The sequence below is a fragment of the Heptranchias perlo genome, chromosome 20 (assembly GCF_035084215.1).
Source record: "Heptranchias perlo isolate sHepPer1 chromosome 20, sHepPer1.hap1, whole genome shotgun sequence".
In the NCBI taxonomy this organism is placed as follows: Eukaryota; Metazoa; Chordata; class Chondrichthyes; order Hexanchiformes; family Hexanchidae; genus Heptranchias; species Heptranchias perlo.
In genome coordinates this window covers 24322105-24385250 of record NC_090344.1, presented here as the reverse complement: position 1 = coordinate 24385250, position 63146 = coordinate 24322105, and the positions used below count along the sequence as shown (strand labels likewise).

Genomic DNA, 63146 nt, shown 5'->3' with positions numbered 1-63146 from the left:
TATTCGGTCCATCGAGCCCGTGCCGGCTCATTGAAAGAGCAATCCAGTTAGTCACATTCCCCCGCTCCTTCCCGATAGCCCTGCATTTTTATCCCTTCAAGTACTTATCCATTTCCTTTTTGAAAGCCACGATTGAATCTGCTTCCACCATCCTTTCAGGCAGCGCATTCCAGATTGTAACCACTCGCTCGGTAATGAAGTGTTTCCTCATGTCGCCTTTGGTTCTTTTGCCAACCACCTTAAATCTGTGTCCTCTGGTTCTCGACCCTTCCGCCAATTGGAATAGTTTCTCTTTATTAACTTAATCTGAACCCTTCATGATTTTGAACACTTCTATCAAATCTCCTCTTAACGTTCTCTGCTCGAAGGTGAACAACCCTAGCACGGGGTAAATGCGGTCAATTAGGTTCAATTCATTTATTTGAGCATTAAACAGCGCTTCAAACATTATGTGACATTATGGTAGCTTGGCCTCGCGGTCGAATTTGTTCCATCAATTTTCTATGGAGGCGTGGGTTTGAATCCCACTGCTGTTAGAATTTCTGGCAATGTTTATTTTGACCTGTTCACAGAAAACCCGATTGTCGTGCGATGGAGCGGAGGATGTGAAAGAAGCTGACAGTGAAAGTGCAGATATTATTTTCATCACGGGGACAAGACACGTTTCCACAGGTAAGGACATCTCACCTTAATATTCTATCCAGCAGCTTGGGGCAGGTGATCAGAGTGGCCGGGCTCTCGCGGCGCAATCAGTCAGTGCGCGGTCCTAATATGACGGTCCAGGATCGGGAAATGCCGAGGTTGTTATTCGAGTCTCACCTGGATCAACCAATCCTTTTGCTTGTGAACATTTCGACCGGAGTTGAACGTCCAATTGGTGTGTTCCAAAATGCATCGACTTATTTGTATTGCCATGTGGTTTCTCCGGCCTACGCTGTTGCAATAGCAGATGAGATGTTTAGTGTTATTCGTTTACAGGAGGGAGACTGCGGAATTGGAGCCACAAACTATGATTTCGGTCCATTCACAAATTATGGGATTTAGCTTGAGCTTTAAACCAGCGTGTTTGACCGCTGCCGCGATACTTTCCATCTTGCGATCTTCAGGAGCTACTTTTACGGCAATAGAATTAATGCAAACAAGAATTCTACCCCTCAAGCACCAATGCTCGCACGGCAGCAGGATGCATGTGTCCAGTTAGAAATCTGTCTGAAGGAACATGCAGTCTGACAGAACCGAAGTTCAGCAGATTGACTTTTGCAGTGAACAGATGATGAGCCTCCTTCTTGAGAGTGTTTCGCCAATCCAGCTCAGAGTGGATTAAGCATTATACTTCCGGTGGGACTGGAGCCACTTGTGTAAGAGGAAGTGGAGGGGGTTATTTCCCTTCCTTGACGAACATTAATGGTGATGTTGCGGTTTTGCTGCAAAGTTTTACTTTTCAGCACCGAAATCGCTAGTTTTAACAGCAGGTCAACATCGTAAGCCTTTGGGAAAATGAGGGCTCGTCCGGGATCTCTCGCATATTTCAATCAACAAACCCGAATCGAGAAAAAAACCCCTAGACCATCGAGCCTGCTGAAAAAAATAGCACCAAGTAGCGATACGTGAGGGTGAGTTTCTGAGTATCAGCCCCCACTTTCCCCAAATCTCCTTTAAAGTACAGGAAATAAAAATGTGTCCGTACATGAGTGAAAAGTTATGAAGTTAATTTCTTCTTTGTTGGGTTTTGTTTCGCGTTTCCGAAGCTGTTATAGGTGATTGGGGACGGTTAATGAGTTAACAGGTGTTAGGGTGCAGATACTCCGGTGTAAAGGTGCAGATACTCCGGTGTATGGGTGCAAATACTCGGATTTAAGGGTGCAGATACTCGGATGTAAGGATTTGTTGCCGCGACTGAAATGCGGCTTCGAACTGTTGTTATTGTCCGATGATGTGCAGATGCCGGTGATGGACTGGGGTGGACAAATGTAAGGAATATTACAACACCAGGTTATAGTCCAACAAATTTATTTTAAAATCACAAGCTTTCGGAGATTATCCCCTTCGTCAGGTGAATGAGTGAAAAGGTTCTCAAAACGCGTATCTTATACTAGGCTGGGACAGCATCACACCAATCAAAAGGTGTCGTTGTTATTCAAACAGGCCAGTCACGGAGAACAGCACGTCCCAGTACACTGGATATACATTGTGTCAATTACACAGACAGACGAAAAGAAACCCAAATGGCAGAGAGAGAGAGAGAGAGGAAATATTAAAAACGTAATTTTTTTCCCCTTTTTGCTGGTGGGGTTACGTGTAGCGTGACATGAACCCAAGATCCCGGTTGAGGCCGTCCTCATGGGTGCGGAACTTGGCTATCAACTTCTGCTCGACGATTTTGCGTTGTCGTGTGTCTCGAAGGCCGCCTTGGAGAACGCTAACCCGAAGATCAGTGGCTGAATGTCCTTGACTGCTAAAGTGTTCCCCGACTGGGAGGGAACCCTCCTGTCTGGCGATTGTTGCGCGGTGTCCGTTCATCCATTGTCGCAGTGTCTGCATGGTCTCGCCAATGTACCATGCTCCGGGCCATCCTTTCCTGCAACGTATGAGGTAGACAACGTTGGCCGAGTCACAGGAGTATGAACCATGCACCTGGTGGGTGGTGTCCTCTCGTGTGATGGTGGTATCTGTGTCGATGATCTGGCATCTCTTGCAGAGGTTACCGTGGCAGGGTTGTGTGGTGTCGTGGACGCTGTTCTCCTGAAAACTGGGTAACTTGCTGCGAACGATGGTCTGTTTGAGGTTGGGTGGCTGTTTAAAGGCGAGTAGTGGAGGTGTGGGGATGGCCATAGCGAGGTGTTCGTCATCATTGATGACATGTTGAAGGCTGAGGAGAACATGGCGTAGTTTCTCCGGTTCGGGGAAGTACTGGACGACGAAGGGTACTCTGTTGGTTGCGTCCCGTGTTTGTCTTCTGAGGAGGTCTATGCCATTCTTCGTTGTGGCCCGTCGGAACTGTCGATCGATGAGTCGAGCGTCATATCCCGTTCTTACGAGGGCGTCTTTCAGCGTCTGTCGGTGTCCATCGCGTTCCTCCTCGTCTGAGCAGATCCTGTGTATTCGTAGGGCCTGTCCAAACGTTTTGAAAGGGATGCTAATAACGGCTGGTTAGCTTGCTTCTTTCAAATATGCTATAATGTCGTGATCGCGGGTTTGATTCCCGTATGGGCTGATAAGGAGCTTTGTTTTGGGTTTTAGTAACTTTTAAAATCCAAGCTTCACGAACAGGCCAACAGAAAAATTCACGGGGACAGTTATTTGAATAACATCCATTGTAACTTTAACCCTGGGCCGGAGAAACATGTCTTTCTTTTTATTCTTTTTATATAAGCATCACACTCATATATACGCACCCACAGTTCATATATAAACATCGGACCCACATATACACTCCCACAGTTTATGAAACAGCAGCACACTAAAACTTAGACACTGAGTTTATAGGAGGGAGATCGGTTCCCACCGCCGCTCGAGCTCCCGGAGTGGCAGAGGCGGAAGCAGCGGGAGCGGAACAACCTCTGGATCTCATCGTTAACACAGGCAGGTAGATCGCCCAGTGAAATTGCATCGCACTTGGGTATGAGGAAGGGTAATCGTTTCTGAGAAGGAATCAGGGAGTCTAATATCTTCTTAGCTGGCGATCCGAAGGGGCAAGGGGATCTCAGAGAGGGGAAGGGATTGTCAGAGAGTATCAGAGTGTAAGGGGATCTCAGATCGGGGAAGGGATTGTCAGAGAGTATCAGAGTGTAAGGGGATCTCATAGTGGGCAAGGGAGTGTCAGAGGGTACCAGAGAGTGTAAGATGGCTCAGGGCGTATGATAATGGATTGTCTGAGGATATCGGAGAAGATGAGGAGCTCAGGGAGAATCGAAGAGGGCAAGGCGGGGGGCGGGATATCAGAGAGGCGAATTGATCCAGAATTGTCATCTTCTAAATATTACATTTTCTAAACATTAACACATCTAATAACAGCAAAAAATGAAGCCGATTGAACCGATGATCTGCCGTGTCCCATGTGGAGAGATTGAGAAGGTAGAATCGGGAGGGAGTGGATATTTGGCAACGCTCACGGTTTCTTTTCACACAGCTCAGTGTTGTGTGTTATATAACTGGAGATAACTGAGTGTGATAATAATTGTGTGTTTATATAACTGAACCAGAGATAAGAGGTTGCACTTTGAACCTTTTATCAGCCAGTTTGAGAAATAAAACACAAAACGCCCAAAAGTTTCATCCGCAGTTCAAGATCAAAAGTCGAGGGCAGAATGAGGCGCCTTCCTGAAATTTGAGAACTCGGGAAGCAGACTTTACAGCAAGGTTCTGTTTATTGTGAAAAAGCAAATCAAACATTCATTCCGGAACGAGCCAGAATCCGAACAGCTGAAAAAGCAACGGTTACCCGTGATTTGAACACGCAGCCTTCTGGTGACGCAATAAGTAATGTAGATAGAAGCAGGAAGTCGATATGTGGGCAAAACTGCGGCAAATAGAGTTCAATGTGTGGGAGAGCGAGGTCATCCACTTTAAATCTAAGAAAGATCAATCAGAGTATTTTCTAAATGGTGAAAAACTGGGAACTGTGGAGGAACAGAGAGATTTAGAGGTCGGTGTACAGAAACCGCTGCCAGCCAGCGTACAGGTACAAAAATTAATTAACAGCCGAATGTGCCGTTAGTACGGCCGGTTAGCTCACTTGCATTGAGTATAACGTAATGTCATGATCACGGATTTGATTCTTGTAATTTACTTTAATTATTTCGGGTTTTTGTAACTTTTAAAATCGAAGCTTTACCAAAAAAACCACAGACAGATTCGCGGGGACAGTTTTTTGAATAACATCCATTGTAACTTTGCCCCTGGGCAGGATAAACACGTCTTTCTTTTTATTTGTCTTTCTCCGATTTGCAGATAAACGTTTAACTCGCGATCTGTTCCCATTAATGATCATCAGCAGCAACAGACAGACAGAGCGGGTCTAGGCATCAATTTCGAACAAATGAAACAAATCAAATAGTCCCCCGGCACCGAGAGAGACAAAACCAAGAGAAAAAGGCAGAAGATATTCGAGAAATAAAAGCCAAATACAGACGATATAAATATTTCCCATCCTTGATGTCTCTCTATTCCATCCCTAATCCTTCATTGGCCGGTATGAAATTTCACTGCAAATAAATGCGACAATCGAAGCAAGGAAGAAGAAACTAAACAACCAAAAATTGTCGAAACTCGGGATTTAACCAAGAACCTTAACGCTCTCCCAACTGGGCTATTTCGGCTCCACAGCTACACTTTACTTTATGACATTGTCTTGAAAGAAGATATAACCCCAGAAGGAATTGCCTTTCCTGTTCATTCTGCAATTCATAATAAAAACACCGCACTCATATATACACACCCACAGTTCATATATAAACATCGCACTCATATATACTCACCCACAGTTCATATAGAAACACCGCACTCATATATACATACCCACAGTTCATATATAAACCTTGCATTAATATATGCACACCCACAGTTCATATACCACATCTCACTCATATATACACACCCACAGTTCATATATAAATATCACACTCATATATACACTCACACAGTTTATAAAACAACAACGCACTCATACATCCACACCCAGTTTATAGGAGGGACATCGGTACCGACTGCCAATAGAGCTCTCGGAGTGGGAGAGACGGAAGCAACAGCGACCGAACAAATTCTGGATCTGAATCTTAAGTCAGGCCGGCAGATCCACCTGTGAAGTTGCACCGCATTTTGATAGCAGGGACGGTAATTGGTTCTGAGAAGGCATCAGGGCGTCTAATGGCTTCTTCGTGGCGGTCCACTGGGGCAAGGGACAGTCAGAGGGCATCAGAGAGCGTAACGGGGCTCAGAGTGGGAAAGGGGCAGTCAGAGGTTATCAGAGAGTATGTTGAGATCTCACAGAGGGGAAGGACTGCCAGAGGGTATCAGAGAGTGTCAGGACGCTCAGGGCGTATCAGTGGGTGAGGGGCACTCAGCGGGTATCAGAGAGTGTAAATGGCGCTGACAAGGTTCAAAGAGGATAATGGACTCTCTGAGGGTATCAGAGAAGATAAGGAGATCAGGGAGAATCAAAGAGGGTAAGGTGGGCTCAGGAGGTATCAGAGAGGCGAATGGATCCAGAGTTCGCATCTTCTAAATATTACACTTTCAAACTATCAACATTTTTAATAACAGCAAAAATGAAGCCGATTGAAACGGTATCTGCCGTGTCCCATGTGGAGGGAATGAGAAGGTCGAATCGGGAGGGACTGGATATTTGGCAACGCTCACGGTTTCCTTTCACACAGCTCAGTGTTGCGTCTGTTTTTTAATTGGATTTCATCAACTGGAGATCAGAATCTTTCATCACCCACTGTGAAAAATAGAACACAAAGCATCCAATGCGTGGCTTGAACTCACGACCACTGAGCTAAACGAGTTATCGTGCTTTACCGACTGAGCGAGCCATACTCGTAACAGTGTTTTTTCCCAACCTATTATTGCAGAGAGGCAGGTGGTGACGTTGCTGCAGGGGTTCAGTTTGTCCGACAATCTCAGGGTGGCTGCCTCTGAACGCCCGCTTTTCATTCTGGAGTCAGTCTGATGTCATATAACAGTCATTCAGCCCCGCGCTGAGCAGTATAGGAACATCGGGACAAGAGAAGACCATTCAGCCCCTCGAACCTGCTGCCCCATTCAATTAGATCATGAGATGATCTGCAACTCAACTCTGTTTCCCCGCCTTCGACTCATACCCCTTGGTAACCGAACCGAAGAAAGATCGATCAATATCAGACTTGAAAATTTGAATTGAGCCACAATCCACATCGTTTGGGATGAGAGAGTTCCAGCTTTCGGCCGTATTTTGTTTCCTAAAATGATTCCTGATTTCTTGCCTGATTAGTCCAGCTCCAATTTCATTTTGGATTCGGCCAACAGAGAGAGAGAGAGAGAAAAAGGCCGCCTTAACCGGAGATTGATCCTTTAACGATCTCTCACAAATCAACTGAAATCTGTCGGAATGTGAATACCTTTTTATATTTCCAAAATAAAGGGAATGTCATTGTGGAAACGTTCTGGTGTGGCTCACTGCAGAAATATCCAAGTCAGGATAAACAAGCTCGCCTGCAACCTTCGGAACTTGTCTGTCAAGAAGTATTCCGATTTCCTTCAAGCCAATCTCGGTTGTTTTAGATATTTTTCAGATGCCTGTTATCTGACCGCAGATTAAATGGTGGAAAATCAGACGCACACAGCTGGAAATGTTTATGGTATAGTAGACTCGAACATTTTCCCTACTGCTGATGTTTGGCCAGCCTGTCTGTAGTTCCCCGTTTTCTCTCTCCCTCCTTTTTTAAATAGTGGGATTACATTTGCCACCCTCCGATCTGCAGGAACTATTCCATAATCTATAGAATTTTGGAAGACAACAACTAATGCATCCACTGTTTCCATGGCTACCTGATTTACTGCTCTGGGATGCAGATTATCGGGCCCTGGTGATTTATCGGCTTTCAGTAATTTATTGGCGGGGGAAAAGGACTAGCTGGATTGCTCTTGCGTAGAGCAGGTGCGGACTTGATGGGCCGAATGGCCTCCTTCCATGCTGTAACTGTTCTATATTTCTATGATTCCATGTGCTTTTAGTCTGAGTGACTCATTTTCTGCCAGCCTCCTTCTGTGCCTTAAATTTTCGATGATTCCGTTTCTACTCTTTGTTTTCTGTCCGTTAACCAATCCTCTATCCATGCTAATGTATTACCCCCAATCCTATGAGCCCTAATCTTGAGCAACAACCTCTTACATGGCACCTTATCGAATGCCTTTTGAAAATCCAAATATACTACATTCACTCGTTCCCACTGATCAACCCTGCTAGTTGCACCCTCAATAAACTCTAATGGATAGCATACACGATTTCACCCGGATAAAGCCGTGTTAATTCTGCCGAATCATATTGTGATTTCCTATCTGCCCTGTTGCTGCACCTTTAAAAATAGATTCCAGCATTTTCTCTGCTACTGATGTCAGGGTAACTGGCCCATAGTTCCCTGTTTTACCTCTGGATAGGAGATGCCTGGACCTGTGTAGGAGCCGTTTGTGTCTGTGTAGGAACAGTCTGGTCCGTTTAGGACCTGTCTGGGTCTGTGTCGGATCTCTAAAGGTCTGTGTTGGAGATGTCTATGTCAGTATATGTGCTCTCTTGGTCTCTGTAGGAGCCGTCTGGGTCTTTGTGGGAGCTCTCTGTGTCTGTGTAAGAGCTGTCTGGGGCTGTGTTGGAGCCGTCTGTGTCTGTGTAAGAGCTATCCGGGTCCGTGTAGGAGCCGACTGTGCCTGAGTGAGAGACGCCTGTGTCTGTGTAGAATCTCCATAGTTCTGTGTTGAAGCTGTATAATTCTACATGTCTGCTACCTGGGTGTGTGGGGGAGTTGCCTGGGGCTGTGTGTCGTTTGTCTGGGTCTGTGTAGGAGGTATGAGGGCATGTCTAGGAGTTTCATCGGTCTGCTTGGGAGCTCCATAGGCCTGAGTAGGAGCTGTCTGGGTCTGCGTAAGTGTTGTCTGGGTCTGGGTGTCAGCTGTCTGTGCCTGAGTGCCTGTTGGATAGGTTTGTGTAGGAGCTCTCTGCGATTGGGTATGAATTGTTTGGGGCTGGGTAGGTGCTGTTTCCGACTGTGTAGGAGCTCACTGGGTCTGTGTCATATTTGTCTGGGTCTGTGTTGGAGTGCCAGGGAATGAGTAGGATTACATAGAATGTACAGCACAGCACAGACTCCGGCCATTTGGCCCAACAAGTCCATGCCAGATCTGTCTGGGTCTGTGGAGGAGCCATGTGGGTATGTTTCGGAGCAGTCTGGATCTGCGTAGGAGCTCGGTGCGTCTGTGTACTAGTGCCTGTATCTGTCAAACGAGCTGAATGGGCCCTTTAAAGCAACTGAATGGGTTTGTGCAGGAGGTGTCAGGTTCTGGTCAGAACTGTCTGCGACCGGCTAGGAGCTTTCAGAGACTGGCTAGGATTTGTCTGGGCCTGGGTAGGAGCTATCTGCGTCTGCTTGGGAGTTGTTTGTGTCTAGGTAGGTGCTATCTAGGTCTTCATAAGAGCTGTCTGGGTCTGGATGAGACCTGTCTGCGCCTGGGTAGGAGATACCTGCGTCTGTGGAGGAGTTGTCTGTGTTTTGGTAGGAAATGTCTCGGTAGGAGATGTCTGCGTTAGGTGCTATCTAGGTCTTCATAATAGCTGTCTGGGTCTGGATGAGACCTGTCTGCGCCTGGGTAGGAGATACCTGCGTCTGTGGAGGAGTTGTCTGCGTTTTGGTAGGAGATGTCTCGGTAGGAGACGTCTGCGTTTGGTTGGAACAGACTGTGTCTGAGTAGGAGGTGTCTGCGTCTTGATAGGACATGTCTACATCTCAGTAAGATGTGACTGCCTCTCGGTAGGACATATCAGTGTTTGTGGTGGAGATGTCTGGGTATCCTTAGGAGGTATCTGGTTCTGTGTAAGATCTCCATACATCTGTGTCGGATCTCCATATGTCTTTAAATGAGCTGTGGGGTCTGGGTGGCAGTTGTCTGGGTCTGTGTCGCAGTTGTCTAGGTCTAGGTGACAGTTGCCTGGGCTTGGGCCAGAGCTGTCTGGCTCTGTGTAGGATCTCCATAGGTCATTGTAAGATCTCCATAATTCTGTGTAGGACCAGTCTGGATCTGTGTAGGAACTGAATGGGTCTGTCTCGACCAGTCTGCAGCCTTTGATACGGTTGACCACACCATCCTCCTCAAACGTCTCTCCGATGTCGTCCAGCTGGGTGGGACTGTGTAGGAGTCATCTGGGTAAGCTTAGGAGCAGTTTGGATCTGTGTAGGATCTCGCAGCGTCTGTGTAGGAGTGCTCGTGTCTGTTTATGAGGTAAATGGGTCTGTCTCGACCAGTCTGCAGCCTATGACACGGCGAACCACACCATCTTCCTCCAACGCCTCTCCTCCATCGTCCAGCTGGGTGGGACTGCGCTCGCCTGGTTCCATTCTTATCTATTCAGTCGTAGCCATAGAATCACCAGCAATGATTTCTCTTCCAGCTCTGGCACCATTACTTCTGGAGTCCCACCAGGATCTATCCTTGGCCCCCGTCTATTTCTCCCTCACATGCTGCCCCTCAGCGACATCATCCGTAAACACATCAGATTCCACATGTACGCTGATGAAACCCAGCTCGACTTCACCACCACCTCTCTCGACCCCTTCACTGTCTTTGATTTGTCACAATGCTTGTCCGACCTCCAGTACTGGATGAGCAAAAATTTCCTCCAACTCAATATTGGTAATACTGAAGCCATTGGCTTTGGTCCCTGCCACAAACTCCGTTCCCTGGAAACCGGCACTATCCTTCTCCTTGTCCACTCTCTGAGGCTGAGCCACACTGTTCGCAACCTTGGCGTCCTATATGACGCTGAAATGAGCTTCCGACCACATATTTACTCCAGCACCAAGGCCACCAACTTCCACCTCAGTAACATCGTCCGTTTCCACCCCTGCGTCAGTTGATCTGCTGCTGAAACCTCATCCATGCCTTTACAGGGTGGATAAAGGGGAACCAGTGGACGTAGTGTATTTGGACATCCAGAAGGCATTCGACAAGGTGCCACATAAAAGATTATTGCTCAAGATAAAGAATCATTGGATTGGGGGTAATATTCTGGCATGGGTGGAGGATTGGTTATCTAACAGGAAGCAGAGAGTTGGGATAAATGGTACATTCTCGGACTGGCAACCTGTAGCCAGTGGTGTTCCGCAGTGGTCGGTGCTGGGTCCTCAACTCTTTACAATCTATATTAACGATTTGGAGGAGGGGAACGAGTGTAACATATCAAAGTTTGCAGATGATACAAAGATGGGAGGGAAAATAGAGAGTGAGGAGGACATAAAAAACCTACAAGGTGATATAGACAGGCTGGGTGAATGGGCGGAGATTTGGCAGATGCAATACAATATTGGAAAATGTGAGGTTATGCACTTTGGCAGGAGAAATCGGAGAGCGAGTTATTATCTTAATGGTGAGCAACTGGAAAGTACTGCAGTACAAAGGGATCTGGGGGTCCCAGTGCAAGAAAATCAAAAATTTAGTTTGCAGGTGCAGCAGGTGATCAAGAAGGCCAACGGAATGTTGGCTTTTATTGCTAGGGGGATAGAATATAAAAACAGGGAGGTATTGCTGCAGTTATATAAGATATTGGTGAGACCGCACCTGGAATACTGCATACAGTTTTGGTCTCCATACTTAAGAAAAGACATACTTGCTCTCGAGGCAGTACAAAGATGGTTCACTCGGTTAATCCCGGGGATGAGGGGGTGGACATATGAGGAGAGGTTGAGTAGATTGGGACTCTACTAATTGGAGTTCAGAAGAATGAGAGGCGATCTTATTGAAACATATAAGATTGTGAAGGGGCTTGATCGGGTGGATGCGGTAAGGATGTTGCCAAGGATGGGTGAAACTAGAACTCGGGGGCATAATCTTAGAATAAGGGGCTGCTCTTTCAAAACTGAGATGAGGAGAAACTTCTTCACTCAGAGGGTGGTAGTTCTGTGGAATTTGCTGCTCCAGGAAGCTGTGGAAGCTACATCATTAAATAAATTTAAAACAGAAATAGACAGTTTCCTAGAAGTAAAGGGAATTAGGGGTTACGGGGAGCGGGCAGGCAATTGGACATGAATTTAGATTTGAGGTTAGGATCAGATCAGCCATGATCTTGTTGAATGGCGGAGCAGGCTCGAGGGGCCGATTGGCCGACTCCTGCTCCTATTTCTTATGTTCTTATGTTACCTCCAGAGTTGATGATTCCAATGGTCTGCTGTCGGGCTACCCATCTTCCACCCTTCATATACTTGAATTCATCCAAATCTCTGCTGCCTGCATGTTAACTCGGACCATGTCCCGTTCTACCATCACTCCTCTGCTCACTAACTTACATTGGCTCCAGTTCCGGGAACGCCTCGATTTTAAAATTCTCATCCTTGTGTTGAAATCCCTCCATGGCCTCGCCCTTATCTCTTTAACTTCCTACAGCCCAACAACCCTCAGAGATCACTGTGTTCCTCTAATTCTTGCCTCTTCCATATCCCTGATTTTAATCGCCCCACCATTGGTGGTTGTGCCTTCAACTGTCTACGCCCTAAGCTCTGGAGTTCCCTCCCTAAACCTCTCTGCCTCTTTTCCTCTTTCTCCTCTTTGGAGACGCTCCTTACAACCTACCTCTTTGATCAAGCTTTTGGTCACCTGTTCTAATATCTCCTTATGTGGCTCGGTGTCAAATTATGTTTGTTAATCGCTCCTGCAAAGCGCCTAGAGACGTTTTACTACCTTAAAGAAGCTATATAAATGCAAGTTGTTTTTTTGTTGTTGCGTCAGAATATATAGGATTCTGTGAGAGTGAAACAATATACAAAGGGATACAATGGGCTATAGACATTCAGGAAGTCGCCAGAATGTTACCGGGGTCTGTGAGAGTGGGTTATTATATAAAGGGGTACAATGGGCTATAGACATTCATGGAATCACCAGAATGTGTCATCATTTACAGGGGTCTGTGAGGGTGTGTTAATATATAAAGGGGTACTAAGGGCTGTAGGTATACTGAGAGCCTCTGTATTGTGTCGGTATGTACGCGGATCTGTGAGAGCGGGTTAATATATAAAGGGGTATCAAGGACTGTCGACATTCAGGGAGTCCCCAGATTGTGTCAGTATGTTCAGGGGTCTGTGAGAGTGAGTCGATATTTGCAGCGGTACCAGGGACTATAGACATTCAAGATGTACCCAGATTATGTCAGCATTTATCGGGGTCTGTGGGAGTGATTCAATATTTACAGGCATACTAGACAGCAAACATATTTATACAGTCCACAGATTGCGTCAGGAATCGCAGTAGCCGAACAATATTTTTAGAAATATCCAGAGCCTTTATCATTGTCTGTAGGAATATTCGCAGGGAAATCCATAGACTATGCGAATATTTACAGTAGAATCCAAAGACAGTGCCATTTTTGCAGGTAGATCCAGAGACTGTCCCAATGTTTACAAGAGGGTCCATAGGCTTGCCGATATTGACATGGTATCGAGAGATTGTAAAAATATTCACCGGATGATCTCCAAACTGAATTGTAGAATAGTTCAGTTTTCATCTCAGTGTAAGCTCAACCCTTGAGAATTGGTTAGAAACTCTCTGAAACTAAACGATTTCACTCGGAAATAATCTGCAATTTGTAAATGAAGCTGCTCTGGCTTCACATCCGTGCTGTCAGACTGCGGGTCTCATAGTTTCGGTTCTTTCAAACATTTATTTAAATAATATACTGGGCTTTGGGCATTCTATCTGTGTAATATTTGGTTAAATATATTTTGTGATATAAAAATTGTTGGATTTAAAGTTATTAACTGAATCTGTTTGTTCAGCGAGTGTAATTAATATCAGTCTCCATCGGCCCTAATTGTGTCATTGAAGTGTTTCTCTCTGCTATAAATAATAGACTTCTTTCAACATGTTCTCCCATAGTGTCAGTTGGAGCATAACCTCCGGCACTAACAGAGATCAGCGGCTCTACAGAAAGGGAAAGCAGAGATGGGAATCGAAGAGCAATAGATTGGAATGTTACAACAATGGGTCGGAATCTGAGAATAATAGATTGGAATGTTACAACAATGGGTCGGAATCTGAGAATAATGGATTGGAATATTACAACAATGGGTCGGAATCTGAGAACAATAGATTGGAATATTACAACAATGGGTCGGAATCTGAGAACAATAGATTGGTCTAGTCCATTCTGGGTTTTTCAATATCTGCATGACGATTATGATTCAATATCAATAGAGTGGTGGATATTTTATGCGCTTATGGGGATAAAAGTAATTTATTATCCTCTCCTCGTTGCTGTTGGTGTTCCTGGTAAGTCTCTGTATCCAGTTATTAATTCTATGAAACATTTTTCTCTTTATTACTGTTCTTGTCATTCCCTGTCCAACACTCGCTGCTGTTGGTGCGCCTGGTAAGTATCTATATCGAGCTTAATATTTAGAGGCGGTACCCGCGATGGGAGATATATTGATACGGGGAACAGGAGTGGGAAATATATTCACGCAGGTTTTCTGAATGTGAGATTTAAGTTACAATGTGTCCTTGGGGTGTGTAAGTATTTACAGGGGATCCAGAGATGGTGCTAATATTTACAGGGGTTCCAGAGACGGCACGAATGTTTACAGGAAATTCATAGATAGTACAAATATTTACAGGGGATCCAGAGGCGGTACTAATATTTACAGAGGGTCCAGAGGCGGCACGAATATTTACAGGAGATACAGAGATAGCATAAATATTTACAGGGGATCCCGAGATGGTGATTATATTTACAGGGGATCCAGAGGCGGCGCTAATATCTACAGGGAATCCATAGATGGTACTAATATCTACAGGGAATCCATAGATGGTACTAATATTTACAGGGGATCCAGAGATGGTAGTAATATTTACAGGGGATCCAGTGACGTTACTAATATTTACAAGGGATCCAGCGACGGTACTATTATCTACACGGGATCCACAGACGACACGAATATTTACAGGGGATCAAGAGACAGCACTACAATTGACAGAGAATCCAGAGCTGTTACTCATATTTACATTGGGTCCAGAGACGGTACTAATATTTACATTGGGTCCAAAGATGATACTAATATTTACAGAAAGATATAGAGAATGTATTAATATTTACTGGCGATGCAGAGTCAGAACTAATATTTACAGTTGATCCAGAGGCAGTAATAATAATTGCAGTGGGATCAAGATATAGTACTAATATTTACAGGGGATCCAGAGATGGTACTAATATTTAAAGGGGATCAAGAGACAGTACTGTTATTTACAGGGGATCCAGAGATGGTGCTAATTTTAACAGGAGATCCAGAGACACTACTAATATTTCGAGCGGATCTAGAAATGGTGCTAATGTTTACAGGAATCCAGAGACGGTACTAATATTTACAGGAACCCAGAGATGGTGCTAATATTTACAGGGGATCCAAAGATGGCACCAATATTTACAGGAATCCAGAGACGGTACTAATATTTACAGGAATCCAGAGACGGCACTAATATTTACAGGAATCCAGAGACGGCACTTATATCTACAGGGGGTCAAGAGAAGGCACTAATATTTACAGGAATCCAGAGACGGCACTAATATTTACAGGAATCCAGAGACGGCACTTATATCTACAGGGGGTCAAGAGAAGGCACTAATATTTACAGGGGGTCCGAGCCTCATGAATAATTTCCTTGTTTATTTATCTTCCTTACAGTTAACTTATTGACGATTCTGATCATGTCTCGGGGAAAGTGCGGTCTCTCGAAATGTGTCACTCGCTACCTGGTGGCGATGGCAGAGGCGGATCTACTGGTCGTTATCACCGATCTGATACTCAGGCAGATTCCGATTGCTTATATGTTTCACTTTCAGTTCGTGAAACGGTCCATTCCTGTGTGTAATATCCACGCCGTCCTGCTTTTCGCAGCCACAGACTGTTCTGTCTGGTTCACCGTCACTTTCACCTTTGATCGATTTGTGGCCATTTGTTGCCAAAAGCTGAAAACTAAATATTGCACGGAAAGAACGGCGGCTGTGGTTCTCGGAACCGTAACTGTACTGAGCTGTTTGAAGAATATTTTCTGGTACTTTATGTTCACGGGTCGGTATATGCTTGTCAATGAACCCTGGTTTTGTGATGTAACACTCAATTTTCTGTATTCACGTGTGTGGGCAGCAATCGAACTCCTTTATTATATCCTCACTCCGGGGGTCCCATTTGTTCTGATTCTACTGCTCAATGCCTTAACCGTCAGGCACATCTTAGTGGCCAGCAGAGCCCGCAGGAGACTCAGAGGCAACAGCAGTGGGGAGAATCCCAGAGACCCAGAGATGGAGAACCGAAGGAAGTCCATCATTTTACTGTTTGTTATCTCAGGAAACTTTATACTGTTTTGGGCGCTGTATATGGTGTTTTCTATATGCAACCGGATATATTATTTAGGGTATTCTTCTGTATATCTACATTCCTTTGTACAAGAAATAGGACTCATGCTTCAGCTTCTGAGTTGCTGCACGAACACTTGTATTTATGCCGTGACACAGACTAAATTCAGAGAGCAGTTGAAGAATGTGGTGAAATATCCCTTTACTGTGATTGTTAATTTCATTAAATAATTGGAAGATGTGAAGCAGAGTCAGTGCTTTGCCATACGGTGTCTGAATCTCTCTACCAGGCTACGGCACTGCAAACACTGTATATTCTGCAATCAGAGAATCGTTTATCAACTGAGGCTATTTGTACAGCATTTTACAGCGTTTCTCAGTTAACATCTGGGAACACAGGAACATAGGAACAGGAGTAGGCCATTCAGCCCCTCGTGCCTGCTCGGCCATTTGATAAGATCATGGCTGATCTGTGACCTAACTCCATATACCCGCCTTTGGCCCATATCCTTTAATACCTTTGGTTGCAAAAAGTTATCTATCACAGATTTAAATTTGGTAATTGAGTTAGTATCAATTGCCGTTTGCGGAAGAGAGTTCCAAACTTCTTTTTCTAATCTCGCTCCTGAAAGGTCTGGCTCTAATTTTTGGACTGTGCCCCCTACTCCTGGAATCCCCAACCAGCGGAAATAGTTTCTCTCTATCCACCCTCTCTGTTCCCCTTAATATCTTATAAACTTCGATCAGATCACCCCTTAACCTTCTAAACTCTAGAGAATACAACCCGAATTGGTGTAATCTCTCCTCGTAACTTAACCATTGAAGTCCGGGTATCAAGCAAGTACAAGTTGTAAAATATCAAGTGGCAACTAAATGCACCAAATGAGTTACCATATTGGAGAAATTTAAGGTCATAAAATAAACAAGCATACAAGGTTGTTAATGAGGCGGGATGTAGAGGAGATGCTGGGAATGTGGGTGCCGGTGACCAGTGTGTAAATGGTGCGGGAGGTAAACGAGATCCCGGGATAGTAGGCACCGGTAAACAGGTTTATAATGGGGCGGGAGATAGAGCAGATCCCGGGACTGTAGGTGCCGGTGACCAGTGTGTTAATGGGGCGAGAGTTAGAGGAGTACCTGGAAAAGTAGGTGCCGCTACACAGTTGTTAATGGGGCGGGAGATAGAGGAGATCCCGGGAGTGTAGGTGCCGGTGACCAGTGTGTTAATGGGGTGGTGAGGGGGGAGGTAGAGGAGATCCCGGCAGTGTAGGTGCCGGTGACCAGTGTGTTAATGGGGTGGTGAGGGGGGAGGTAGAGGAGATCCCGGGAGTGTAGGTGCCGGTGACCAGTGTGTTAATGGGGTGGTGAGGGGGGAGGTAGAGGAGATCCCGGCAGTGTAGGTGCCGGTGACCAGTGTGTTAATGGGGTGGTGAGGGGGGAGGTAGAGGAGATCCCGGCAGTGTAGGTGCCGGTGACCAGTGTGTTAATGGGGTGGTGAGGGGGGAGGTAGAGGAGATCCCGGCAGTGTAGGTGCCGGTGACCAGTGTGTTAATGGGGTGGTGAGGGGGGAGGTAGAGGAGATCCCGGCAGTGTAGGTGCCGGTGACCAGTGTGTTAATGGAGTGGTGAGGGGGGAGGTAGAGGAGATCCCGGGAGTGTAGGTGCCGGTGACCAGTGTGTTAGTTGGGGGTGGGGGGGGAGGGCGGAGGTAGAGGAGATCCCTGGACTGTAGGGGCCGCTGATCAGTGAGTTAATGGGGTTGGGGGGGGGGGGTGAGGTTAGAGGAGACCCCGGGACTGTAGGTGCCGGTGATCAGTGAGTTAATGGGGTTGGGGGGGGGCGGGGTTAGAGGAGATCCCGGGACTGTAGGTGCCGGTGATCAGTGAGTTAATGGGGTTGGGGGGGGGGCGGGGTTAGAGGAGATCCCGGGACTGTAGGTGCCGGTGATCAGTGAGTTAATGGGGTTGGGGGGGGCGGTGCGGTTAGAGGAGATCCCGGGACTGTAGGTGCCGGTGATCAGTGAGTTAATGGGGTTGGGGGGGGTGCGGTTCGAGGAGATCCCGGGACTGTAGGTGCCGGTGATCAGTGAGTTAATGGGGTTGGGGGGGGCGGTGCGGTTAGAGGAGATCCCGGGACTGTAGGTGCCGCTGATCAGTGAGTTAATGGGGTTGGGGGGGGGCGGGGTTAGAGGAGATCCCGGGACTGTAGGTGCCGCTGATCAGTCTGTTAATGGGGTGGTGGGGGGTAGAGGAGATCCCAGGAATTTAGGTGCCGGTGATCAATGTGTTAATGTTGCTGGAGGTAGAGGAGAACCCGGAACTGTCGGTGCCGCTGATCAGTGCGTTAATGGGACGGGAGATAGAGGACGTCATGGGAATGTAATATCCGGTGACCAAGAGTGTTAATGGGGCTGGTGTTTGAGGAGATCCTGGGACTGCAGGTGCCGGTGAGAAAGGGTTTCCTAACTTCACTCCTGAAAGTCCTGACTCGTGTTTAGGCGATGTTCACCGAGTCCTAAAAACCCCACCGAGCGGAAATATTTTCTCTCTATCTATCCCATCAGTTCCTCTTAATATCTTGAAAGCTTCGATCAAATCAGCACATGATCTACTAAATTCCCGGGATTACAACCCTAGTTTGTGTAATCTCTCCTCGTAATTTAACCCTTGGAGTCCAGGTATCATTCTAGTTAATCTACAGTGCAATCTCTTCATGGCCAATATATCTTTCCTAAGGTGCGGTGCCCAGAACTGAACACAGTACTCCAGGTGTGGTCTAACCAGAGCTTTGTGCAGCTGTAGCATAATGTCTATCCCCTTGTATTCTAGTCCTGTAGATATGAAGGCCAGCATTGCATTAGCCTCTTTGATTATTTTCTGTACCTGACCATGACGTTTTAATGATCTATGTACATGGCCTCTAACTACCTTTGGAACTCCACAGTTTTGAGCTTTTCACCATTTCGAAAGTATTCTGTTCCAACTTTTTTAGGTCCAAAGTGGATGACCTCACTCTTGCCTAAATTGAAATCCATTTGCCACTGTTTAACCCATTCATTAATTATATTACTGTCTCTCTGTAATGTTATGCTTCCATCTACACTGCCAGCAATGCTGTCAATCTTGTTGTCATCGGCAAACTTCGATACGTGGCTTTCTATCTCGTTATCCAATATCAACGAGATGGACTAAATTGGAGTAAATTCACATTCGGCTTCAACCTCCTCGTCATCTTGAGACATTTTATTGACTTCACCTGTGTTGTGCATTGGAAACTTCTGCAGTCTGTCCTCTGGAGCTCAAACATGCTCTGGATATAATTCAATTCTACCAACAGCAACACCGAAAAGATGTCAGAAGCCAATTGGTGACTTTCCACTAAAAGCAGTGAAACTCCAGGGCTCGTTCGGGATTGGACCTGCGACCTCTAGCATATAAATTAATAATACTCCCGAAACGAGAATCAAACCCCTAGACGAACGGGCCGCTGAAACTTAAGTTGTGCAGCCAGTGTAAAGGTTCGGTGCCTCCCACAGCCGATCGGCCATTCTTTCAGTCCTCTTCTGTCCATCCAATCTCCTTTTCTATTCCGGTGTAGAGCAATATCAAGTTGTACATTAACTATTTCCAGTCACGAATATAAGTCCCACTTTACCAAATTGGTTTCGACTGTACGACTTGAATTATGAAGTAAGACGTTTCAGAATTAGTTGCTCTGAAACCACATTGCTTGGGAGGAGACTGAGAGATGTAGATCAACAGCGGGAACTTGGAGTGCATGTCCACTGATCCATGAAGGTAGCAGGACAGGTAGATAAGGTGATTAAGAAGGCATACAGGACACTCTCCTATATTAGCCGAGGCATAGAATATAAGAACAAGGAGGTATGATGGAACTGTATGAAACACTAGTTAGGCCACAGTTAGAGTACTGCATACAGTTCTGATCACCACATTATAGGAAAGATGTGATTGCACTAGAGAGGGTAAAGAGGAGATTTACGACGATGTTGCCGGGGCTGGAGATTTATAGCTATGAGGATTGTATGGATAGGGTGGGGTCGTTTTCTTTGTAACCGAGGACGATGAGGGGAGATTTAATTGAGGTGTATATAATTATGACGGGCCTAGATAGAGTGGATCGGAAGCTCGTATTTCCTTTAGCAGAGAGGTCAATAATCAGGGGGCATAGATTTAATTTAATTGGTAGAAGGAGTAGAGGATAGCGCAGGAGAAATTTTTCAACCCAGAAGATAGTGGGGTTCTGTAACTCACTGTCTGAATGGGTGGTAGAGGCAGAAACCCTCATCGTTTTGAAAAAAAAACTTGAAGATCCGTAACCTACAAGACAACGGACCAAACGCTGGAATGTGGGATGAGGCTAGATACCTGTTCTTTTTCGGCCGGCACAGAAATGATGGGCCGAAGGGCCTCCTTCGGTGGCATTAATTTCCATGATTGTATGATTCAATGATATGATTGCCGTCTGTCTCGGCATCGTGATAATATACAATCTACCATAAGTATACTTTAATCAAATTGGTGTTTTCTTTCACTGTGAGAGCGAAGAGACATAAGTGTGTCGACAATAGCTGCAGCAGCTGGGTTGCACCTTTACTTTTCCTACCGTCTCAATCTTTCTTTAACCTTCTCTGCTCGTTTTACAGGTTCGATCAGCAGTCGCCGTTCAAGGAAGCCTGAGAAGTCCATCAGGGGACAAAACAAGAGACAGAGACAGGGAGAGATAGAGAAATGCATGTCAAGAAAATAAAGAGTATAAATAGAATCATACCATCATAAAATGATTACAGCACTGAAGGAAGCTATTCGGCCCATCGAGCCCATGCCAGCTCATGGTAAGAGCAATCAAGTTAGTCCCATTCTCCCGCTCCTTCCTGGTAGCCCTGCATATTTTTCCCTTCAACTATTTATCAAATTCCTTTTTGAAAGCCACGATTTAATCTGCTTCCACTATCCTTTCAGGCAGCGCATTCCAGATTATAACTACTTGCCGGGTAAAAAAGTGTTTCCTCATGTCGCCGTTGGTTCTTTTGCCAATCACCGCAAATCTGTGTCCTCTGGTTCTCGACCATTCCACCAATAAGAACAGTTTCTCTTTAATTTAATTTATTTACTTTATCTAAACCCTTCATGATTTTGAACACTTCTATCAAATCTCCTCTTAACATTCTCTGCTCTAAGGTGAACAACCCCAGCACGGGGTAAATGCGGTCAATCAGCTTCAATTCATTTATTTGAGCATTAAACAGCTCTTTAAACGTTACTGTGACATTATGGTAGCGCGGCCTCGCGGTCTTATGTGATCCATCAAATTTCTATGGAGGAGTGGATTTGAATCCAACTGCTATTAGAAATTCTGCCAATGTTTATTTTGACCTGTTCACAAAAAACCCGGTTGTCGTGTGATGGAGCAGAGGATGTGAAAGAAGCTGAAAGTGAAAGTGCAGATATTATTTTCATTATGGGGACAGGACACGTTTCCACAGGTAAGGACACCTCACCTTAATATTCTTTCCAGCAGAGTGGGACAGGTGATCAGAGTGACCGGGCTCTCGCGGCGCAGTCAGTGAGCGGTCCTTATGTGACACACAGCGTCGGGAAATGGCGAGGTTGTTATTCGAGTCTCACCTAGATCAACCAATCCTTTTCCTTGTGAAATTTTCCACCAAAGTTGAAGGTACAATTGCTGTGTTCCAAAATTCATCTACTTATTTGTGTTGCCATGTGGTTCCTCCGGGCTACCCTGTTGCAATAGCAGATGAGATGTTTAGTGTTATTCGTTTACAGGAGGGAGGCTGCGGGATTGGAGCCACGCACTATGATTTTGATCCAACTACAAATTATGGAATTTAGCTTGAGCTTTAAACCAGCGCGTTAGACCGCTGCCACGATACTTTCAATCTTGCGATCTTCAGGAGCTATTTTTACAGGAATAGAATTACTGCAAACAAGAATTCTACCCCTCAAGCACCAATGCTCGCACGGCAGCAGGATGCATGTGTCCAGTTGGAAACCTGTCTGAAGGAACATTCAGTCTGACAGAGCCGGAAGTTCAGCAGATTGACTTTTGCAGTGAACAGATGATGAGCCTCCTTCTTGAGAGTGTTTCGCCCATCCAGCTCAGAGTGGATTAAGCATTATAAATTCGGGTGGGACTGGAGCCACTTGTATAAGAGGAAGTGTAGGGGGTTGTTTCCCTTCCTTGACGAACATTAATGATGCTGTTGCGGTTTTGCTGCAAAGTTTTACTTTCCAGCACCGAAATCGCTAGTTTTAACAGCAGGTCAACATCGTAAGCCTTGGGGAAAATGAGGGCTCGTCCGGGATCTCTCGCATATTTCAATCAGCAAACCCGAATCGAGAATAAGACCCCGAGACCAACGAGCCTTCTGAAAAAAATAGCACCAAGTAGCGATACGTGAGGGAGAGTTTCTGAGTATCAGCGCCCACTTTCCACAAATCTCCTTTGAAGTACAGGAAATAAAAATGTGTCCGTATATGTGTTGGGATTTGTTTAGCTGTTTTTGGTGACTGGGGACGGTTAATGAGTTAATGGGTGTAAGGGTGTGATACTCCGATGTATGGGTGCAGATACTCGGATTTAAGGGTGCAGATACTCGGATGGAAGGATTTGCTGCCTCGACTGAAATGCGGCTGAGAACTGTTGTTATTATCCAAGGCAGCGCTGCAGGATCCTTTCATGATCTCTCACAAATCAACTGAAACCCTTTGGAATGTGAATACAATTTTGCGTTTCCAAAATAAAGGGAGTGACATTCATTGTGGAAACAGTCTGGTTTCAGAGTGAAGCGGCTCTCCTGCAACCTTCGGACCTTGTCTGTCAAGAAGAATTCTGATTTCCTTGAAGCCAATCAGAGGTTAAATGGTGGAAGATCAGCCGATCTCAGCTGGCGATCGAAACCGGGCATTTCTTTTGCAGCCAAAGCACACAATGGAAACCAGGAAATGCGAGACCATGAATCTTAAGGTAGAAGTTCCCCTCGCGCCTTTGGGCGGACTCGAACTAATATTTTTTCTGCGAATAGCCGAACGCGCGAACCGATTGCGCTACAGAAAAGCATTACGTTTACTTTTGAACCACTAATTCAAAGAGCTAAAAATTCTGGTTGCGGCGATCAATATAACATCTCTGTACTATCAGTTTAATTTTCCAAAATAAAGTGTGTGAAGTTTTCACGAGTGAAAATCTGTGCTGTATTATTTCTCAACATTAAACTCACCTTGCCATTAAACACCTGTATGTTGGAAGACTCGGTCCCCTCGTGGTCGAGACGATTGATTTATCGAGCTGTGATTCGCCATTCTTCATTCTTTCCCAGTCATATTCGGCTTTGCTGAAAATGTGATGAGTTGACATGAGCAGGTCCAACGAGCTCTGACACGACACTGTCTCTACAATGTTGTCTCTTGCACTAACATTCAGGCGGGCGGCAGTTTTCACTCTTAAACCAGTAACTATGATGTTAAGAAAAAAAAAAGAGGCTGAGAAATACTCGATTTCAGCGCGATGACACTAGGTCAGAGTAAAGTTCAGTTAATGCGATTGCCGAGTGGCGAGAGGGTGGATTTGGAACTCCTGTGCGGCTGCACTGCGAGTTGTCCAGATCCGCTTGGAGCGATAGTCCCTTCAATTCATAATTTACAGGGAAAGTTTGATTTCACGTTTCTTTTCTCTGGTGCTTAGTGAGATTTCAAAAGTTGAAAACGACCCGTGCTTACCCCAAATGCGCCACTTGCACGCTGACGGATACAAGGCGGTCACACTCTGGTTCATTGAGATGAAAACCGAGAACGATTTCACGGTCGAATGCAAAGGCGAACAAAACTCATTCAAGGAAAACGCAGGTCATTGAGGTGGCTTTAAAGTTCAGATTGTTTGCACTGAACTTCTTCCCAAAGCGTTTGAGATTCACTGGGAGCGATTTGGGGACTTCTTTACCCTCTTTGCAAAAGTTCCATCCGCAGTTCAAGGTCAAAAATCGAGGGCAGATTGAGAAGCCTCCCTGAAATTTGGGAACTAGGGAAGCAGACTTTAGAGCAAGGTTCTGTTTATTGTGAAAAAGCAGATAAAACATTCATTCCGGAACGATCTAGAATCAAATCAACTCGAAAAGCAACTGTTACCACGTCGTGATTTGAACACGCAGCCTTCTGGTGGAGCAGTGAGTAATGGAGATAGAAGCAGGAAGCAGAAAAGTGTGAATTGACAGATTCAGTTAGTGGGAAAAACTGCGGCAAATAGAGTTCAATGTGGGGAGAGCGAGGTCATCCACTTTAAATCTGAGAAAGGTAAATCAGAGTATGTTCTAAATGGTGAGAAACTAGGAACTGTGGAGGAGCAGAGAGATTTCGGGGCCCATGTACAGAAATCACTTCAAACGAGCGTACAGGTAAAAAAAAAGATTTAAAATGATGCATGGGATGTTAGTAATGACTGGTCAGCTTGCTTGATTAATACTAGCCATGGGAGGGAAAGTAGAGAGTGAGGAGGACATAAAAAACCTGCAAGGGGATATAGAAAGGTTGGGTGAGTGGGCAGAGATTTGGCAGATGCAATATAATATTGGAAAATGTGAGGTTATGCACTTTGGCAGGAAAAATCAGAGAGCAAGTTATTTTCTTAATGGCGAGAGACTGGAAAGTACTGCAGTACAAAGGGATCTGGGGGTCCTAGTGCAAGAAAATCAAAAAGTTGGTATGCAGGTGCAGCAGATGATCAAGAAAGCCAACGGAATGTTGGCTTTTATTGCTAGGGGGATAGAATATAAAAACAGGGAGGTATTGCTGCAGTTATATAAGGTATTGGTGAGACTGCACCTGGAATACTGCATACAGTTTTGGTGTCCACACTTAAGAAAATACATACTTGCTCTCGAGGCAGTACAAAGAAGGTTCACTCGGTTAATCCCGGGGATGAGGGGGTGGACATATGAGGAGAGGTTGAGTAGATTGGGACTCTACTCATTGGAGTTCAGAAGAATGAGAGGCGATCTTATTGAAACATATAAGATTGTGAAGGGGCTTGATCGGGTGGATGCAGTAAGGATGTTCCCAAAGATGTGTGAAACTAGAACGAGGGGGCATAATCTTAGAATAAGGGGCTGCTCTTTCAAAACTGAGATGAGGAGAAACTTCTTCACTCAGAGGGTGGGAGGTCTGTGGAATTTGCTGCCCCAGGAAGCTGTGGAAGCTACATCATTAGATAAATTTAAAACAGAAATAGACAGTTTTCTAGAAGTAAAGGGAATTAGGGGTTATGGGGAGCGGGCAGAAAATTGGACCTGAAGCTGAGTTCGGATCGGTCAATCCCCTGTGGGTGGCGGAGAGGGCCCAGGGGCTGAGCGGCCGGGTCCTGCTCCTACTTCTTGTGTTCCTTAGATTTGTGGTTGGGATCAGATCAGCCATGATCTTATTGAATGGCGGAGCAGGCTCGAGGGGCCGATTGGCCTACTCCTGCTCCGATTTCTTATGTTCTTATGTTCTTATAATGTCGTGATCGTGGGTTTCCTTCCTGCATGGCTATGTTTTGGGTTTCGTAACTTTTAAAATTCAAGCTTTACAAACAGGTCCAAAGACAAATTCACGGGGACAGTTTTATTGAATAACATCCATTGTAACTTTACCCCTGGGCCGGAGAAACACGTCTTTCTTTTTATTTGTCTTTCTCTGGTTTGCAGATAAACATTTAACTCGCGGCCTGTTCCCATTAATGATCATCAGCAGCAACAGACAGACAGAGAGGGTCTGACTGTCCCGAAATGTGGAAAATGGATCAGTTTAGGACAAATGCATCAAATCAAATAGTCACCCGGCACCGAGAGAGAAAAAAAACAAGAGGAAAAGGCAAAAGGTAACAGAGAAATAAAAGCAAAATACAGAGGACATAAATATTTCCCATCCTTGATGTCTCTCTGTTCCATCTCCAATCCTTCAGTGGCGGGAATAATATTTCACTGTCAATAAATGTGAGAATCGACCCAAAGAAGAAGAAACTAAATAATCAAAAACTGCCAAACACTGGATTGGAACAAAGACCTTTAAATTTTCAGTTTAATGCAACCGCGACTGAGCTATTTGGACACCAAAGCAAATGCAACTTTTCGCCATTGCCTTGCAAGAAAATATAACACCCGGGATGCCTTCACCCTCCTGTTCATTACCGCACTTACATCGCACTCTTATATACACACCCACAGTTCACATATAAACATCGCACTCTTATATACACACCCACAGTTCATATATAAACATCGCACTCAAATTTACACACCCACAGTTCATATATACGCAGCACACTTATATACACACCCACAGTTCATATATAAATATCGCACTCATATATACACACCCACAGCTCAAATATAAACATTGCACTCATATATACATACCCACAGTTCATAAATAAACATCGCACTCATATATATCTCCCCACTGTCCATATATAGACATCGCACTCATATATACATACCCACAGTTCATATATAAACATCACACCCATATATACACTCCCACAGTTTATGAAACACCAGCGCACTAAAACTTACACACTGAGTTTATAGGAGGGAGATCGGTTCCCACCGCCGCTAGAGCTCTCGGAGTGGCAGATGCGCAAGCAGCGGGAGCCGAACAACCTCTGGATCTCATCGTTAACACAGGCAGGTAGATCGACCTGTGAAATTGCATCGCACTTGGGTATGAGGAAGGGTAATGGGTTCTGAGAAGGCAGCAGGGAGTCTAATGGCTTCCTAGTGGCGTTCCGGTGGGGCAAGAGGAACCCAGAGAGGGGAAGGGGCTATCAGAGGGTGTCAGAGAGTGTAACGGGATCTCAGAGAGGGGAAGGGACTGTCAGAGAGTATCAGAGAGTGTAAGAGGATCTCAGAGACGGGAAGGGAGTGTCATAGGGTATCAGAGAGTGTAAGGGGATCTCAGAGGGGGCAAGGGAGTGTCAGAGGGTATCAGAGAGTGTAAGTGGGTCACAGAGAGGGCAAGGGAGTGTCAGAGGGTATCATAGAGTGTCAGAAGGCTCAGGGCGTATGAGAACATAAAGGGTGCTGAAAAGGTTCAAAGAGGATAATGGATTCTCTGAGGATATCGGAGAAGATAAGGAGCTCAGGGAGAATCGAAGAGGGCAAGGGGGTGGGCGGTGCTCAGGAGGTATCAGAGAGGCGAATTGATCCAGAATTGTCATCTTCTAAATATTACATTTTCCAACCATCAACACATTTAATAACAGCAAAAAATGAAGCCGATTGAACCGATGATCTGCCGTGTGCCATGCGAAGGGAATGAGAAGGTAGAATCGGGAGGGAGTGGATATTTGGCAAGGCTCACGGTTTCGTTTCACACAGCTCAGTGTTGTGTATTTATATAACTGGAGATAACTGAGTTTGATAATATTTGTGTGTTTATCTCACTGAACCAGAGATAAGAGGTTGCACTTTGAACCTTTTACCACCAAGTTTGAGAAAAAAAACACAAAACGCCCAACGTGGGGCTCGAACCCACGACCCTGAGATTAAGAGTCTCATGCTCTACCGACTGAGCTAGCCGGGCCGGGTTGAATGTTGCGCCCCATCATAATATTGCATAGAGGCAGCTGTGAGCTTTGCTGCAGGGGTTCAGTTTGTCCGACAATCCGACAATCCCAGGGAACGTCCTTCAGAACACTCGCTTTTCATTCTGGAATCAGTCTCATGCCTTTTACCTGTCATGCTGATCCGCGCCGAGCAGGATAGGAATAGCGGGACAAGAGAAGACCAATTAGCCCCTCGAACGTGCTGTCCCATTCAATTGGATCATGAGGTGGTCTGTAACTCAACTCGATTTCCCCGCCTTGGACACATATCCCTTGGGACCCGAACCGAAAAAAGATCTATCAATATCAGTAATGAAAATTTGAATTGAGACAGGATCCACATCCTTTTGGCCGAGAGATTTCCAGATTTCGGCCGTATTTTTTTTGCTAAGGTGATTCCTGATTTCATGGCTCATTAATCTTGCTCCAATTTCAAGATGAAGCTCCGTCATTCTGGATTCCGCCAACAGAGAGAGAGGAAAAAAAGGCAAAAAGGCCGCTTTACGCGGAGATTGAACTAAGGATCTCTGGATTTTAATTCCAATGCTACCCCATCTGAACTATTTCTGTTTTCTGCACATGCAATGTTTTATTTTTCTATGAAAATCACATAAACGTCGATGCGATTTCCCTCTCCGTTAACAGAGCACTTCGGAGGAATGGGAGCAAACAAACCGTGGATCTCTCCTTAACAAAGATTGGTAGATCCACATGTGGAATTAAATCGCACTTGGGTAGCAGAGAGGTTAATGGCTCCTGAGAATGAATCGGGGAGTCGAAGTGTTTCTTAGTGTCGATCCGGTGGAGCAACGGGATTCCAGAGGCTGTAAGGGAATCAAAGGGCTTCTCAGGGGTTATAAAGGGGTATGAGGCTACGAGGTATCAAAGAGTTTACGGCACTCTCAGAAGTTATCAGAGAGGGCAAGGGACTGCCAGGTGTTATCTGGGAGAGTCAGGGCGTATCAGTGGGTAAGGGGCATTCCGAGCGTATCAGAGAATGTAAAGGGCACGGAGGAGGTATCAAGATAACAGAGAGGGAGAGAAAAGGGTCCTGAAACCCGGGATTGAACCCTTTAGATCTTCAGTCTGACTGAGCTTTTTCGGTGCTCTGGACACACCGGCAATTCACGTGAGGGTCTTTTAAATTTGCAATCAAACTCTTCCCACAATCGCATCCTCTAAACCTCCACCCAGGACTTTCAATGGTGCAAGTTTGATGAACTTCTGCTACTTTTTAATTTGTTCTCAGCAGCAACTGTGCACATCCTTTATTTGGCCCATGACATGGCATCGAGAAGAAAATGTCGATTGCAGCTTCAGTGAAGCGGGGGACGCTTTGTACTCGTGAAATATCAAACGCGAAAGAGAAGGTTTGAGCGAGGTGACACCAGGCCAGAATATTTGGAACTTCTGTGCGGTTGCTCTGCGACTTTCACAGATCTGCTTGGAGCGATATTCTCTTGAATTCATCACCGACAGGGACAATTTGATTCTCAGTTCCGGTTTTCTCCTGGTGCGCTTCTGAGATAAAAGAAAACGAATCGATGATATCAACCTGAACCTCGTCACGGATACGCGACAGACTCAAAGCTCAGCACAACTCCAATCTGTTTCAGTGGGAAATTGTTTCCCAGGGTTGGACAGTAATGCGCTGTCTGAGACTGCATTCGCTGCTTTCCGCCGGCAGCGGGTGATTGGAGAGAGCGGAGCCGGACAATGTTGCTGCTGTCACGGCCTCACTCACTCGGGGAGCTGGGGAACAGCGAAAAACTGATGGATTTGTTGCTGCGGCAAAAATGCGGCGAAGAGCTACTTTTGTGAACTGAGGGAGCGCTTCAGGATCCTTTAACGAATTCTCAGAAATAAACTGAAACCTGTCGGAAGGTGAATAACATTTCACTTCAATCGTGAGCCCTCCTTTTTCAAACTTGTCTGTCAAGAAGTATTCCGATTTCCTTCAAGCCATTCTCGGTTTTTTGGACATTCTTCAGACACATGTCATCCGACCGCAGATGAAATGGCGGAAGATCAGCCGGCAACGTTTACGGTATATTTTCATGCCAACAGAACACATATCCGAAACGCGAAACAACGAATGTTAAGGTAAAAGCTCCTCATCGTCCCCGGGTGGGCTCGAACCACCAACCTTTCAGTTACCAGCCGAACGCGCGAAACAATTGCGCCACAGAGACACGACGGTTGATTGGTTGAACAACTAATTCACCGAGCTAACGTTTCAGATTGCAGCGATCAATGGAACAGCTGTCTCGACATCAATTCGATTTTCGCAAATAATTTTAATTGGGTGCCCAATGTACTCTTGCAAAATTCAAATACACAAGAAAGAATCTCTCCCAATCTGCAACTAAAATTCTGCTACATTGCAGAACCACCCATTTATACTCGACTTTATTTACACGTATCTCTCCATCTCTCCCTGTCTCTTGTCTACAATTTGTCACCTGATGGACTTCTCAGGCTTCCTGGAACGGTAAAGGCTGATCTAACCTGCAACACCAGCAGCGAAAGGAAATGAAAAAAAAGACAGAAACGTTAGGAAAAGTAAAGGTGCAACCCAGCTGATAAATTCGTAGCTAATGTCTACACATTTATATCTCTTCGTCCTCACAGCAATGGAAGTAAAGTAGACTTGTGGCAGCTTGTATACTCTGACGATGCCGAGACAGATGCCAACGTCGCTTCAAATTAATTAAATCTGAAAAGTAACATTTGAAAAAACAAGTCGTACATTGGAAACGAATTTAGGAAAGAGAGGCTAATATTAGTGATTGGAAATAGTTAGTGTACAACTTGATATTGCTGTCTGCAGGAATATTAAACGAGATTGGGTGGACAGAAGCGGTTGGAAAGGATAGCCGATCGGCTGAAGACAATGGTGAAATTTTAGACTGCCTGCAGGGCTTTCTAGCAAGCGGCTGGTTGGTCTCGGGGGTATGATTCTCGCTTTGGGCGTTTTTCTAATGGAATGTGCGAGAGATCGCGGACGAGCCCTGTTATCGGACTGCTTTTTAGTGAAAAGTCACCAATTGGATTCTGACATCTTTGCAGTTGTTCGAATTGAATTATATTTGAGCTCCAGAGGACAAAGTGCAGAAGTTTCCAAGGCGCAACACACACGGAGCAAAAAAAAATGTCTCAAGATGATGTGGAGATTGAAGCTGAATGTGAATTTACCCCAATTTAGGCGGTCTCATTGATATTCGATGACGGGATCGAGAAACACATATCCAAGTTTGCCGATGACACAAAGATAGACAGAATTATGAGCAGTGTGGATGGAAGAATGAGATTACAGAGAGATATTACTCGATTAAGTGAATGGGCAAAACTGCGGCAAATGGATTTCAACGTAAGCAAGTTTGAGGCCGTCCACTTTGGACCTCAAAAAGATAGATCAGAAAACATATCAATGGATGTTACTCCAAAAAATTGACCTCATGACATTTTGTGTGGATTCGCTTGTTTCCAAAGTCTGCCAAACTTTTAAAAGTTACCAACGCATTGCAATAGGAACCTTATGGCCCGTACGGGGATCGAACCCGCGGCCTTGGCGTTATTAGCACCACGCTCTAACCAACTGAGCTAACCGGCCATGTATGTAGTTTAGCTTTATGGGCTTACCCGCGTGTTGGGTAGTTTGTGTTTATTTTTACACCAGCTGACAGGGTTTTGCAACGAATATTGAATAAACCACATCACTTAAACATTGTTACTTGTTTCTGTATATACTGTCGAGGATGTAGATCAAAATTAACAAACAAAGAGCACTTTAATGTAACAAATTAAATTCCGATCAATAATATTTTACTCACAATGAACAGACCATCCATAAAACACTGCCCCGCTATAAAACCTGTGGGCAGGATCCTGAGCTACTGTGAAAATGATATCACCGCAACGTGATTCGATCACGCTGCGTTTCGACGTTGAGTCAGATGTCTGTCTGTCTATCCGTCTGATTGGGTCTCTGCCTTATTCTCAGGCCAGGCTTTTTCTTTGCTGGCTGCAGGCCTCGCTCCCCGACTGACTGAACAACTACCGGGCCGTGTGTCAGAATCAATGACTGTGACTGACTGTCTGCCCATTTATGGCCACATTTCTGAGTTCCTGCCTTCGCTCCGTGTCGCAGGCCTGTCTCTGTCCCTTCGGATCACAACACACCCACAAGCTTCACGACTGAACGCAGGTTTGGTCAGTCTGTCCTCGCAGGTCCTTCGGAAGCGAATGATTTTGAACTGAATTATTTTTCCTGAGTGACTTGTGAAGTTTGGTTCAGTGATATGTTTGCGAAAGAGAACGGAGGAAATAGTTAGTGTGCAACTCGACATTTCTCTACATCGGAATAGAAAACGTGATTGGATGGATAGAAGAGGTCTGAAAGGATGGCCGATCGGCTGTGGGTGGCACCGAATTCTGCAGTGGCTGCAGTGGTTCATTACCGGTAATGAAAATGAGGTAATATACTACCACAAGCTGCCGGTGAAAATCATTCAATTTCCCAATCTTGACCCACCGAATCAAATGAAGCTGCTGGGAAAGCTACAAGACAACGCCGGTCTATCGGGCATCGTTTGAAGCAACTGGTAGTTTAAAGTGGCATCTACAGCCATGCAAGTACTGCCATGTGCCGCTGCGATCGCCGAGTGGTTGAAGCGTTAAATTCAAGATCAAATGGAGTTTTCCTTCGCAGGTTTGATTTCTGCTCGCTGAATTATTGTTTGAAGATCCGTTCAATGCTCAAATGAATGAACTGGATCTAACTCACTTCATTTATCTCTCTCAGAGCATGAGAGATACTCGAGCGTGGCCGGCGCTTTAATTTGTGTGCCCAATGTACTCTTGCAAAATTCAAATACAAAAGAAAGAATCGTGCCCAATCTGCAACTAAAATTCTGCTACTTTGCAGAACCACCCATTTATAAGCGACTTTATTTACATGAATCTCTCTATCTCTCCTTGTCTCTTGTCTCGATGTTGTCCCCTGATGGACTTCTCAGGCTTCCTGGAATGGTAAAGGCTGATCGAACCTGCAACACCAGCAGGGAAAGGTAAAGGAATAAAAGACTGAGACGGTCGGAAAAGTAAAGGTGCAACCCAGCTGATAAATTCGTAGCTAATGTCTCCACATTTTTGTCTCTTCGCCTTCACAGTGACAGAAAACAGCAATGTGAGTAAAATATACTTATGGTCGCTTGTACACTCTGACGATGCCGAGACAGATGCCAATGCAGCTTCAGATTAACTAATTCTGAAAAGTATTATTTGAAAATACAAGTCGTACATTGTAAACGAGTTTAGTAAAGAGAGGCTAATATTGGTGACTGGAAATAGGTAGTGTACAACTTGATATTGCTGTGTTCAGGAATAGAAAACGAGATTGGGTGGACAGAAGCGGTTGGAAAGGATAGCCGATCGGCTGAAGACTATGGTGAAATTTTAGACCGGCTGCAGGGCTTTCTAGCAAGCGGCTCGTTGGTCTAGGGGTATGATTCTCGCTTAGGGCGTTTTTCTAATAGAATATGCGAGAGGTCTCGGGTTCAAATCCCGGACGAGCCCTGTTATCTCACTGCTTTTTAGTGAAAAGTCACCAATTGGATTCTGACATCTTTGCAGTTGTTCGAATTGAATTATATTTGAGCTCCAGAGGACAAAGTGCAGAAGTTTCCAAGGCGCAACACACAGGGAGTAAATAAAATGTCTCAAGATGATGTGGAGATTGAAGCTGAATGTGAATTTACCCCAATTTAGGCGGTCTCATTGATATTCGATGACGGGATCGAGAACCACATATCCAAGTTTGCCGATGACACAAAGATAGACAGAATTATAAGCAGTTTGGATGGAAGAATGAGATTACAGAGAGATATTACTAGATTAAGTGAATGGGCAAAACTGCGGCAAATGGATTTCAACGTAAGCAAGTTTGAGGCCGTCCACTTTGGACCTCAAAAAGATAGATGAGAAAACATATTAATGGATGTTACTCCAAAAAATTGACCACATGACATTTTGTGTGGATTCGCTTGTTTCTCAAGTCTGCCAAACTTTTACAAGTTACCAAAATATTGCAATAGGAACCTTATGGCCCGTACGGGGATCGAACCCGCGACCTTGGCGTTATTAGCACCACGCTCTAACCAACTGAGCTAACCGGCCATGTATACATCTTAGCTTTATGGGCTTACCCGCGTGTTGGGTAGTTTGTGTTTGTTTTTACACCATCTGACAGGGTTTTATAACGAATATTGAATAAATCACATCCCTTAAACACTGTTACTTGTTTCTGTATATACTGTCGAGGATTTAGAGCAAAATTAACAAACAAAGAGCACTTTAATGTAACAAATTAAATTCCGATCAATATTATTTTACTAACAATGAACAGCCCATCCATAAAACACTGCCCCGCTATAAAACCTGTTGGCAGGACCCTGAGCTACTGTGAAAATGATATCACCGCAACGTGATTCGATCACGCTGCGTTTTGACGTTGAGTCAGATGTCTGTCTGTCTCTCCGTCTGATTGGGTCTCTGCCTTATTCTCAGGCCAGGCTTTTTGTTTGCTGGCTGCAGGCCTCGCTCCCCGACTGACTGAACAACGACCGGGCCGTGTGTCAGAATCAATGACTGTGACTGACTGTCTGCCCATTTATGGCCACATTTCTGAGTTCCTGCCATCGCTCTGTGTCGCAGGCCTGTCTCTGTCCCTTCGGATCACAACACACCCACAAGCTTCACGACTGAACGCAGGTTTGGTCAGTCTGTCCTCGCAGGTCCTTCGGAAGCTAATGATTTTGAACTGAATTATTTTTCCTGAGTGACTTGTGAAGTTTTGTTCAGTGATATGTTTGCGAAAGAGAACGGAAGAAATAGTTAGTGTGCAACTCGAAATTTCTCTACATCGGAATAGAAAACGTGATGGGATGGATAGAAGAGGTCTGAAAGGATGGCCGATCGGCTGTGGGTGGCACCGAATTCTGCAGTGGCTGCAGTGGTTCATTACCGGTAATGAAAATGAGGTAATATACTACCACAAGCTGCCGGTGAAAATCATTCAATTTCCCAAACTTGACCCACCGAATCAAATGAAGCTGCTGGGAAAGCTACAAGACAACGCCGGTCTATCGGGCATCGTTTGAAGCAACTGGCAGTTTAAAGTGGCATCTACAGCCATGCAAGCACTGCCATGTGCCGCTGCGATCGACGAGTGGTTGAAGCGTTAAATTCAAGATCAAATGGAGTTTTCCTTCGCAGGTTTGATTTCTGCTCGCTGAATTATTGTTTGAAGATCCGTTCAATGCTCAAATGAATGAACTGGATCTAATTCACTTCATTTATCTCTCTCAGAGCATGAGAGATACTCGACCGTGGCCGGCGCTTTTAATTGGGTGCCCAATGTACTCTTGCAAAATTCAAATAGACAAGAAAGAATCTTGCCCAATCTGCAACTAAAATTCTGCTACTTTGCAGAACCACCCATTTATAAGCGACTTTATTTAGATGAATCTCACTATCTCGCCTTGTCTCTTGTCTCGATGTTGTCCCCTGATGGACTTCTCAGGTTTCCTGGAACGGTAAAGGCTGATCGAACCTGCAACACCAGCAGGGAAAGTTAAAGGAAAAAAAGATTGAGACGGTCGGAAAAGTAAAGGTGCAACCCAGCTGATAAATTCGTAGCTAATGTCTCCACATTTTTGTCTCTTCGCCCTCACAGTGAAAGGAAACAGCAATGTGAGTAAAATATACTTATGGTAGCTTGTATAATCTGACGATGCCGAGACATATGCCAATGTAGCTTCAGATTAACTAATTCTGAAAAGTATTATTTGAAGAAACAAGTCGTACATTGTAAAAGAATTTAGTAAAGAGAGGCTAATATTGGTGACTGGAAATAGGTAGTGTACAACTTGATATTGCTGCAAATAGGAACAGAAAACGAGAGTGGGTGCACAGAATCGGTTGGAAAGGATAGCCGATCGGCTGAAGACTATGGTGAAATTTTAGACCGGCTGCAGGGCTTTCTAGCAAGCGGCTCGTTGGTCTAGTGGTATGATTCTCGCTTTGGGCGTTTTTCTACTGGAATATGCGAGAGGTCCCGGGTTCAAATCCCGGACGAGCCCTGTTATCTCACTGCTTTTTGGTGAAAAGTCACCAATTGGATTCTGACATCTTTGCAGTTGTTCGAATTGAATTCTATTTGAGCTCCAGAGGACAAAGTGCAGAAGTTTCCAAGGCGCAACACACACGGAGTTAATAAAATGTCTCAAGATGATGTGGAGATTGAAGCTGAATGTGAATTTACCCCAATTTAGGCGGTCTCATTGATATTAGATGACGGGATCGAGAACCACATCTCCAAGTTTGCCGATGACAGAAAGATAGACAGAATTATGAGCAGTGTGGATGGAAGAATGAGATTACAGAGAGATATTACTAGATTAAGTGAATGGGCAAAACTGCGGCAAATGGATTTCAACGTAAGCAAGTTTGAGGCCGTCCACTTTGGACCTCAAAAAGATAGATCAGAAAACATATTAATGGATGTTACTCCAAAAAATTGACCTCATGACATTTTGTGTGGATTCGCTTGTTTCTCAAGTCTGCCAAACTTTTAAAAGTTACCAAAATATTGCAATAGGAACATTATGGCCCGTACGGGGATCGAACCCGCGACCTTGGCGTTATTAGCACCACGCGCTAACCAACCGAGCTAACCGGCCATGTAGACATCTTAGCTTTATGGGCTTACCCGCGTGTTGGGTAGTTTGTGTTTATTTTTACACCAGCTGACAGGGTTTTACAACGACTATTGAATAAACCACATCCCTTAAACATTGTTACTTGTTTCTGTATATACTGTCGAGGATGTAGATCAAAATTAACAAACAAAGAGCACTTTAATGTAACAAATTAAATTCCGATCAATATTATTTTACTAACAATCAACAGCCCATCCATAAAACACTGCCCCGCTTTAAAACCTGTGAGCAGGACCCTGAGCTGCTGTGAAAATGATATCACCGCAACGTGATTCGATCACGCTGCGTTTTGACGTTGAGTCAGATGTCTGTCTATCTGTCTGTCTGTTTATCCGTCTGATTGGGTCTCGGCCTTATTCTCAGGCCAGGCTTTTTGTTTGCTGGCTGCAGGCCTCGCTCCCCGACTGACTGAACAACTACCGGGCCGTGTGTCAGAATCAATGACTGTGACTGACTGTCTGCCCATTTATGGCCACATTTCTGAGTTCCTGCCTTCGCTCTGTGTCGCAGGCCTGTCTCTGTCCCTTAGGATCACAACACACCCACAAGCTTCACGACTGAACGCAGGTTTGGACAGTCTGTCCTCGCAGGTCCTTCGGAAGCTAATGATTTTGAACTGAATTATTTTTCCTGAGTGACTTGTGAAGTTTGGTTCAGTGATATGTTTGCGAAAGAGAACGGAGGAAATAGTTAGTGTGCAACTCGACATTTCTCTACATCGGAATAGAAAACGTGATTGGATGGATATAAGAGGTCTGAAAGGATGGCCGATCGGCTGTGGGTGGCACCGAATTCTGCAGTGGCTGCAGTGGTTCATTACCGGTAATGAAAATCAGGTAATATACTACCACAAGCTGCCGGTGAAAATCATTCAATTTCCCAAACTTGACCCACCGAATCAAATGAAGCTGCTGGGAAAGCTACAAGACAACGCCGGTCTATCGGGCATCGTTTGAAGCAACTGGCAGTTTAAAGTAGCATCTACAGCCATGTAAGTACTGCCATGTGCCGCTGCGATCGCCGAGTGGTTGAAGCGTTAAATTCAAGATCAAATGGAGTTTTCCTTCGCAGGTTTGATTTCTGCTCGCTGAATTATTGTTTAAAGATCCGTTCAATGCTCAAATGAATGAACTGGATCTAACTCACTTCATTTATCTCTCTCAGAGCATGAGAGATACTCGAGCGTGGCCGGCGCTTTTAATTGGGTGCCCAATGTACTCTTGCAAAATTCAAATACACAAGAAAGAATCTTGCCCAATCTGCAACTAAAATTCTGCTACTTTGCAGAACCACCCATTTATAAGCGACTTTATTTACATGAATCTCTCTATCTCTCCTTGTCTCTTGTCTCTATGTTGTCCCCTGATGGACTTCTCAGGCTTCCTGGAACGGTAAAGGCTGATCTAATCTGCAACACCAGCAGGGAAAGGTAAAGGAAAAAAAGACTGAGACGGTCGGAAAAGTAAAGGTGCAACCCAGCTGATAAATTCGTAGCTAATGTCTCCACATTTTTGTCTCTTCGCCCTCACAGTGAAAGAAAACAGCAATCTGAGTAAAATATACTTATGATAGCTTGTACACTCTGACGATGCCGAGACAGATGCCAATGTAGCTTCAGATGAACAAATTCTGAAAAGTATTATTTGAAAAAACAAGTCGTACATTGTAAACGAATTTAGTAAAGAGAGGCTAATATTGGTGACTGGAAATAGGTAGTGTACAACTTGATATTGCTATATTTTGGAATAGAAAACGAGATTGGGTGGACAGAAGCGGTTGGAAAGGATAGCCGATCGGCTGAAGACTATGGTGAAATTTTAGACCGGCTGCAGGGCTTTCTAGCAAGCGGCTCGTTGGTCTAGGGGTATGATTCTCGCTTTGGGCGTTTTTCTAATGGAATATGCGAGAGGTCCCGGGTTCAAATCCCGGACGAGCCCTGTTATCTCATTGCTTTTTAGTGAAAAGTCACCAATTGGATTCTGACATCTTTGCAGTTGTTGGAATTGAATTATATTTGAGCTCCAGAGGACAAAGTGCAGAAGTTTCCAAGGCGCAACACACACGGAGTAAATAAAATGTCTCAAGATGATGTGGAGATTGAAGCTGAATGTGAATTTACCCCAATTTAGGCGGTCTCATTGATATTAGATGACGGGATCGAGAACCACATATCCAAGTTTGCCGATGACACAAAGATAGACAGAATTATAAGCAGTGTGGATGGAAGAATGAGATTGCAGAGAGATATTACTAGATTAAGTGAATCGGCAAAACTGCGGCAAATGGATTTCAACGTCAGCAAGTTTGAGGCCGTCCACTTTGGACCTCAAAAAGATAGATGAGAAAACATATTAATGGATGTTACTCCAAAAAATTACCTCATGACATTTTGTGTGGATTCGCTTGTTTCTCAAGTCTGCCAAACTATTAAAAGTTACCAAAATATTGCAATAGGAACCTTATGGCCCGTACGGGGATCGAACCCGCGACCTTGGCGTTATTAGCACCACGCTCTAACCAACTGAGCTAACCGGCCATGTAGACATCTTAGCTTTATGGGCTTACCCGCGTGTTGGGTAGTTTGTATTTATTTTTACACCAGCTGACAGGATTTTACAACGAATATTGAATAAACCACATCCCTTAAACATTGTTACTTGTTTCTGTATATACTGTCGAGGATGTAGATCAAAATTAACAAACAAAGAGCACTTTAATGTAACAAATTAAATTCCGATCAATATTATTTTACTAACAATGAACAGCCCATCCATAAAACACTGCCCCGCTATAAAACCTGTGGGCAGGACCCTGAGCTACTGTGAAAATGATATCACCGCAACGTGATTCGATCACGCTGCGTTTTGACGTTTAGTCAGATGTCTGTCTGTCTATCTGTCTGTCTGTTTATCCGTCTGATTGGGTCTCGGCCTTATTCTCAGGCCAGGCTTTTTGTTTGCTGGCTGCAGGCCTCGCTCCCCGACTGACTGAACAACTACCGAGCCGTGTGTCAGAATCAATGACTGTGACTGACTGTCTGCCCCTTTATGGCCACATTTCTGAGTTCCTGCATTCGCTCTGTGTCGCAGGCCTGTCTTTGTCCCTTAGGATCACAACACACCCACAAGCTTCACGACTGAACGCAGGTTTGGTCAGTCTGTCCTCGCAGGTCCTTCGGAAGCTCATGATTTTGAACTGAATTATTTTTCCTGAGTGACTTGTGAAGTTTTGTTCAGTGATATGTTTGCGAAAGAGAACGGAGGAAATAGTTAGTGTGCAACTCGACATTTCTCTACATCGGAATAGAAAACGTGATTGGATGGATATAAGAGGTCTGAAAGGATGGCCGATCGGCTGTGGGTGGCACCGAATTCTGCAGTGGCTGCAGTGGTTCATTATCGGTAATGAAAATGAGGTAATATACTACCACAAGCTGCCGGTGAAAATCATTCAATTTCCCAAACTTGACCCACTGAATCAAACGAAGCTCCTGGGAAAGCTACAAGACAACGCCGGTCTATCGGGCATCGTTTGAAGCAACTGGCAGTTTAAAGTGGCATCGACAGCCATGCAAGTACTGCCATGTGCCGCTGCGATCGCCGAGTGGTTGAAGCGTTAAATTCAAAATCAAATGGAGTTTTCCTTCGCAGGTTTGATTTCTGCTCGCTGATGAGGCTAAAAGCAGAGACACTAGGAAAACTGTTAATAAATCAAGGGGTTTCGTTTTAGTAAAATAATGGCAATGGAGAAAATAATTAGGCCAAATATAGACAAATCTCCACGACCTGATGTTTACCATCCCAGGGGATTGAAAGGATCAAGTGAGGAAATTGGACATGCTTTCGTCATGATCGATCAAAACTCTCTTGATTTAAGAATTGTTATTTAATGAAGCGCATCTTGATTGGAGGCTTCTGTTTGAGAAAGATCTCGAAGTGATAATTGAGAGACCGAAAATAAAGCTGTTTGGCAGGAGCGCTGATGCTGTCGGTTGTTCGCTGCTCTCGTGTTGCACAATTGTTAAGCGTGCGTTACTTATTTATAGCAGTGTGGGCTCCAGAAATGACCAGGTTGTGAGTTCGAGCGTCTTCTAAAACAATCAAACCTTTTACTCCGAACATTTTGACTGGAGTTCAAGGTACAACTGGTATGTTCAATAACGCATCTACTTCTTAGTGTTCCCATGGGAGCTCTTGGGTTCCTCCGGCCTGCCGTCTTGCAATAGCAGGTGCCAGTTTACTTGTTCATAGGGGGAGAGGGGACTTTTAGCGGCAGCTCATATGGCAAAGGGGCCGGTACAAGATCTTTAAATCTAAAGAACCAAACAAACAATTCTTCTTTTCGTTAAGCCGATATTCATCGGTTGGAAGTTTCGTGTTGGCAAAATTTTGAAGGGAAATATTCTGCCTGGTGTCACTGTGTAACGGGAGAAATTATTCAGCTTACAGATATTAATACGCTGAAAGGTCGAGATGCCTTTTCCAGCTCCCGTGTGGGACAAGTTCAGCTTTTGTGCCGCTGGGTAAAGTGTTATTTCAATCGGTGCTAACGAATGTCAAGACATTTGGCACAAACAAGAAGAATTGTAAACTCACGAGTTCACTGTCCATGTTTCTTACATCATGTTCAACAGGAACAAGGATTCTCCTCAACACGTTGCTGAGAATTTTATAAAACGGACCTCACCCTTGCTCGCCGGCTGCAGGGATGATTCAGAGGCCTCCCATGAATATGCACGATGGGAGCTTATGTTGTATCGAGCCTGGGTAGCTCAGTCGGTAGAGTATCAGACTTTTAAAGTGGGCAGTGAGCTGAAGGTCCAGCGTTTAACTCCCTGTCCAGGCTCCAAATTTCGGAATAGCTGGCAAGCTGTCACTTTGCAGCGGGACCTGCTATGTGTTGTCAAAGTTTCGGAAGTATCCTTTTTCCCAGTGTGGGCAGTAATGTGTTGTCTGAAGCGGTTCCCCATCAGGAATTCTAGTTCACTATATTAATTTCGCAACACTCATTAAACTCTGTAAAAAAGACGAATGCTTGTTCAAATCGCCATTAATCAACCAGTAACTTTCTGTTTCCGGCTGAATGAAATGCTAACTTTTTTATGCTCTCATTCACCAGGCCGAAATTAGGGAGTTCAGAGGGGAAGAGAAAAAGGAAATGAGAGGCAAAGAGAAATATGACTATGGACTGACGGCCAACATAAAAGGGAATCCAAAAGTCTTCTGCAGGCATGTAAACAGTAAACGGGTAGTAAGCGGAGGCGAGAGGCGGATTCGGCCCGATCAAGGAGATCTACTCATGGAGGCAGAGGGGATGGCCGAGGTACCAAATGAGTACTTTGCATCTGTCTTTACCAAGGAAGAAGATGCTGCCAGAGTCTCAGCAAAGGAACTTATAGTTGAGATACTGGATGGTCTAAAAATTGATAAAGAAGAGGCACTTGAACGGCTGGCTGTACTTAAAGTAGGTAAATCACCTGTTCCGGATGGGATACATGCTAGGTTGCTGAGGGAAGTAAGGGTGGAAATTGCAGAGGTACTGGCCATAATCTATCAACATCCTTAGATATGTGGGTGGTGCCAGAGGACTGGAGAATTTCAAAGGTTGCACCCTTGTTCAGAAATGGGTATACGGATAAACCCAGCAAATATAGGCCAGTCAGTTTAAGCTCAGTGGTGGGGAAACTTTTAGAAACGATAATCCGGGACAGAATTAACAGTCACTTGGTCGAGGGTGAATTGATTCGGGAAAGCAAGCACGGATTTGTTAAAAACAAATCGTGCTTAACTAACCTGTAAGTGTTTTTGATGAGGTAACAGAGAGGATAGATGAAGGAAATTCAGTTGATGCTGTGTATATAGACTTTCAAAAGGTGTTTGATAAAGTGCTGCATGGTAGGCTTATCATCAAGAAAGGGACAGGAAACAGAGATTACTGGGGAACGGTTCTTTTTCGAACTGGAGAGAGTTGTACAGTGGTGTTCCCCAGGGATCAGTGCTCGGACCACTGCTTTTCTTGATATATATCAATGACTTGGACTTTAGTGCACAGGGCACAATTTCAAAATTTGCAGATGAAACAAACCTTGGAAGGGTAGTAAACAGTGTTAAGGACAGTGATAGACTTCAAATGACATAGACAGGCTGGTGGCATGGGCGGAGACGTGGCAGATGAAATTTAACGCTGAAAAATGCGAAGTGATACATTTCGGTTGGAAGAACGAGGAGAGGCAATATAAACTCCAGGGCACAAATGTGAAAGCGGTACAGGAACAAAGAGAGGTTCATGTGTTCAAATAGTTGAATGTGGCAGGGCAGGTTGAGAAAGCGGTTAAAAAGCATTCGGGGTCCTGGGCTTTATAAATAGATGTATAGAGTGCAAAAGTATAGAAGTCAGGATGAAACATTATAACACACTGGTTCGAACACAACTGAAGTATTGTGTCCGGTTCGGGACACCGCACTTCAGGAAAGATGTGAAGGCCTTGGAGGGGGAGCAGAAAAAAATTACCAGCATAATTGCAGGGATGAGGGACTTTAGTTCCGTGGATAGACTGGAGAATCTGAGGTTGTTCTCCTCGGAAAAGAAACGGTTTTGTGGAGATTTGATAGAGGTATTCAAAATCATGAAGGATCTCGACATAGAAGATGGAGAGCAACTGTTCCCATTGGCGGAAGGGTCAAGAACCAGAGGACATCGGTTTCAGGTGATTGGCAAAATAACCAAAGGTGACATGAGGAAAAACTTTTTCACACAACAAGAGGTTCGGATCTGGAATGCACTGCCCGAGGGTGTGATGGAGGCAGATTCAATCATGGCCTTCAAAAGGGAACTGGGTAAGTACTTGAAAGGAAAAAAAATGCAGGGCTTCGGGGAAAGGCGGGGGAGTGTTTCTAGCTGGATTGCTCTTGCAGAGAGCGAGCACGGACTCGATGGGCCGAATGGCCACTTTCCGTGCTGTAGCCTTTCCATGATTCAACTCATTGTGCATGAGGCGATGCAAAGGGAACAGAGCGTGCCGCAAATCGACACACCTCTCAGTATCCTCCCAAGCAATGTAGTTTAAGAGCAAATAATTCTGAAACGTCTCACTTGACAACTCAAGTCGTACACTCGAAACCAATTTGGTAAAGGGAGACTAATATTGGTGATTGGAAATATTTGGTGTGCAACTTGATATTGCTGGACACCGGAGCAGAAAACGAGATTGGATGCACAGACCTGGTCTGAAAGGATGGCCGATCGGCTGTGGGAGGCAACGAACTTTTACACTGGCTGCAAAGCTGAAGTCACAGCGGCTCTTTGGTCTAGGGGTATGATTCTCGCTTAGGGCGTTTCATTGAGTGATATGCGAGAGGTCCCGGGTTCAAATCCCGGACGAGCCCTCCTTTTAGTGAAAAGTCACCAATTGGCTTCTGACATGTTTTCAGTGTTGCTGTTGGTGGAACTGAATTCGATCCAGAGGATGTTTGAGCTCCAGTGGACTCAATGCCGGAGTATCGTCGGCGCAACACACGTGAAAGAAATAAAATGTCTCAAGATGATGAGGAGTTTGAAGCTAAATTTGGATTTTTTTCCAATTCAGGCGGATATTAGATGACGGGATCGAAAGCCACATATCCAAGTTTGCCGATGACACCAAGATGGGCAGCATTGTAAGCAGTGCAGATGGAAACATAAAATTACAGAGAGGTATTAATACAATAAATGAATGGGTAAAATTGTGGCAAATCGATATGAATTTCGTCAAGTGTGAGGTCATCCACTTTGGACCAAAACGGATAGATCAGAATACTTTGTAAATGGTGAAAAGCTCGAAACAGTGGAGGTCCAAAAAGACTGATGTGTCCATCTACATACATCATTAAAATGTCATGGACAGGTACAAAAAGTAATCAAAAATGTTAATGGAATGTTGGTCTTTATATCTAGAGGACGAGAATACAAGGGGATAGGCATTATGATACAGCTATACAAAGCCCTGCTTGGACCACACCTGAAGAACTGTATTCAGTTCTGCGCAACGCACCTTCGGAAGGATATATCGGCTGTGGAGCGAGTGCAGCTTCGGTTTACTGGAATGTTACCTGGACCCCAAGGGTTAAATTACGCGGAGAGATTACATAAACTCGGGTTTACCTCGAATTTAGTCGATTAAGAGCTGATTTGATCGAACTTTTCGAAATATTAAGGGGAACTGATGGAGTAGATAGAGAAAAACTATTTCCGCCGGTTGGGATGTCTGGGACTCGGGGACATCGCCTAAACATTAGGGTCAGGACTTTCAGGAGTGAAGTTGGGAAACACTTCTCCAAAGCAAAGGGAGGGAGAAGTTTGGAACTCTCTTCCGCAAACGGCAGTTGATGCGAGCTCAATTGTTAATTTTATACCTGAGATTGATCGATTTTTGTTAACTGATGTTATTAAGCGATACGGAGCGAAGGCGATTATCTGGAGTTTGGTCACATATCAGCCATGATCTGTTTGAATTGCGGAACAGGCTCGAGGGGTGAAATGGCATACTTATATTCCTCAGCTCCTCATTGGTGAGAATGATTCTGCATTGGCCGGAAATCGAACCAAAGTCTCCCGCATAAGAATTGAGAATTCGACCCCTGAACAACCAATGCGCGCGTTCTTAATAGCGGCATGTGTCCATTTGGAATCCGATCTGAATGAACATGCCGTTTACAGCTGCGGTGGCCGAGTGTTTTAAGCGTTGGACTCAAAATTCAATTGAGGTTTTCCTGCGCAGGTTTGAATTCTGCTCGCAGAGCGAATGTTCAAAGATCACTTCAGTGCTGAAATAGATTAATTGGAGTTAATTGACCTCATTTACCTCTCTCCCAGAATGAGAGATTCGACAGCGTGGCCGGTGCTTTTAATTAGTGTCAGATCTTCTCTTGCAAGATTTCAAGAGCCGAGAGGGAATCTCTCCCAATCTGTAACTTAAAGTCTGCTAGTTTGCAAAACCTGACATTTATACTCTATTTTCTTTGCCTGCATCTCTCTATCTCTCCCTGTCTCTGTCTCTTGTCTCTCTGTGTTGTCCCCGATGGACTTCTCAGGCTTCCATGAATGGCGAGAGCTGATCTAATCTGCAAGACCAGCAGAGAAGGGTAAAGAAATGAAAGACTGAGACAGTCGGAAAAGGGAAGGTGCAACCCAGCTGATAAATTCGTAGCTAATGTCTCCACATTCATGGGTCTTCGCTCTCATAGTGAATGAAAGCAGCAATTTGAGTAAAGTATACTTATGGTGGAGTGTAAACTATGACGATGCCGAGACAGACGACAATGTCGTTTCAGAGTAATTCATTCTGTAAAGTGTTACTTGATAATACAAGTCGTACATTCAAAACGAATTTGATATTGTTGATATGATATAGTTAGTGCAAAACCTGACATTGTTCGATATCGTATATCGTACAAGAAAGCGGAATTGAATGGACAGAGCGTTCTGAAAGGATGGCGGATCGGCTGCATTGCAGCAAAATTTTACAGTGGCTGCACGGCTCTGTTGCCAGTTGGTCTTTGGGTCTGATTCTCGGTCAGGGAGTTTCACTGTTTCAAATCCCGGATGAGCCCCGTTGTGTCCCCATTTTGAGTCAAAAATCACCAATTGGCTTCTCATTTCCTTTCAGTGGTGCAGAAGGCAGGTTTGACTTATCTCCAGCAGAGCTTGTCTGAGCACCAGAGGACAGAATGCAGAGGGTTTGTCCACGCAACACACGTTGACGAAATGAAGATAATCCTTCAAGAAGTTGGACAGATTGAAGCCGTCACATGAATTTATCCCAATTCAGGCGATCTCATGGGCACAGAATTCAAAAGGTAAAGGATGCTGCATTGTCCTGGAAACAAACTCATGGTTTCCCGCCGGCAGGCAAGGGTTCCACACAGAACCACCAATGCAGACTGCACGAGTAGCGTTGGATCCATGTCCAGAACATGCAGTCATGCAGAGTTCCCGTATGTCCACCTCCAAGATTTCACGAATTGCCTTTAAGCTGTACCTTAAATTCTGCTCAATCACAGAATTTGGAGATTTATACTATTTTTCTTTTCATGTATCTCTCTCTCTGTCTGTGTTTCTTCTCTCTCTCTCTGATTCCCCCCTGATGGACTTATCCGGCTTCTTTGAACGGCCAGGTCTGGAAACCCGGGCGTTCCAGAAGGGTTTCTGTAACGCGCGGGTTTCCAGAATGTCGGATCTTCAGTCCAATTGTTGGATTTTGACGGGAGGGGCTTTGCGATTTTCGTCTCCGTTTTTGGAAAATATAAACCCAGATGGGTTTTCATCTCCTTGGGTCCCGTCAACATCGGGTAATGGGAATGAACCCAATCTATCATTCGGTCTTAATATCTGTATTCTCATTGCTTAAGAATAAAATTACGGGGTTACAGTTATTTTGAGGACACATTTTAGAAATTAACACATAACAGACTTATTCGAAAACTAGAAGCACGTGGGATTAAAGGACCGGTGGCAACGTGAGCACGTAATTAGCTAAAGGATCGGAGGCAGAGAGTCGTGGTGAACGGATGTTTTTCTGAATGGAGAGAAATATGCAGTGGGATCCCCCAGGGGTCGGTATTAGAACTATTGCTTTTCTTGTTATATATACATGACTTGGATGCAGGAATAGGGAGTACAGTTTCGAAGTTTGCGGATGATACAAAACTTGGCAACTGAGAACATAGTGAGGAAGAAAGTAGCAGACTTCAGGAGAACATGGACAGATGGTCAAATGGGCAGTCACGTGACAGATTTAACGCCGATCAGTGTGAAGTGATGCACTTTTGGAAGAAGAACAAGGAGAGGCAGTATAATCTAAATGGAACAATTTATGGGGGGTTGCAAGAGCAGAGGGACCTGGGGGAGCATATTCACAAAACAGGGCAAGTAGATAAGGTAGTTAAAAAAACGGATGGGATATTTGGCTTTGTAAATGGGGGCATTGAATTTAAATACATGGAAGTCACACGAAACCTTTACAAGTCACTGGTTAGGCCTCAGCTGGGATGCATTTTACACTTCAATGGCACCATAATATACAATGGATGAAAAGGGATTGAAGAGGATTCAGAGCAGGTTGGCCTGGGTGATACCAGGGATGAGGGACTTCAGTTATTTGGAGAGATTGGAGAAGCTGGGATTACTCTCCTTCCAGCAGAGATGGTTAACGGGAGACCTAATAGAGGTATTCAAAATAATGAGGGGTTTTGAAAGAGCAAGTAGGGAGAAACTGTTTCCTCTGGCAAGTGGGTCGGTAACCAAAGGTCATAGATTTAAAATATTTGGCAAAATAACTAGAGAGGAATCTAAGAGATTTTTTTTCACACAGAGGGTTTGTTAAGAACAGGAACGCACTTCCTGAAAGGGTGGTGGAAGCAGATTCCACAGGATCATTCAAAAGGCAATTGGACATGTACTTGAAGAGGACTAATTTGCAGGGTCATGGGAAAAATCTGGGGTGTGGGTCTAATTTGGGCAGGTCTTCGAAAAATAGCCGGCACAGGTACAATGGCCGAATGGACTCCTTCTATGCTGTAAGATTCTACGATTCTATGAATCCTTCTCAATCGTTGGAATTGATAATATTCAGTGTTGTGGAGACAAGAAAATTATAACCATGATATTCGGCTTCTCCATTCCCTTATGAATATCGCAGATTATAATGTCCAGGCGGGGTGGGACTGAATGGGGGATGGAGTGCGGAGATTGGAATGGAAGCCCAGCAGAATGAATTTGATCTCAACAGCAGGCGGTGAACCTTCTTCTCCAGAGAGGATCTTCATTTCAGTTCAGTAGGAAAAAGGTATCAAGAAAATCGGGTGAAACAGATACGGAATGATCCGGGACTGACAGCACATCCCTTTTAAACATACACAGACACTGAATGATATGGGACTGACAGCACATCCCTTTTAAACAGACACAGACACGGAATGATCCGGGACTGACAGCACATCCCATTTAAACCGACACAAGCACGGAATGATCCGGGACAAACAGCACAACCCTTTTAAACGGACACAGACACGGAATGATCCGGGGCTTACAGCACATCCCTTTTAAACAGATAGAGACATGGAATGATCCGGGACTGACAGCACATCGCTTTCAAACAGACACAGACACGGAATGATCCGGACATAAATCATAATTATGGTACATAAGTTTCTCTTACGTTGACTATAAGATTTACTCCTTTTACAATGACACGACTGTGCACTTTGATTCTTCGCGACCTTCCAATCTCAACAACTTCTTGGTTGGAACTGTTGCTGATTTCAGCAAACAATGCAAAAACCTCCGTTTGCCGTTTCGAGAAGGAAGGGACTCGACCTTCTGGATGGACTGAATGAAAGGAACAAAATTGAACACAACATCGACGAGAATGGGATTCGAACCCACGCGTGCAGCGCACAATGGATTAGCAGTCCATCGCCTTAACCACTCGGCCACCTCGTCACATGCAGAAACTCACACAAGCTCCTTTATTCAAAATGAAAATACTGGCTATGTTGCCAAACTGAAATGAAAACAGTAAATGCTGGATATCCTCAGCAGGTCAGGCAGAATCCTTCGATATAGAAACAGAGTTAATATTTCATGTAGGTGACTATCACATGAGTAATCTATTACAACCCTGACTTGCGCCTTGCAGATGGTGGGACGGCTTTGGGGAGTCAGGTGGTGAGTAACTCGGCGCAGAATATCCAACCTCTGACCTGCTCTTGTCGCCACAGTATTGATATAGCTGGTTCAGTTAACTTTCTGGTTCATGGTGATCACCAGGATGTTGATGGTGGGTGATTCCTGGAAAGATTCCATGAATGAGGGGCTTTAGTTTCATGGATCGACTGGAGAAGCTGGGGTTGTTCTCCTTGGAATAGAGACGGTTGCGAGGAGATTTAATAGAGGTATTCAAAATCATGAAGGATCTGGACAGAGCAGATAGAGAGAAACTGTTCCCATTGGCGGAAGGGTCAATGACCAGAGAACATAGATTGAAGGTGTTTGGCAAAAGAGCCAAAGGTGACATGAGGAAAAACTTTTTTACACAGCGAGTGTTTATGATCTGCAATGCACTGCCCGAGGGGTGGTGGAGGCAGATTCGATCATGGCCTTCAACAGGGAACTGGATAAGTACTTGAAACGAAAAAAAATACAGGGCGACCGGGGTGGGGCGGTGGGGCGGTGGCTTCCAGCTGGATTGCTCTTGCAGAGAGCCGGCACGGACTCGATGTGCCGAATGGCCTCTTTCCATGCAGTAACCTTTCTCTGATTCTAATCTATGTGCCGGGGGCGATGCAAAGCGACCGGAGCATGACGTAAATGGACCTTCACATGTCCATTCCCTGATAATAAATCCTACTGTGATGCAAAGAAGAAATACATAATTATGGGACATATCTTTCATCTTATGCTCACCATAAGAGATACTTCGTTTACCAGGGGGCCATTGCGCACTTTGATTGACACTTCACCTGGATCACCCCTTACACTCCCAACACCTCCGTGCAAGAAACATTTTGGGTGGCAATTCAGACTTTGCTGATTTGTGCAAACAGATGTAAGCCAGCAATGCGGAAACGCACTTCTTTGGAAAGAAGATTTTTTGGTGAGGCGGCCAAAATAAACAGCTCCACCAAATGTGGCAGAGGGGGAATTCAAACCCACATGATCGAAAGATTGACACCAGCATCTTAGACAGTTCAGCTACTCTTCTACATACCAATCTATCCATTTCTGATGAAAAAGTTCGGAGGGCTGAAACCTTCCCTCTGGTTCTTTCTCCACAGGCGCTGCCTGACCTGCTGAGTGTTTCAAGCATTTTCTGTTTTCATTTTTGTAATTTCACAATGGCTGTTTTCCTGAAAACACCCAGTTTGACCAAAGGACAAAGCTCGCACTTCACTTTCCCCACGCGCTTTAAAGTCTGTCGTTTCTGAACAAAATCCCCTCCGCGCCGGACATTCAAAGGACCTTTCGCTCACGGCCAAACTCCTGTAATCGACACTTTTTCACCATTCCCGATCTTCTCATTTCTCCTCATTCCTTTTCAATCGGACATTTCCACAGACCTATTAAGATCAAGCAGAACATTTCCGACTTGACAGCAAAGCCCAGATTGCCAAAACTGCATCTTTCAGCCCTCATTCGCAGCTATGTCGTGCCGTCCGTCTCTCCCGCACATCAACTGCTCGGGGAAAAGCGCCAACGACCATGAAAACAAAACCCAGTTCTTCAGTTAACATCCCCCGTGTCACAAGATACCCCATAGAAATTTCATGGGAAAGTATGCCGCTGTCCTTCCGAATGCCAGCCCTGCTTTCTTAGTGCTTGTCTCTGGAAGAGTCACGGAGATCGAAATGTATCGATTGGTTTCAAGGCACAAATGAACATTGGTGCGAGCGGGACATGTGCCCCCGAGAAACAGAGGTCGATATCGAGCAAACATAAAGGCCTAAGAATGTGAAAGTAAATGTTAGAGTGGGCAAGGCGGCAGTAAAGTCTCAATGAAATGGATCATGATTGTGGAAGGAAGAAAAAGCTAGAAGAAGCGGCGGGTCTGAATTTTTGATCATCCAACAGAGACACATGAGAGAACAAAAACAGGATACGGACACAGGTGCTGGAGGCAGAAAGAAAAAGAACGAAAGAAGAGGAATGAAAAGAAAGTGACTTACTTGAGAGCGAAGAGACATTATTGTGCAGACATTGGCTGCAGCAGCTGGGTTGCACCTTTACTTTTCCTACCGTCTCAGTCATTCTTTAACCTTCTCTGCTGGTTTTGCAGGTTCGATCAGCCAACGCCGTTCAAGGAAGCCTGAGACAACACAAGAGACAGAGACAGGGAGAAATAGAGAAATGCATGCAAAAAAAATAAAGAGAATAAATAGAATCATACAATCATAAAATGGTTACAGCACAGAAGGAGGCTATTCGGTCCATCGAACCCGTGCCGGCTCATTGTAAGAGCGATCCGGTTGGTCCCACTCCCGCGCCGCTTCCCGGTAGCCCTGCATTTATTTCCCTCCAAGTATTTATCCAATTCCTTTTTTGAAATTCACGATTGAATTTGCTTCCACCACCCTTTCAGGCAGCGCATTCCAGATTATAACTACTCGCTGGTTAAAGAAGTGTTTCCTCATGTCGCCTTTGGTTCTTTTGGCAGTCACCTCAAATCTGTGTCCTCTGGTTCTCGACCCTTCCGCCAATGGGAACAGTTTCTCTTTATTTACTTTTTCTAAACCCTTCATGATTTTGAACACTTCGATCACATCTCCTCTTAACCTTCTCTGCTCGAAGGAGAACAGCCCCAGCACGGGGTAAATGCCGTCAATTAGCTTCAATTCATTTATTTGTGCATTCAACAGCTCTTTCAACGTTACTGTGAAATAATGGTAGCGCGGCCACGCGGTCTAAGGTGTTACATTTAATTTATATAGAGGCGTGGGTTTGAATCCCAATGCTCTTAGAATTTCTGCCAATGTTTATTTTGATTTGTTCACAGAAAACCCGATTGTAGTGCGATGGAGCACAGGATATGAAAGAAGCTGAAAGTGAAAGTGCAGATATTATTTTCATCACGGGGACAGGACACGTTCCCACAGGAGAGGGCCGCTCACCTTAATATTCCTTCCAGCAGAGAGGGACGGGTGATCAAAGTGACCGGGCTCTTGCGGCGCGATCAGTCAGTGCGCGGTCCTTATATGACAGTCCAGGGTCGGGAAATGGCGAGGTTGTTAGTTGACTCTCATCGAGATCAACCAATCCTTTTCTTTGTGAACATTTCGAACGGAGTAGAATGTGCAATTGGTGTGTTACAAAATGCATCTAGTTATTTGTTCAGCCATGTGGTTCCTCCGGCCTCCGCTGTTGTAAAAACAGATGAGATGTTTAGTTTTATTAGTTTACAGGAAGGAGGCTGCGGAATTGGAGCCACAAACCGTGATTTTGATCCATCTACAAATTATGGGATTTAACTGGAGCTTTAAACCAGCGGGTTAGACCGCTCAGTCACGATACTTTAATTCTTGCGATTTTCAGGAGCAACAAGAGGGTTGTTTCCCTTCTTTGATGAACATTCGTGATCCTGTTGTGGTTTTGCTGCAAAGTTCTAATTCCCACCACCAAAATTGAGCCCTGAACTTCAACGGTAGTGAAATTGGAATCCACAACTTTGGAACTGCTAATTGGAAGTCCAACGTGCGACCCATTGCGCCACAAATCGGCTGTCGATTATATGATTTCACATTACCCATTTGCTGCTTATGATTTTTTGCTGCGGTGGAGCAAGTGGTTCGAAAGCTCAGTGGGGATTCACAGCAGCTCCTGAGAAATCGACACAGCGACGGTTTCTCCAATGCCTAGTGATCTGTCTGTCTGTCTGTCTGTCTCTATTCGTCTTGCTCGCTCTCGCTTTCTCTCTTGAACTCTCACTCTCCCCGTTTATTTCAAGAAGGCTGGAATACAAAGGGGCGGAAGTTATGTTACAGCTGCACAGAGCTCTGGTGAGACCCCATCTGGAGGACATCATTCAGTTCTGGGCACTCCACCTCAGGAAGGGTGTGTTAACCTGGAGGCTCGAGGGGCTGAATGGCCTATTCCTGTTCCTATGCTCCAATAAATGAAAAAATAATTCAAGTACAGAGACCCGAATGTATAAGGGTATCCGTTCACCACGACTCTCTGCCTCCGATCCCTGAGCCAATTAGGTGCCCACGTTACCACAGGTCCTTTAATTCCACGTGCTTCTAGTTTTCGCATAAGTCTGTTACGTGTTAATTTCTAAAATGCGTCCTGAAAATAGCTGTAACCCCGTAATTTTATTCTTAAGCAATAAGAATACGGATGTTCCGACCGAGTGATAGATCGGGTTCATTCCCATTACCCGAAGGTGGAGGGACCGAGGAGGGGAAATCCCATCTGGGTTTATATTTTCCGAAAACGGAGACGGAAAATAGCAAAGCTCATCCCGCCGAAATCCAACAATTGGACTGAAGATCCTACAGTCTTTTCCATCCCCGGTTTCCAGACCTGGCCGTTCAAGGAAGCCTGATCAGTCCATCAGGGTTAAACACCGAGAGAGAAGAAACGCAGACAGCGATAGAGAGATGCATGCAAAGAAATAAAATAGTATAAATCTCCAAATTCCATGATTGAGCAGAATTTATGGTACAGCTTTTTTCAAATTCTGTCTCAAGTCTTGAAATCTCATAGGTGAACATTGGGCGAGATTATCCCTTAACCTCTGAGAGAAGTAAACACTGCCTGGTAATTACAGCTCTTATTTATTTGACTGTTTCACAATCGTGGTGTAAGTTGGTTTCGAGCCCCCAGTGAATTTCAGGACCATGCTTGATCCATAATTTAACACAAAGGGCACCGCGCAACTGTAGAGTCGATTGCGTAGGGTAATCACAGGAACTCTGCCAGATTGCATGTTCTAGACATGCATCCAAAGCTACATGTGCTGCCTGCAGCCGTGTGTCCATTGGTGGTTCAGTGTTGGAACCCTCGCCTGCCGGCGGGAAACCAGAGGTTTGGTTCCAGGCCAATGCAGCATCCTTTACCTTTTTTGTTCTGTACCCATGAGATTGTCTGAATTGGGATAAATTCATGTGCCGGCTTCAATCTACAACTTCTTGAAAGATTATCTTCATTTCGTCTACTTGTGTTGCGTGGACAAACCCTCTGCATTCTTTCCTCTGGTGCTCAAACATGCTCTGCTGGAGATAAGTCAAAACTGCCTTCCACACCGCTGAAAAGATGTGAGAAGCCAATTGGTGATTTTTGGCTAAAAATGGGGACATAACAGGGCTCATTCGGAATTTTGAACGATTCGAACTTCCTGAGCGACATTCAGACCCAAAGACCAACAAGCAACAGAGCCGTGCAGCCGCTGTAAAATTTCGCTGCCATGCAGCCGTTCCGCCATCCTTTCAGAAGGTTCTGTCCATACAATCCCGCTTTCTTCTACGGTGCACGATGTAGAGCGATATCAGGTTCTACACGGATCATTTCATATCAACAATATTTCTCGCTCTTTATCAAATTTGCTTTGAATGTAAGACTTGCATTATCAAGTAACACTATGCAGAATGAATTGCTCTGAAACGACATAATAGTCTGTCTCGACATCGGCATAGTTTACATTCTACCATAAGTATAGTTTACTCAAATTGCTGCTTTCAATCACTATGAGAGTAACATAAATGGACATATGCAGTGCGTGTACGTACGAGTATTGGTGGCTCTGGGATGGATTTCTCGCCTCTGACACGGATTCTATTCGCGGACAATGCATGAACGTTTCGTGTTTTGCACCAATTAGGAAGATGAGTAGGCCATTTAGCCCCTCGAGCCCGTTCCGCAATTCAGTGAGATCATGGCTGATCTGTGACCTAATTCCATATAACCGCCTTCGCTCCGTATCCCTTAATACCACTGGTTAACGAAAAAATCTATCAGTCTCAGGTTTAAAATTAACAATTAAGCTAACACTGTCGCTTGCAGAAGAGAGTTCCAAACTTCTACCCCCCTTTGCTTGTCGAAGTGTTAACTAATTTCACTCCTGAAAGTCCTGACTCTAATTTTTAGGCCAGGTTCCCGAGTCCTAGACATCCGAACGAGCGGGAAGAGTTTCTCTCCATCAACACCAAAAGTTCCCCGTAATATCTTGAAAACTTCAATCAAATCAGCCCTTGTTCTACTAAATTCCAGGGAATACAACCCTAGTTTGTGTAATGTCCCTTCATAATTTAACCCTTGGATTCCAGGTATCAATCTCGCAAAATTACACTGCACTACCTCCACGGCCAAAATATCCTTCCTAAGGTGTGGTGCCCAGAATTGAACACAGTACTCCAGGTGTGGTCTAACCAGAGCTTTGTATAGCTGTCCCATAATGTATATCACCTTGTATTCTGGTCCTTTAGATATAAAAGCTAGTTTTCCATTAGCCTTTTTGATTATTTTCTGTACCTGTCCATGACATTTTAATGATCTATGTATATGGACCGGTAAGTCCCTTTGGAACTCCACGGTTACGAGCATTTCACCAGTTAGAACGTATTCTTATCAATGCTCTATAGGTCCAAGTTGGATGACCTCACACTTACCTAAATTGAAATCCATTTGCCACAGTTTTGCCCATTCATTTATTATATTAAATACTCTCTGTAATGTTCTGCTTCCATCTACTTTGCTTACAGTGCTGCCCATCTTGGCGTCATCTGCACATGTCGCTCTCTATCCCGTCATCTTATATCAATGAGACCGACTGCACTGGGGTAAATTCACATTCAGCTTCAATCTCCTCATCATATTGAGACATTTTTTTTTTCACCTGTGTTGTGCCTTGGAAATTTCCGCACTCAGCCCTCTGGAGCTCAAACATTCTCTGGATATAATTCAATTCTACCAACAGCAACACTGAAAAGATATCGGAAGCTAATTGGTGACTTTTCACTAAAAGCACAGAAACAGGAGGGGTCGTGCAGGATTTGAAGCTGAGATCGCGCGCATATCACATAACACAACCCTCTAAGCGAAAAATCATACCCCTGGACCAACAAACCGCTGATGCTGAGGTCGTGGAGTCAGTTGAAAGGTGCGCTGCCTCCCACAGCCGATCGGCCATCCTTTCAGACCTCTTCTGTCCATCCAATCTCGTTTTCTGTTCCGGTGCACAGCAATATCAAGTTGTACATTAACTACTTCCAGTCACCAATATTAGTCTCCCTTTAACAAATTGGTTTCGACTGTACAACTTGAATTATGAAGTAAGACGTTTCAGAATTAGTTGCTCTGAAACTACATTGCTTGGGAGGAGACTGAGAGATGTAGATAAACAGCAAAACCTTGGAGTGTATGTCCACAGATCCCAGAATGTAGCAGAACAGCTCGATAAGGTGGTTAAGAAGCCATAAAGAATATTCTCCTTTATTAGCCGAGGCATAGAATATAAGAGCAGGGGAGGTTCTGGTAGAAATTTATAAAACAATAGTTAGGCCACAGCAAGAATACTGCGTACAGTTGTGGTCACCACATTATAGGAAAGATGTGATTGCACCAGAGATGGTACAGAGGAGATTTAAGACAATGTTGCCAAAACTGGAGAATTTTAGCTATGAGATTAGATTGGATCAGCTGGGGTTGTTTGCTTTGGAACTGAGGAGGCTGTTGGGAGATTTAATTGAGGTGTATAACATTATGACGGGCCTCGATCGAGTGTACAGCAAGGACCTATTTCCCTTCGTAGGGAGGTCAATAATCAGGATACATCAATCTTAGGTAATCGGTGGAATGATTAGAGGGGAGTGATTTTTTTTTCCATCCAGAGTGTGGTGGGTGGGTGGGTGGGTGGGTGGTCGGAAAATCACTGCCAGAAAGGATGGGAGAGGCAGAAACCCTCATCGCATTGAAAAATAAAAACTTCAATATGCACGTGAAGATCCATAACCGACAAGATTAGGGACCAAACGCTGGAAAGTGAGATGAGGTTCGGTACCGATTTTTCGGCCGGCACAGGCACGATGTGCAGAATGGCTTCCTTCTTTGGCATAACTTTCTCGGATTCTATGATATAATTGCCGTCTGTCTCGGCATCGCGATAATATACACTCGACCAGAAGTGTACTTTAATCAAATCGATGCTTTGTTTTACTGTGAGAGTGAAGAGACATAAGTGTGTAGACATTAGCTGCAGCAGCTGGGTTGCACCTTTACTTTTCCAACCGTCTCAGTGCCTTTTTTTACCTTTCTCTGCTGGTGTTGCAGGTGAGATCAGCCTTCGCCGTTCAAGTCAGCCTGAGAAGCCCGTCGGGCGCAACAGAGAGAGAAGAGACAGAGACAGCGAAAGATAGAGAGATGCATGCAAAGAAAATAAAGAGTATAAATGTCAGGTTTTGCAAACGACCAGAATTTAAGTTACAGATTGGGAGAGATTCCTTCTCGGGTCTTGAAATCTTGCAAGAGAAGATTGGACGCTCAATTAAAAGCACCAGCCACGTTGAAGTATCTCTGATGCTGGGAGAGCGGTAAATGCAGTCAATTAACTCCAATTAATCTATTTGAGCATTGAAGAGATCTTGAAACAGTTGGGGGTTGCGAGCAGAATTCAAACCGAGGCAGGAAAACCCCAATGGAGTTTTGAGACCAACGCTTGAACCACTCGGCCATCGCAGCTGTCAACGGCATGTTCGTTTAGACAGAATTCCACATAGGAACATGTAACTTCTGCAAAAGCAAGCATTGGTGGTTCAGGGGTAGAATTCTCGCCTGCCACGCTGGAGACCCGGGTTCGATTCCCGGCCAATGCAAGATCGTTTTGCATTTTGCACCAATGAGTAACCTCGGAACAGGATTGTGGTATTTGGTCCGTCGAGTCTGTTCCGCAACTCAATACGATCATGGCTGAGTTATGTCCGAAATCCCTGCACCCGCCTTAGTCCCATATCTCTAAATATCTTTGGTTGACAAAAATCGATAAATCACGGGTTTGAAATTAACAATTGAGCTCGCATCAACTGCCGTTTGTGGAAGAGAGTTCCAAACTTCTCCAACACTTTGCTTGCAGAAGTGTTTCCTAACTTCACTCCTGAAAGTCTGACTCAAATGTTTAGCCGATGTCCCCAAGTCCTCGACACCCCAACGAGCGGAAATAGTTTCTATCCATCTACCACATCAGTTCCTCTTAATATCTTGAACATTTCGATCACATCAACCCTTAATCTACTAAATTGAAGGGAATACAACTATAGTTTGTGTAATCTCTCCTCGTAATTTATCGCTTAGAGTCCAGTTATCTTTCTAGTAAATCACACTGCACTCCCTCCAAGGCCAATATATCCTTCCTAAGGTGCGGTGCCCAAAACTGAACACAGTACTCCAGGTGTGGTCCAACCAGAACTTTGTGCAGCTGTAGCATAATGTCTATTCTCATTCTCTAAACATATAGGCCACCATTCCATTCGCCTTTTGGATTATATTCTGTTCGTGTCCATGACCTGTTATTGATCTATGTACATGGACACCGAAGTTCCTTTGGAACTCCACAGTTTCGAATTTTTCACCTTTTATAAAGTATTCTGATCTATCCTTTTGAGGTCCAAAGTGGATGACCTCACACTTGCCTAAATTGAAATCCATTTGCCACAGTTTTGCCCATTCATTAATTATATTAATGTCTCTCTGGAATTTACCAGAATGATACCCGGACTTCAAGGGTTAAGTTACGAAGAGATATTACACAAATTGGGGTTGCATTCTCCAGAGTTTCGAAGGTTCAGGGGTGATCTGATCGAAGTTTATAAGATATTAAGGGGAACAGATAGGGTGGATAGAGAGAAACTATTTCCGCTGGTTAGGGGTTTTGGAAGTAGGGGGCACTGTCTAAAAATTAGAGCCAGACCTTTCAGGAGCGAGATTAGAAAACATTTCTACACACAAAAGGTTGTACAAGTTTGGAACTCTCTTCCGCAAATGGCAATTGATACTAGCTCAATTTATAAATTTAAATCTGAGATAGATAGTTTTTTGGCAACCAAAGGTATTAAGGGATATGGGCCAAAGGCAGGTATATGGAGTTAGATCACAGATCAGCCATGATCTTATCAAATGGCGGAGCAGGCACGAGGGGCTGAATGGTCTACTCCTGTTCCTGTGTTCCTCTTCCTATATAATCTGCACTGCTTATAACGCTGCCCATTTTGGTGTCATCGGCAAACTTCCATATGTCGTTCCATGTCCCGTCATCCAATATCAATGAGACCACCTGAATAGGGGGAGATTCACATTCAGCATCAATCTCTGCATCATCTTGAGACATTTTATTTACTTCACATGTGTTGCACTTTGGAAACTTCAGCACTCTGTCCTCTGGAGCTCAAACATGCACTTTAATCCGACCAACAGGAACACTGAAAAGATGTCAGAAGCCAATTGGTGAATTTTACACTCAACGTAGCTGAACAGCAAGAGCTTGTTGGGGATTTTACCCCTGGACTCTCAGATATTAATCAACCAAAGCCCCCGAAACAAGAATCTTACATCTAGACCAACCAGACGCTGTTACTTACATCATGCAGCCAGTTTAAAGTGTCGCTGTCTCCCATAGCCGATCGGCTACCCTTTCAGACCTCTTCTGTCCATCCAATCTCGTTTTCTATTCCGGTATACAGCAATATCAAGTTGTACACTAACTATTTCCAGTCACCAATATTAGTTTCCCTTTACTAAATTGGTTTCGTCTCTACGACTTATATTATCAAGCAAGACGTTTCAGAATTAGTTGCTCGGAAACTACATTGCTTTGGAGGATACTGAGAGGTGTCGATAAAAAGAGAGACCTTCGAGTGCATGTCCACAGATCCCTGAAGGGAAGAGGAGAGGTGGTTAAGGTGGTGAAAAAGGTATAAAGGATACTTTGCTTTATTAGCCGAGGCATAGAATGTAAGATCAGGGAGGTTATTCTGGAACTGAATAAAACACGAGTTCGGCTACAGCTGGAGTATTGCGTACAGTTTTAGTCACCACATTACAGGAAAGATGGGACTACACTCGAAATGGTACAGAGATTTGCGACGATGTTGCGAAGAGTGGAGAATTTTGGCTATGAGGATAGATTGGATAGGCTGAGGTTGTTTTCTCTGGAACCGACGAGGCTGAGGCGAGATTTAATTGAGGTGTATAAAATTATCACGGGCCTCGATAGATTGGATAGGAAGGACCTGATTCACGTAGCAGAGAGTTCAATAAAAAGGGTCATAGATTTAAGGTAATTGGTAGAAGGATTTGAGTGGAGCAGAGGGGAATTTTGTTCCACCCAGCGGGTGGTGGGGGTCTGGAACTCACTGCCTGAGAGGGTGGGAGAAGCAGAAACCCTCATCGGGTTTAAAAAGCACATCAATATGCACTTGAAGAGCCGTAACCGACAAGACTACGGACTAAACGATGGTAAGTCGGGTGATGCTGGATATCTCTTTTCTGACCGGTACAAACATGATGGGCCGAATGGCCTCCGCTAACGTAAATTTTAATGAATCTATGATTCTATGATATAATTGCCGTCTGTCTCGGCATGGTGATAATATACACTCTCCCATAAGTATACTTCAATCAAATTGGTGCTTTGTTTCACTGTGAGAGCGAAGAGATCTTAATGTTTAGACATTGGCTGCAGCAGCTGGGTTGCACCTTTACTTTTCCTACCGTCTCAACCTTTCTTTAACCTTCTCTGCTGGTGTTGCAGGATCGATCAGCCAACGCCGTTCAAGGAAGCCTGAGAAGTCCATCAGAGGACAACACAAGAGACAGAGACAGGGAGAGATAGAGAAATGCATGCAAAGAAAATAAAGAGTATAAACAGAATCATAGAATCATAAAATGGTTACAGCAGAGAAGGAGGCCATTCGTCCCATCGAGCTCGTACCGGCTCGTTGTTGAAGCAATCAAGATAGTCCCATTCCCCCGCCCCTTCCCGTTAGCCCTGAATTTATTTCCCTTCAAGTATTTATCCAATTCCTTTTTGAAAGCCACCTTTCAATCAGCGCATTCCAGATTATAAATACTCGCTGGGTAAAGAAGTGTTTCCTTATGTCGCCTTTGGTTCTTTTGCCAATCACCTTAAATCTGTGTCCTCTGGTTCTCGACCCTTCCGCCAAAGGGAACAGTTTCTCTTTATTTATTTATTCCAACCCTTCATGATTTTGAACACTTCGATCAAATCACCTCTTAACGTTCTCTGATCTAAGAACAACCCGAGCACGGGGTAAATGCGGTCAGTTAGCTTCAATTCATTTATTTGAGCATTAAACAGCTCTTTAAACATTACTGTGACATTATGGTAGCGCGGCCTCGCGGTCTAAAGTGTTAAATTTAATTTCTATAGAGGCGTGGGTTTGAATCCCACTGCTCTTAGAATTTCTGCCAGTGTTTATTTTGACCTGTTCACAGAAAACCCGATTGTAGTGCGATAGAGCAGAGGATGTGAAAGAAGCTGAAAGTGAACGTGCAGATATTATTTTCATCACGGGGACAGGACACGTTTCCACAGGTAAGGGCCTCTCACCTTAAGATTCTTTCCAGCAGAGTAGGACAGGTGATCAAAGTGACCGGGCTCTAGCAGCGCAATCAGTCAGTGCGCGGTCCTTATATGACCGGACAAGGTCGGGAAATGGCGAGGTTGTTAGTCGAGTCTCACCTAGATCAACGAATCCTTTTCCTTGTGAACATTTCGAACGGAGCTGAACGTATAATTGAGTGTTCCAAAATACATCAATTATTTGTATCGCCACGTGGTTCCTCTTGTTGCAATATCAGATGAGATATTTAGTGTTATTAGTTTACAGGAGGGAGGCTGCGGTATTGGAGCCGCAAACTATGATTTTGATCCATCCACAAATTATGGGATTTAGCTTGAGCTTTAACGCTGCGCGTTCGACCGCTCAGTCACGATACTTTCCATCTTGCGATCTTCAGGAGCTACTTTCACAGGAATAGAATTACTGCAAGCAAGAATTCTACCCCTGAAGCACCAATGCTCCCACGGCAGCAGGATGCATGTGTCCAGTTGGAAACCTTTCTGAAGGAACATGCAGTCTGACAGAGCCGGAAGTCCAGCAGATTGACTTTTGCAGTGAGCAGATGATGAGCCTCCTTCTTGAGAGTGTTTCGCCAATCCAGCTCATAGTGGATTAAGCATTATAAATTCGGGTGGGACTGGAGCCACTTGTATCAGATGAAGTGCAGGGAGTTGTTTCCCTTCCTTGACGGGCATTAATGATCCTGTTGCGGTTTTGCTGCAAAATTTCACTTCCCAGCGCCGAAATCACCGAACCCTGAACTAAAATTCAACGATGGTGAGATTCGGACACACAACCTTTGCAGTGATTGGAAGAAGTCCCACGTGCTATCCATGGCACCACAAATCGGCTATCGATTAGGTTATTTCACGTTACCCATATGCTGCTTGGGAACTTTTGCTGCGGTGCAGTCAGTGGTTCAAAAGCTCAGTGGGGATTCATAGCGCTCCTGAGAAATCGACACAGCGACGGTTTGTGCAATGCATAGTCCTCTCTCTCTCTCCCATTTGCTCACTCTCGCTTTCTCTCTTGAGCTCTCACTCTCCCAGTTTATCTCAAGAGGGCTGGAAAACATGGGGTGGATGTTATGTTACAGCTGCACAGAGCTCTGCTGAGACCCCATCTGGAGGATTGCATTCAGTTCCGGGCACCCACCTCAGGAAGGATGTATTAACCTGGACGCTCGAGGGGCTGAATGGCCTACTCATGTTCCCAAGTTCCAATGAATGGAACAATAATTCAAGTATGGAGACCCTAATGTATCAGGATGAGTGAGTGAAGAATGTTTTCTGTTTGAAGTACTGATTTCATGAATTGAATACTCCCAGTGTCCTACCTCATTGCAGCCCAGGCCGGACAAACTGCTCGCACAAAGTGGCATTTTCTGTGAGAACACGAAAGACTTGTTCAGGCCAAGACAGTAGCGAGTGCGGGTAGGTCTGCGCGTGAAATGGAAAAGTGAGGTGAAATACTCCAACAAGCAGCGGATGTCTCTGTTCCCATTTCCAAAATGCACGCACGCACGGGCCCATGATCCCCACTCACACTCTCCTTCCAATCTCACACACAA

At 44.7% G+C, this 63146-nt stretch overlaps 1 protein-coding gene and 11 non-coding genes across 12 annotated transcripts; 5 read left to right on the top strand and 7 right to left on the bottom strand.

Annotated features, from left to right (window-relative positions):
* The first annotated feature begins 13754 nt into the window (after positions 1 to 13754).
* On the top strand, positions 13755 to 16312 carry LOC137335983 (probable G-protein coupled receptor 139). Its single transcript, XM_068001487.1, has 2 exons — positions 13755 to 14001; positions 15411 to 16312. Exons 1-2 carry the CDS (start codon positions 13755 to 13757, stop codon positions 16310 to 16312), a joined length of 1149 nt encoding a protein of 382 aa, XP_067857588.1.
* An 11289-nt stretch (positions 16313 to 27601) lies between these two features.
* trnak-cuu (transfer RNA lysine (anticodon CUU)) lies at positions 27602 to 27674 on the bottom strand. The gene has a single exon. It is a non-coding gene; the product is annotated as a tRNA-Lys (tRNA).
* A 2140-nt stretch (positions 27675 to 29814) lies between these two features.
* Positions 29815 to 29888, bottom strand: trnat-ggu (transfer RNA threonine (anticodon GGU)). The gene has a single exon. It is a non-coding gene; the product is annotated as a tRNA-Thr (tRNA).
* Positions 29889 to 31235: 1347 nt separating this feature from the next.
* trnai-aau (transfer RNA isoleucine (anticodon AAU)) lies at positions 31236 to 31309 on the bottom strand. The gene has a single exon. It is a non-coding gene; the product is annotated as a tRNA-Ile (tRNA).
* Positions 31310 to 33183: 1874 nt separating this feature from the next.
* trnap-agg (transfer RNA proline (anticodon AGG)) lies at positions 33184 to 33273 on the top strand. Its single transcript is given in 2 exon segments — positions 33184 to 33219; positions 33238 to 33273. It is a non-coding gene; the product is annotated as a tRNA-Pro (tRNA).
* A 526-nt stretch (positions 33274 to 33799) lies between these two features.
* On the bottom strand, positions 33800 to 33873 carry trnai-aau (transfer RNA isoleucine (anticodon AAU)). The gene has a single exon. It is a non-coding gene; the product is annotated as a tRNA-Ile (tRNA).
* Positions 33874 to 35747: 1874 nt separating this feature from the next.
* Positions 35748 to 35837, top strand: trnap-ugg (transfer RNA proline (anticodon UGG)). The gene is given in 2 exon segments: positions 35748 to 35783; positions 35802 to 35837. It is a non-coding gene; the product is annotated as a tRNA-Pro (tRNA).
* Positions 35838 to 36363: 526 nt separating this feature from the next.
* trnai-aau (transfer RNA isoleucine (anticodon AAU)) lies at positions 36364 to 36437 on the bottom strand. The gene has a single exon. It is a non-coding gene; the product is annotated as a tRNA-Ile (tRNA).
* A 1886-nt stretch (positions 36438 to 38323) lies between these two features.
* Positions 38324 to 38413, top strand: trnap-ugg (transfer RNA proline (anticodon UGG)). Its single transcript is given in 2 exon segments — positions 38324 to 38359; positions 38378 to 38413. It is a non-coding gene; the product is annotated as a tRNA-Pro (tRNA).
* Positions 38414 to 38938: 525 nt separating this feature from the next.
* On the bottom strand, positions 38939 to 39012 carry trnai-aau (transfer RNA isoleucine (anticodon AAU)). The gene has a single exon. It is a non-coding gene; the product is annotated as a tRNA-Ile (tRNA).
* Positions 39013 to 48871: 9859 nt separating this feature from the next.
* trnas-gcu (transfer RNA serine (anticodon GCU)) lies at positions 48872 to 48953 on the bottom strand. The gene has a single exon. It is a non-coding gene; the product is annotated as a tRNA-Ser (tRNA).
* An 8790-nt stretch (positions 48954 to 57743) lies between these two features.
* trnag-gcc (transfer RNA glycine (anticodon GCC)) lies at positions 57744 to 57814 on the top strand. Its single transcript has one exon. It is a non-coding gene; the product is annotated as a tRNA-Gly (tRNA).
* The last annotated feature ends 5332 nt before the right edge of the window (positions 57815 to 63146 follow it).

Bases quoted from the DNA above. Each gene is read 5' to 3' on its own strand.
- LOC137335983 (XM_068001487.1), top strand. From the start codon at position 13,755: ATGGGTCGGAATCTGAGAATAATGGATTGGAATATTACAACAATGGGT. The intron at 14,002-15,410 runs GTAAGTCTCTGT...TCTTCCTTACAG, and splicing joins CGTTGCTGTTGGTGTTCCTG to TTAACTTATTGACGATTCTG.